The sequence below is a fragment of the Sinohyriopsis cumingii genome, chromosome 8 (assembly GCF_028554795.1).
Source record: "Sinohyriopsis cumingii isolate HCF-2022 chromosome 8, ASM2855479v2, whole genome shotgun sequence".
In the NCBI taxonomy this organism is placed as follows: domain Eukaryota; kingdom Metazoa; phylum Mollusca; class Bivalvia; order Unionida; family Unionidae; genus Sinohyriopsis; species Sinohyriopsis cumingii.
The window spans coordinates 86,580,544-86,652,632 of record NC_142968.1 but is presented as its reverse complement, the minus strand read 5'-3'; the positions used below and the strand labels follow the sequence as shown (position 1 = coordinate 86,652,632).

Below are 72,089 nucleotides of genomic sequence, written 5' to 3'. Positions count from 1 at the left end.
TGGGTACGAAATCGCAAATCATCGGGGGTCGTAGGTTTCAAATCGACGAGTAAATAGGCGTGTGGTGTTTGGGTGGCATCGTCGTACGCCTGAGTCAGCCAAGGTGTCCCTAACTCTTTGGCTAAGACTTGCACTTGCGATTTATCTCGAGGGCTTTTAAACAAGACCACGTAATGTGCATTGAGACTGATGGTGCGATGGGCTTTACTTTGTTGAAACAAATTTTGGGTAATGTAAACGACACTGGCATTACGATGACGCCCTTTGCGCGTGAACCACAGTTTAATTTCTTCTTCGTCTTCTCCTAACATGTCGTCAAAAATGACCAAATGGGTTTGACGGGAGTCAGAGACGATGCCGTCGTCTTCTTTAAGAATGCCTTCCACAAACACGATGGAATCGCCTTGACTTTCTCGCAAGAGGCTGTACGCCGATTGCCACTCTTTGTAACACCACACGATGCGCTGAGGTGGTCGATCGATCAAATGATGTTTATGTTCGATCAAACGTTTAACGAATTCGGTTTTGCCTGAACCGCTAGGTCCAGCAATGAGCATGTTAAAGGGATGGTGAAGATACAAAGCCTCCCAACTGGCACGATCTAAGTGTTCGTCGATGAATTTGACAGTAGAGGAAGAGGGAGCAGAGACAGCAGAGGTAGCCATAGTGTTAGGAATGTCACTTGTGACACGAAAACAGACAAGACAAGAGTTTATATACTTTTTTCAGGACACGTTTATTGAATGTTTTAAACATGAACACGAAAGACAAAAATATATAAAAGCCAAAGGCTTAAGTACAACGATAAAAGGCATATGATAACCATCAACGTGGAATAAACATAAGTGTCTGTACAACATGTTTTGGGTAATCTTCTGACCAGTTCTATAGGGGGTAAGGTCACACAAGTGTCCTCTCGAAAGGGTCTTTCAGGCATGTCCACGAGAGTCCTGTCCTGGGTGACGGGTTCTTCTGGTACTGTCACTAACACAGGTTGAAAAGTAACTTTTTTCTTTGGACATTGAAAGGAAGGATCACAACTCTCGAGCATACTGGGCCACTTCTTGGGTCCAAGCCTCAAAATCCCATTCTTTCCAGGCACGGACATCTGTCCAATGGGGGTGTAAGTCACAAGCTACACACACATCGTCATACACGTCTTGGGTAGCTAAAAGTTGACGAATCTTTTTTTCACGTAGAGGTCGAGAAGTATCCAGAAGAAAACGTAAGGCTTTGAGCAAAAGGAGTCTCTCGTGAACATTTAAAGGCACCACTTTCATGTTGAATGGTTTGGTAAATACTGTTCGTAAAGAGTCCACAAGGAATCGGCTGGTAAACGAAATCCCAGAAAACAAGTCACTAAGACACACTATGCGTCGTCCCAAATTGAACGGATACAGTTCTCGTAATAATTGATGGTAATGATCCACGGTTTGAATATGGTCATGGAGTTCCTTCCACGGAATCTGTTCAATCACATGTGATGAAAACCTCGGCATGACAGCCTGTTTTTATATTCTCTTTTTTTCGGATGCAATACACGTGCTTTCTAGCCAGACATCTTCGTTCTCCAGTAGAAAATTTAAATGCTCCAAACTGTAACCTAAACTTCAAACTTCGTTTAGGAGTTTCCTCTTCCTCTAAGTAGATTCCACGTAAAATATGTTTGTAATCCTTTAACTTGTCTTCCTCAATGCGTTGCACTAGGTGAATCTCGAAGTAACCAAACTTATGAACATGTCGATCATTGGCGACCTCAAAGTTTTGAACAATGTCTGACTACTGAAACAATTTCTGACGAATCAGTTCTTTTATACCATTCAGGTACCAGTGGTTAAAGATCTGGTGACGTAACGGATGCAACTGTTCTTTACGTTTGACTTGTATTTTGACCAGCTCTCGGTAAATGCGTTCTCTCAACTCCACAGGCAAGCCCAAAATGTTCTCTTGTAAAGTATCCATAAGTATATACACTGTTTATGGAATCCTTGGGTGGTGGCCAATAGCCTCGTTTACCTTTGTGCCTGATGTAATATCCAGTCATAATCAGTCTTCTTATACTTTGGAACAGAGCATAATTTAAAAACGGATGAATAACTTTGCGTTTGCGTTTCACTTGTATTTTGATCAGTTCTCGGTAAATGCGTTCTCTCAACTCCACAGGCAAAGCACGAATGTTCTCTAGCAAAGTATCCATGAATAGGTCATACTAAATCCTCTTTTGTCTGACACAAGAAATGTACCGTTTGCACAGACATGGTTTTACTTCAGTGTCAAATTTAAATCGTTTAGTTACTAATTTACACATTACAATTCGTTCAGAAGTTTCCTCTTTCACTAAGTTGACATTGTGTACAAGATGTTGGTAATTCGTTAACTCTTCCTCTGGAATTCGATGCAGTAAGTTTACAATGTAGTAGATAGAATCATCAATAGCAAACCAATCCTTTTTAAAACTAGGGGATCGTTGATCAATGTCTGTCCAATGGAACACTTTCAACTGAATCAGTCCTTGTATAGCATTCAGGTACCAGTGGTTCAAACACCGGTGACGTAACGGATGCAATTGTTCTTTACGTTTGACTTGTATTTTGACCAGCTCTCGGTAAATCCTTTCTCTCAACTCCACAGGCAAAGTGCGAATGTTCTCTTGTAAAGTATCCATGAACAGATTATGGTAAGTTACTTCAATGTCTCGGTCCTACTAAGGGTAAGTAATGACAATTCGGTGACCATCGAGCATGTTCTACTTAGGCCGAATCTTGCGGTTCCCAGTGGTGAAGTGACACACCGCAACTGAAGCACTTGACTTTATCTCCTTCGCCCAAGTAGAAAAATCCGGCTCTGGCTAATTCTTTGGGGGTTGGTCCTCCCAGATACTTAGGCCATTTTCCTTTGAACGATTGAAGACGATTTTCAAAGTCGCAGTATTCCGACAAACGCACAGGAAACGAATATTCGTCTTTCACAGGTTCGTTTCGATGAGGGTTGGGTGACATGGACAGGAGTTTGCTCAGGGCTGGATGACATCCGTAGGGAGGTAGACGTGAAGGTGAACATCCACCTTTAAAACGAAACCCAGTAAAATGTCCAAGAGGACGAGTGGCATCGCTTTCGCATCCCTCAGGTTTGACACGCACAGCATCACTTTCCATGATAGGGGTAGTGAGAACAAAGTTCCCATGATGCTTTACGGCATCGCTAAGGTCACAGCGTACAGCATCGTTCCCATCGCAAGGCTCACAATCGCATTCCAATTCAGAAGCCCCAAACTTGAATTGTGCCTTTCTAAACTTGTTTTGTGTTTCTCTGAAAGTATTCATCTTGGTCGCTTGGTCTTGGTAGTCACAATGAACTATCGATCTTGCCTAGGGTTCCTTTTTATATACAGACCAATACCGACGTGTCCATACGGTAAGGTGAAATGATTGGGAAGTCGCACTCGCTTCTGGTACACGATTTGATAGACTTTTTCCAAGGGTCGACTGACGATGTGGTGAGTGGGTAAACGTACAATCTTGTTCGGTTGATAGGTGGTCACTTTAAAGTGTTCATCCTCTCCAGATTGCAAGGCTTCTTTCAATACCCAAAGTTCACCACTCGACTGGTACGATAATTCAGAGTCAATCCTTTCACTTTACACTTCGTGTGCACTTCTCCTTGTTTGTCCCGGTATTCGTAGCCGTAATTTTTTGGACCGCCACTGACGAAACTTAGAATCTTGTCGTCGGGATGCTCGTCTGTCCAGGCTCCTAAACGGTCTCCTTCGATGTCAGGGTGATGTTGACTCGGGTGATGGATGTAAATGCAAATGTCCGTGTCAAAGTACAGGACGCGTTCCCCTAACAGTTCTAAAGCTTCGTACAATTTTAAGCGAGCATGGGCTGTCACGTAAGCTGCAATGATGACATTCCCAAAAGGGTCGTCTTGTACAAAGTCCAGATCTTCTTCGTAATTGACCAAGATCAAATCCTCGCGAACGACGTCCACGTGTTTGATGAATTTGGTTTTGTCGTGAATCATCTGGAAGTAGCGGGAAGGTTCTGTCAAATATTCCGTCTTGGGTAAACACGGTCGTTGTGCCATTTTACCCCACAAGCAATTTAACATCACTTTGGCAAACGATCGCCTGCCTTCGTTTTTCTCGATGTGGTCTAAAGTGATGCCTTCATGTGCCCAGTATTTCTCTTTGAATTTTATTGGGTCTTTGGGAGTGTGACACCAGGAAGGATAGCCGCTGGCTTCTTGCTTCAGTTTCAAAAGGCATCCACGTAGTCGGCGAAAATGCCTTTCTGCGTGGGGTCACCCTTGTGGTATTGTTGTGTCTTGGGAAAGTGACAAATTTCGTACACTTCTGACAGTTGGTATCCCATGTCCAGAGCTTTGAACAATTCTACGCTGACCCAGGTTCCCGTCAAGGCACGTTCTTCCTGGGTGTGCTGACAAGGTTGGTCTTGGATGCACGTTTCGGCACAAGTACGGCACAAAGGAAACATCAGTTCGCCTTGGCAATGGTGAGGTAAGACGGGATGGTACAAGTCCTTGGGAGGCAAAACTTTGCACTTGATCAAGCCTTCGTATTGTCGAATGTTTTTCAGGTCGATGTGTTCCGTCAACAATTGTGGGTGCCCTGCAGGAAAGCGACAATATTTCCACACGTAGGGATACAGCGAACACACGTCCAAGTATTTGATTTCTTCTACTTTCTCTTCGTCGGCCTGGTACAGCAAACAGGTGGCATTGGTCCTTCCTCCATACAAACTATCCCTCGGGATCAGCGGGTCCATGAACTGGTAACTTTCCACGAGGCGTTTAAACTCGGGATCGGTTTTCAAACGGTGATCGTACTCGTGTTCCCACATTTCCACCACTTGGTATCCTTCCTGTTCTAACTTTAGGCGTCGCTGACAAGTGTCCTGGTACAAGTCTTCCATGGTTCGTTGTAAAAACTGATTTTTAGTGCCTCGGTCAGGGTAACAGACGGGACATCCGTGAAATAAGCAACCGTTAAACTCGTACACGATCTTGGGGTTTTCTAAGTCTCAGCCATCGACCGAATGCGTTCCGATGGTCTTTTCGCCTCCTCCGTTGCGGGCATGCTGAATCCATTTGTCTTCCTTGTGGCACAAGTAATGTAACCAGCGTAGGGCTTTGACCGAGTATTGACGTTTGACATAGTTGGTCGTTTGAGGACTGATGACAGCCACGATGTTTTCAGGCATGAATCATTGCCGGTACACTAAGGAACACGCTTTGGCAATGGTGCAAGCTTCTTTCAAAAAATTGACCCCTCCGTGTTCCATGAACAGTTCTCGAAATTTTCTACAACAACGTCGTAAAATGTCCACGTCGGAACGACAATACTTTAACATTTCTTCCTGAAAGTCGAAAGGGTCGGAGGCGTGAGCCTGGTACCAAGCGCAGAAAGCTTCTCGTTGTTCGGTACGCATGTTGTCGGGGTCGTAATAGTGAGCCTCAGGCAAATGGGGTAGAACGGCGTGTTGATTGGCTTCCGTATTGAAAAAGTGTGGAAAGTACCCTTTAGCCATTTCTGTCATTCCAAATGTTTTAGGCATTCGACTCAAAGGCATGGCTAAGTAACTCATCGAATCTTTAAACTGTACTTGTCCCACTTGCATGAAAATGATTTTGGCTCCGTTCAAAGTGACTTTAGGACGTTCGGTGCCTTGTTTCGTATAGTATCTCAAAAGAAACTGTCCATCGTATCCGGAGAAATTGTGAGCCATCACTATGGCATGACGATGACAATCTCCGTAACGTTCGATGTCCTCTTGGCTCCACGTCTTGTCGATGGGGTCTAAGACCCATCGGGCGAAATCGGCTAGCGTGTTCGGTCCTCGAAAGATTTTTTCACGCCCTCCAGGAATCTTGCTGCAGTGAAGGCAATGACTGAAGATAGGTTCTTGAATGCACTTCTCGCACGCTCGATGAGCCACGCAGAAATTAGGAACGTGAATGCCGGTCTCTTGCATGCATTCGAAATCGAAAAAGATGAAATTGCCTTTCTTCTTGTGTCCATCCTCTTTCTTTGGTTGGGGTTGGTATTTTTGCACGTAGCATTGGTGTTCCAAGTCCACGATGTGGTGACAAATGTGACATTTTTTCTTTCCTGAACATACGTGTGCCTTGACAGTATTGGTACATAGGCCTTGTCCACAGGTAGGGCACAATCTCAGGAGTTGACAAGCACATTTCTGCTGTGAACCTTGCGTCTTCAGATGTTGTTGGTAACAGGCAGGGCTGACAAACGTCCGCAGACAAGCTGGACAATGCGCTGGTTTTTGCCCTTCGCTCAGACAGGGTGGAGAGGCCAAACATCCTGAGCATTTCAATCCGCAATGTTTGTGTTGCTCCCGAGTTTCATAGCCATAGTCAAATTTCTCACAATAATAACCGTATCCCAGGAATCCGGTGATACTGGTAATGGTATCAAAATGGTTATCGTGATGATAGACGTGAATGTATTTTCCATCCTTAAAGTCTTTCCCTCGAAACAACAGAGGCCCACGCATTTCTTGAGGGTGCACTTTCAAGGTGTAGCGTGGAGCTAGGACATCTTGCAATTTTTGCATTTCAGGAATGCGTCAGGGTGTGTCTTTGGGCAAGTCAACTTATTGCAACAGGAGTTCTGCTTCACATCGTTGTTTGGCTCGGTCCGATTTTCGAATATTCTCCCAGGCTCTTTTCCATTCTACCGTGTCGTTCTTGTTGGCATAGGTTCGTCCCACCACGATAGCCCTGGCTAAACACATCTGGTCTTGAGGGTTGTGAATTCGGACGAGACTTGTTTTGGTGCCGCGAAGCTCGTCCACCAATAACATCTTTTTGCGTCCAGTCCCTTGAGGAGGAGAGACGTGGGTCATGTCCAGTGTGGCTTTTCCATCGGTGATGTCAAACTGGTCATTGGATTGTTGTACGTGTTGAATTTTGTCCATGACTTTGGAAGCGGTCAATTCTGCAGGGCTGCTAAACTCGATCCAAACAACAGGGGATTTCAAGCCGTCGTGTTGTATGGAAAGTCTCAAGCGATCGTCTTCTTTGGGTTGACATTGTCGCTTGAGTGTGGTGAGTAAAGAATCCCACACCCCGGTGATGAACCCTTCTGCTTTCTCCAACGGTACGTCGGACTTAAAATCTTTAAACTTCACCGTGTATTTGTTAGCCGTGGTTCTAAATTTTCTAGAGGAGCGCTTTTCGGTCTCTCGAATGGAATAGTATTTTTCACGGTTGACTAAGGGTGGTGAACTTTGTTTAGAGGGTTTGGATTCTGGTTCACTCATGTCCTCTTCAAAATCACTGGCATGAATTTGTGGCAAGACTTCAGCTCTGGTACGAGGCGATAGATCACGTTTCTGCCTCTTACTTTCTTCTTCTTTCTTCTCAAATGAATTGGATCGTTTCATCTTGAGTGAAAAACGTCAAATGACTCAAGTTTAAACACCATAGACTAATGTATAGTCATGGCAGACCAGCGTATATAAAAGGGTGTGTGTCTTGTCCTTTCACTATTCATTTCACTCTCAAACCGAGCACAACGATGGAAGAGACTAGCCAAATCGAACGTTTCATCAGAGCTTTGCGAGGGGTCATTAGAAAATTCTCTTCAGACCAGCCGACGGACTACTCTCCTTCCTTTCGAGATAAAAGTCAAGATACTTGCTATATCTGTCAAAAAAAAGGGCATTGGTCTTCAGAGTGTCCAGACCGTCAAAAAAGAAAAACAGGGGCTAGAAAAGACAAAAGTCAAGATACCTGTTATTATTGTCAAGAAAAAGGACATTGGTCTCCAGATTGCCCAAAAAAGAAACAAGAGGAGTCAGAAGAAGAGAGGGATTCTTCAGAGGAAGAAGAGGAGGAAGATAGCAGACAGGTGAAGAAAAAGAAACAGGAGAAGAAAAGAAGAAGGGAAGAAAGTGAGGAGGAAGAGGAGGAGGAAAAGACTGTGACGGTGAAGAAATTTAAAAAACAGAGAGACTAAACAATGAGACAGAAGAATGTACTTTTTAAAGTGCTCTGTTGTGAATTGTGAATTGGATTGTAACTATTGATAAAAGAATACATTAATTATATAAGGTAAGTGTCTTTGAGTTTTGATTTTAAATAAGAAGTACACTAACGCACTCATATAAACGTACTATAGGGGTAAAAAAATTTTTTTTTTTTTTTTTTTTTTAGTTATTGGTAATTGAAAGTCGATCTCTTTTCGAGAGACGTGGATGGCCCTGAAAAGGGCCTTTTATGTAGAGGTGAGTTTAAGCAATCAACTTTAAGTGTCTTAAGCCTTTGCCACGGCCGAGGCCTACTTCTGATGATGATGATTTGCTTGAAATCACTAAGGGTGGTACGGTAGGCTTAGTCACAGGGTTGGCGTGTTTAGCTCGGGAAGGTCGTATTCTCTTCGGTCGTGATAAAGAAGTCTGATACATTTGTTTCAGACTTCTTAACTCCGCTAAAATGTCCAACAGTACCGTGACGATTTGACTTTCACCCTCTTGTTTCTTTGCTGATTCTTCTTCTTGTTTTTTTCTTACCTCTTCTTCTTGTTGCTGTAGGAGAAAAGCTTGTTCTGCTTCCTTTTGCCGCTGTATAAATTTCTCCAATTCTTCTTTCTGTCTCTGTCTAAAATTCTCCACGTGCGGTAATGAAGAAGGAGACGAAGGTTCCGGAACAAATTCTTGCGAGGTAAGAAAATCCACAAAATCCCAATTTACCTCTTCTGAAAGTAAGTCCGGGTTCCCTTGGGCGGTCTCTGCTGCTGGTGCACCCCAACTGATCGTTTTCTGAGTTTCCGTCATGTTGAATCACTGTCGCATGGATTGACACCGCACAGGCGCTAGCGAATCTATATAGACCACGTGACGTCACAGACTGCTCTCTTCGGATTGGATGCGGACTGCCTGAATTTTGTATCGCGTGTTTGGATTGGTAAATGAACTCAATCCGTTGCAATCCTTCCTCTACCTATAAATAAGCGCAGTTCACTGCATTGATTCACCTGTTCTCGTCGCCTCAAGATGTGGACCACAGTCGAAAGTAGTTAATGGGGATCTTATAGGGTCTATGGGATTTATCATTACAGACCCCCTTGGGAACATATAGGGTCTATGTAAATTTAACATGGAGAAAAATCGTGGGAACATATAGGGTCTATGGGAATTAACATGGCCAAAAACCCTGGGACAATATAGGGTCTATGTAAATTTAACATGGAGAAAAATCGTGGGAACATATAGGGTCTATGGGAATTAACATGGCCAAAAACCCTGGGACAATATAGGGTCTATGTAAATTTAACATGGACATAAACCCTTGGGACTGTATAGGGTCTATGTAAAATTGAAACAGGGAGGGTCTCTATTTTTTTTAAAAAAAAATAAAAAAATAAAATAAAAAATAAAATAAAAAAAGGGGTAGGCAATTCAAAGACTATCTCTTTTCGAGAAATATGGCTGGCCCTGAAAAGGGCCTTTGGGTTTTTCTTCTTCTTCTTTTATCTTCTTAACTTTTTCCAACATCTTCTTAATTTGTCCATCATTCCTTTCTTCTTCTTTTCTGTTTCCGGCAGCCAGTCCGGGTGGCCCATGGCCCGGAACTTCTCTTGGATTTTCATCCAGTTTGTGTTCAGTTTTTCGAATTCATCCTTTTTTCTTCTATTTTCTTCGTCTTTTCTTTCATTGGACCACTTTTTTTTGATCTTCTTGACCTCTTTGGTCAGCACATTCCTCATTAGTTCTTCAGCTTTCTTAAGTTTTTCTAACCCCCACTTTGCGAAACACCAATCTGTCCATTCTACAACGTCTTCTAAAAAGCACCTTGCACTTGTCACATGATCTATTGCTTCTTTTAACTTACCCACTTTGACATACGGTGGGTTAATTAAACCTCTGATTCTCTTCTCCTCATCCTCTATCATTTCTTTCACGATGTTTACGGCTAAGTGCAGGCTGTTTACTTGTCTTGAGACGAAGTCTTTTGTCACTTCATACCTCCATTCCTGTTCAACCCTTTCTGCTACACTCAATCCATCTACCATCCAATACCAACTTCCCATAAGATCGTTGTATAAAGCTGAAGCTGCTGGCATCTTCTTGTTTGCTTATTCCGTAGAATGAGCTCCAATGGCCAACACTGTTAGTTTTATACTGAAAGTGCGGACGTGATGGAAAACATCCCCCTAAAAAACATAAAATTGATCTTACCTAGATCATGACCCAACAACGCGCGAACGTGAAGGAAAACATCCCCCTACTTTTTTCATTTCATATAATATAACCCCAACTATACTCTTCACATACTCTAAGAAACCCATAATCTACTATCCACACCAACCTACTTTATCACTTACAAACACAAACACACAATCACACAAACACATACCCTCACATTGTTATAAAAAAGAGTTAGTGTTTATATTCACACTACTCTACCTACACACATTGGCAAATCGATCATTATTTCTTTTCTAGAGTATTGGGTAGCCCTGAAAAGGGCTGTTTTGTTTGGAACTTCATGGACACCTGGTTAATGGTGGCACCTTCCAGGCCTGGCGCCACATACACATCTTATCCCCCAGTTACTTTTTACCTTTTGGGGGCAGAGAGCAGAGGCAGGATATGTCGCTTCAGAATCCCAATTTTCGCTCTCTGGGATTTTGAAATTTCTTCTCTCCTTTTCCTCCTCCTCTTCTTTGTTTCTTCTTTCCTCTTTATATCTTCTTTCTTCTTCTTCTTTATATCTTCTCTCCTCCTCTTCTTTGTTTCTTCTTTCCTCCTCTCTTATCCTTCCCTCCTCGACAATGGCTTCCGCGGCCAGTTCATTTAATATGCGCCTGGCATATTCCAGATGCACATGAAGCTCCAACAGTTTCTCAAGTCTCGTGTTCATTCTTCTGGCTGTGTTGATCAATCAACAAGGGTAGCTGGACTGCCGAACGAGTTTCAATTTATACTGAAAGCGCGGACGTGAAGGAAAACATCCCCCTAATAACATAAAATTCATCTTACCTAGATCATGACAAAAAAAAACAACAACGCGCGGACCTAAAAGAAACACTCACTTACTTTTTATGCTACCCATCACTATTTTAAAATTTTTTATAAATCACTTCAATAGACTATCCACATACGCAAAGCAATTCAATCTAACTCCAAATATACACCTCAAACACTAAGAAAAGATATCATTTTAATCTACTATCCACACCAACTTACTTGAGCTCTTACAAACACAAACACACCAACACATACACTTTCACTATCAATAAAGAGTTAGTGTTTATTTTCACACTACTCTACCTACGCACACATTGGCAAATCGATCGTTACTTCTTTTCTAGAGTATTGGGTAGCCCTGAAAAGGGCTGTTTTTTTTGTTTTGCTATGGCATTCTTTTTTAGTTTCTAAGAATGCGATGTCCTCTGAGGATAGACTTTCTGGCGATAGGTCTGCTTCTTCGGAAAGAGAAGAAGAACTCTTTGGTGTCGATACGACAATCGACAAAGCCTCTGTCAGGTTCAGGTTGCTGCTGCTGTTGTTGCTGTTGTTGCTGCTGTTGCTGCTGTCTCTGAAGTCTGTACTTCTCCGTCCATTCTTCTTTTTCCCTGTTCACTTCTTCTCTGAAGAGCTCTTCTATCAGGTCTTCAGTGATTTTTAACATTCTCACATTCTCTATTTCTTCTGGCTTCGGTATCAGACTGTGTCTGACCCTATGCAAATTCACGTAGGCTTCGTTGAGCTTGGCTAGTTTGGAACACATCTTCTTAGGAGGATGAGTCGACAATGGATGGTTAGACTGGAAACAACCCCGGTTCTTATAGTGAAAGCGCGGACGTGAAGGAAAACATCCCCCACACGGTTTTCGAGCCGCAACGTTCAGTGAGTGTCATGAGAGGGATAGTAAGAAATCAAAGAGCATCAATCCAACATTCTTATAGCTAAACAAACCACAAAGGCATTTTTTTCTAAACACAACATTTTTTATTCAAAAATCACTTAACACTAAACAACAACTCTAACATTTTTTAACAATAATCTAACACTATAACATCAAACAATTTTTTTCTTCAATTACAATCTACTTTAAACAAGGCTGACAACGTTGTGAATGAAATTGTGATTTCCACTGTTGGAAATCATTAGGCCATTGATGGACACTACGTTTTCTAGCTTGAGACAAAAGATAAGCATAATGGTCACAAAACCATCGATCTACTTTCACATCGTTTCTAGCAGAAGAACGAGGATCAAAATGAGTCACTAAATGTTCTAAGGAATAGCCCAGGCTGCGATGATGCAGAAAATACACACAGTACTGTCCACACACCAAAGAATCTGTGCCTTGTAATTTCACGTTATTGAATCGGGTGGTTTGAGCATTTCTTCTCATAAAGTCGATGATATCGTCTTCCAAAGGGGGCAATCCGTACGAATCGAAATATTCCACACATCCTTCTTGAGGAAAGTAAACGGCTACCCAGTGGGTTCCTGGGAGATGACTGTCGTCCGTGTTGATCACGTAAGCTTGATGGTCTTTAGGTTTGCGATGAGGGAGTTCATCTTTAGCACAGACGACAGGATTCCAAGAAGACGTATACGAACTGTGGTTCAAAAGGTAATAAAGTTCCCAGGTATCCATTGTTTTGTGTTTTTTCTTCACAGGTAATAATAAGTCGTCAATTCGATCCTGACTTTTTGCTTGAAAATGTCTGACGAATAAACGGTTATTCGTTCTGTTTCCTCACTCTGATTCAGGAGAGCTTCGATACGATGGATCTCTTGAGTGGTTAATGGTGGACAAGAATGTTCACGCAAGTCTTTATACCACTGGTACAACACGTCTTTGTTCGAGATGAGGCTCCAAGCTTCGTCCAGATACTCGTCCAATTTTTCTTCTTGACTTAACATCAGGCATTTATCGTGTTGAATTTGACTGGGATGATCGTTTTGACATCCATAGCAATTTTTCTTGATCAATTCCGTCATTTTGTCGACCAAGTGTTTGGCAAAACAGGAGACTAAATGGGCTTCTTGTTCTGGCCATCTCGACTTCATCATGATCACTTCTTCTTTTTCCACAGTCTCCTCACATTTCATCTCCAAAGTTTCTCCACTAGGTAAAGAGGGATAACAATCTTCCATGGTTTCTAGTAATCTAGAATGACTTCTCTCAAACTGTTGATTTCTATGGTATTATCGAATTCTGCATACAGGATGACGTTCAACGTTGGATTAGCAGTAGCGGGGTCTGGTTGGATTGCAAACTGAATTTCCACACGAATCTGGCCAGATTTTATAGGGTGGAAATGTCCCTCGTCGCTGCCTTGGTCTGGAGTGAAATCGAAAGCCCACAAAGCATAGCCTCCTGCGTAATCTTTGTACGTAATGCCGTGACTGGTGTTGGTTCCTAACTGGCCGGTGGCTTCGTACAGGGACAAGTACGATCTCAAGTAATTTTTGTTGGCAAAGTCAGGTTCGAAAGGTCGGGTACACAAGGTCTTGCCATCGCGACTGACTTCGATCTTGGTCACGTCAAAGTGTTTAAAGTTGAACGGATTTTTATTGATAGCTCCGTTGAAGGCTTCATTCTCGACGATACCAACGATCAAACGTTTGGGTAGCTGTCCTTGGAACAGATGATCTTGGATCATGGATCGCTGTCCCTTGGGAATGGTGAAAGTTTTCACTTCCACGCGTCGTATGGGATACTTGGCAGTTGTTCTGCTCAACGTCTGACTGATGTCGTTTCCCACTTTAGGTAACACTTCCACACGGCGTACGTAGAGTCTGGCTTCTGGGATTTTGGTTTTGTACTCGTCAGCATTATCCAATAAGTGGAAAGTGGTACTGCTCCGATTCAGTCTCAGGCGGACATCCACTCCGTTCAGCAAATACTTTTCTTGCAACCACATGTCCAAATGCAAACGATCCATCAGTTCTAAACTTTTGTTGTCTCCTTTGATTTTGTTTCTTCGTTCTGTAAATCCCTCATTGTATTGTTTATCTTTATCATTTGTAATAATTTCGAATTCTTCAAACTGGTCTGCTTCGTCAGCTTCCCATACCACACAGGCATCGAGATGAGTGTTCTTGGCGTCTATTCCGTACGTCAAGAGATTTTCCAGGTAGGCACGGTAAGGGTAAGTATCCATGCTGCTGCTGACCAGTTTGTTATTCAAGTACAAGTCCACTCCACTAAACAAGGAATGCATGAAATTGTTGACGGGAGCTACTGCTTCAGTGTCTATATCACCTCCTGTCTTGTCTAGAACTTTGACTTTCAGGTACAAGTAACTGCTATTCAGATCGATGTAATCTTCGGGCTGTCCTTTGATTTCAAACTCGATGGGAGCGGAATCGGCCAATGAGGAGACGGGGTGAAATTCCACCCATTGGGATTCTTGCATGGTCATCATGGTGGGGGGGCATGGCAAACAGATCCAGTTCCGTCTTGGAACAGGCGCAAGATTCTCGGTGCATCATTTTTTGTTCTGTTCTTTCTCAATAATCGAAAACGTCTAAGTCTCGAACGGTTCTTCTTTTCTTGGCCTTTCTTGCTTGAAGTCTAGTGAAAGGGTGTTTTCTTCTTCGTCGTCTCTTTCTGCCTTGTCCTTGCTGAATGCCTGATTCGGTAGCGTGCAGGGCATTTATAGGTGTGTCTCGTCGGCCCAAAATGTCTTTGCCCGTTTGCAGCAAGACATTTTTGCCTGCCCTCATGAAGGCTTCTTTAGGGTTTTGTTTGTCGATGATGACATTTTGGAGAAATTCTTTGCCTTGCGTCAGTGCCGCATCTTTCAAGGCGTGCAATCCGCGTGTCACCATCGGTTTCAACACTGGGGCCACAGAACGAAAGGCCGATTTCAGCATATCTCCTAAACCGTGTCCTCGTTGTCGAGCCACCCCTTGGTACACTGGATACATGACTTACTTACGAGTCGTGAGAGAACCGTTTTCTAAAATGGAGTTTCACCGTGACTTTTCCTTTGGTGAATGGAATATTTTGTCCCAAATCTCCTTTTATAGTAATGTTGACCGTGTCCAAATACGACTTGCTGACGGGTAAATAATGAGGATGTACAAATTCGCGGTGGACGTGGTAAGTGTTTCCACCTTCCTCGTCAGTGTTCGTAGTAGAATCCACTTTGAAAGGAATGACACGCAGTAATGGCACAGAGGTGTGTCCCACCACGTTGTACTCCACCACATCGGAGTACACGAACATTAAATTCAGTCCTTGGTTCAGTTCTACCGGTTTTCCAAAAGCTTTGTAAAAATCCATATTACTGTTGATCTTGGGGCTCCAATTGTTTGTGACCATTGTTGAATGTCCACCCAAAATTTCAAACAAAATACCATTGAACCTGAAGGACAATGTGTCCGTATCTGGAAATTTCATCAGTAAGCGACGAGCCACTTTATGGTACTCCAGGGTGACACTTTTTTTGGTTCTGTTCAGGGCTTTGCCAAAGGCGAACTCGAACCTGTCCACAATAGTGTCCACCAAATGTTGACCACTAAAATAAAACCCTGCTGGAATTTTCACGGTGGAGATACTGAAGGCTGGTTTGCTGGCTGGTCTTGTGATCCCTGAAAACCCGATGTCAGTCATGGCTTCTTGTAATTGTTGGTTCAGGATTTCCACCTCAAAAAAGTTTTGTTTTTCGGTGATGTTTTGGATTTGTGTAGGGTGAATCATTTCTACTAAAGCCACTTCCCAATGGGCTTCGTGATCTAAGGGGATGGCTTGAAGTAATTTGGCCGTGTAACAGCACAACGTGTTGTGGGGAAACACCTCCATGGAACTGTCACTGGGTAAAGTTAAGTAAAATTGGTTTTGGTGACTCATAATTCCAGAGTTCTGTGGCTGTCCGAGGGGACATTACTGGATGTCAGAGGTGTGTCTCCGCCCAAAATGGGGTTCTGGTTGTGGTTGTTGGAGTGGTGACTGGCACTGGCACTGGACACAACGTTCCCGTTCGAGGAGAATTTCAGGGAGGGATTGGGAAGCAGGTAACCGATGCAACTGCTCAATAAAATGGTCCACAATTGTTTGTCTCCTTGTTGCAAACTCAAATTGGCGATGGCTGCCCCGATGACACAATACACCACAAAGATTTGACAGAAAAAGACGATTTGCGTTTTAGGCACACGTTCTCCACACCACACCCACAAGGGTTGTTTTTGTAAATCTTGCACAGAAGAACTGGGTGAAGAAGGAGTGGTCGACGTAGCTGCGTCTGCTGTGTGAAAGGGCATGATGGTCACTTCTTTTTATAGTCGATGACTTGCGAAGCGTCGATCCAAGAATCGAAACTGGGTGGATATCCTTTCCAACGTACTTTGACTTCTTTGACACGTCGTTTGCCCACTTTACGGGTTCTGCGTTCGAGAATGCTTTCGATGTCGTACACGTCGTCTTCTTTTTTGGTGACACGTTGTAACTCGGGCAAATAAAACGTTCCTTTGAGTACTTCTCCGTTCATGTCTTCCAATTTATAGACGGCAGGATGACGGCCATGCACTCGTCCAGTGACGCGAAACAATTCGGTCGTCCAGTTAGGTAAGTAACCTTTGTCGAAAGTGCGTTTGGTTTTGCCAATGCGCACCCAATCTCCTACGGTCAACTCTCCACTTTTCTTGGGGACAGCCCTCGTCGGGGACGTACCGAACAGACGCTCAAACACCAACACTTCATTGTCGGGAGTCACGTCTTGCGGGGCACGTCCGATGCTTCGATGGTAAGATTGGTTGTACGCTTGCACCAGGTGCGGTAAGATGTCGATGTACTTCAGAGTGTGGTGATGCGTAAAATATTTCCACATGCGTTCTTTCAAAGTGCGTTGAAAACGCTCCACGATGCTGGCTTTGGTTTCGGGATTCTCGGTGGTAAAAAAATGAATGTCACGTTTCTTTAATTCTTTTTGGAAAGCTTGGTTCAGAAATTCAGTGCCTTTGTCCGTTTGCCATCGAAGAGGGTGACGGCCACTTTGTTTCAACACTCGTTGCAGGGCTCGCACTAACTCGCTGCTGGATTTGGAAGTCAAGGGCACGACCCAGGCAAATTTGGAAAAGACGTCGATGACACAAAACAGATATTTGTAGCCACGATTGTAGCTGGCCAAATGAGAGACATCGGCTAAATCGGCTTGCCATTGATGATCGATGCCTTCCACTCGGGTGCGACTTCTGGCAAACTTGCGTCGAATGGGTTTGTGCAAAGTGTAGGTAGCTTGTTCTTGTAACCATCGTTGCACTTGAGGTAAACGGAGACTTTTCAGTCGCGTTTTGGCAGCACGATACAATTTTTGAACTCCTGCGTAACCTGCAGGATGCGAGGGATCGTAGTAAATGCTAGCTAAGACTTTTTCCATTTTTTTTGGTGTGTTAATAAGTCACCCACTCTTCGGTGATGCTACTTTGGGTGGGTCGAAAGGGTGGTTTGGAAACGGATTTACGTGTCCGATGGGCTACGGGAGTAGAAGTCGAAGGTAGTGGTGGTGGTGGAGGTGACAATGGAATGGCTTTGGTTTTCTTTTCTTTTTTCGCTTCTGGTTTCCCTTCTTTCTTTTTCACTTCTGTCGAAGGAGGCGTGGACATCATCTTTTTAACCCAAGCTTTCATTTCTTCTCGTTGGGGTGTGGGGGACGGGGTCAACAAGGATGCTGCAATCTTACTCGAAATGGGAGCTGCTGACGGTGTTTGAAACACTTCGCGCATCTCTTCTTCCTCAGGTCTTTGTGGGGTAGCATCTCTGGTGACCCTTGGGGATGGTAGTGGTGGTGGGGGTAATGATGATGATGGTGCTGGACTTTTCATCAAGGTCTTAAAATCTTTCAGAGTGGGTAAAGCTGTTTCGTCTAAAGCTTTCTGGTGAAAGAGTTGCAGTCGTCGCAAGAGTTGACCGTACTTTTGCGATTTTTCTGTTTCGGACAAATCTTGGCGATCCATCAAGGATTGCAATTCGTGTTGTAACTGGGACATCTCGCTCAAATTGGGATTGGGAGGTAAATGCGGGGTGCGTTGTTCTTGCCACCGATGGTATTCCATCCATCGTTTGTAAGGCACTAAAGCTAGTTTTCGTCCTTCCATGGGGTTGTCAGGGGTCGATTCTGAGATCTTGGAACTTCCGAGGGCCTTTTTATCTTGCTCCCACCAGTCCTCCCAACATGGTTCCCAAGACTCCTTTCAGTATGGGGCCTAACAAGAGAGGTAAAATGCCTCCACGTTGGACCAACATCTTCTTTTTTTGACGAATGGGAATTTTCTTTCGAACCATTTGGCGAAGAACGTGACGATGTTTGCCTAAGCATTGTTTCTGGTGTTTGGACAAAGGGATCGTGCCTTTCAAAACGTTCAAACAACATTCGCACACGGTATCGATGACCTCTTTGGAGGCCGTTTGAATGAGTTTTTTTCGTAGGGGTGAAGAAGCTTTGGACAGGACAGATAACATGTCCCCATGTTTAGCTAAACGTGGTGGCAGTCCTTTTCTTTTCTTTCCTTGGGGTTTTCTGGAGGGTGACATTTTTGCTTGTGGGTTCCGGGACATTCACCGAACAGACACTAACGTCGATGACTTAATGCACACCCTTTTATCTTTTTTTTGGGACTATCGCTTTGTCATAAAGGTGACAATGTTTTTCCCAAAATCGCCGAGGAATCCTCCCCTTTGTTGACGCCTCTTTTTCTTGGAACGACTGTGTCTTTTCTTAGGGTAATGTCGATGCTTGGCTAAGCGCTTTGTCGGATGACGCGTCTGCCTTTGTCTCTTTCTTTTGTGGCTTCTTGGAGGTGACATCTTTTTTACAAGTTCACTGATACCCCGACTTGGTCACAGGCTCTTTTTATACTGGAACGCGTCGCCACTGATTGTCTTTACGTTTTATCAGTTTGAGGACAGGCATGACACGTCGTGCAGGGGTACGCAACGGACTAAATCGAGCCAGTTCTTGCTTGGACAAATCCAGTAAACTTTGTAACATGCCCGATCTTTCTTGGACTTTGATTTTGGGAGAAGGTACTTTGTGAGCAGCAGCCACTGCCACTAAATTGGAGGGTCCTGCCACTGGGGAAGTTCTTTTGGGGGTCATCAACGGAGATGTTCTTGGTGTGATCAACGTCTCCAAGTACTCTTCAGTTCTGGGTGTCATCAACGGAGAAGTGGATGAACGTGAGGATGCCGGAGACGCAGTCACTGCCGTGGCAGGTCGTGGTTTGCGAGTGTAAGGTTGCGTCCTGGCCGAAGTGCCTCTCTTGCGACTAGTTTTCTTCTGTGGACTTTTCTTTTTCTGGGGACTTTTTCTCTGTTTCTTTTTCTGGGGGCTTCTTTTCTTTTTCCGGGGTGGTGGTGTCTGGTAAGAGGAGGGTCCTGCCACTGGAGAAGTTATTCTTCTTGGGGACCTGGTCTTTTTCTTTTTCTTCTTGGGGCTTCGTTGGACTTTTGTCTTGGGGATAACTTTGGGGGCATTAGGATCCCATCTTAAGAGTGAGCGAATGATGACCCCTCCTAGAGTACCGCTCCCTCCAGGTTTCAAAATGATTTGTTTTTTGGTTTGAGTGTCGATGCGGGGATCGGCCAGTTGGACCAAAGCGACTTTGTTTCGATCGAAAAAGCGTTTGGTTTGATGAGGAATCTGAATGATTCCTTGGAGTAATTGACGTGCCGTCACCGTGAACCATCGTAAGACTTCTTTGAGACTAGCTTCTAAGACACGAGCTCGTGTTTGTGGATCTTTTTCTCGACTGATGCCATACAAGGCACGAATCAATTTGACGGGAAGATGCGACTGAAGGGACGTCATGTTCACACTGTGTGAGACAGACGAAAAAGGGTCTGAGGTTTTTATAGATTTTTTGATGGGGAGTGAAATGAAGTCGAGGACGGAGACGTGTACAGGACAGGCCCTCCGTCTTGGCACCAGTGGTGAAACAAGTGGGTACGAAATCGCAAATCCTCGGGGGTCGTAGGTTTCAAATCGACGAGTAAATAGGCGTGTGGCATTTGAGTGGCATCGTCGTACGCCTGAGTCAGCCAAGGCGTTCCTAACTGTTTGGCTAAGACTTGCACTTGCGATTTATCTCGAGGGCTTTTAAACAAGACCACGTAATGCGCATTGAGACTGATGGTGCGATGGGCTTTACTTTGTTGAAACAAATTTTGGGTGATGTAAATGACACTGGCATTACGGTGATGCCCTTTGCGCGTGAACCACAATTTAATTTCTTCTTCGTCTTCTCCTAACATGTCGTCGAAAATGACCAAATGGGTTTGACGGGAGTCAGAGACGATGCCGTCGTCTTCTTTAGGAATGCCTTCCACAAACACGATGGAATCGCCTTGACTTTCTCGCAAGAGGCTGTACGCCGATTGCCACTCTTTGTAACACCACACGATCCGTTGAGGTGGCCGATCGATCAAATGATGTTTATGTTCGATCAAACGTTTGACGAATTCGGTTTTGCCTGAACCGCTAGGTCCAGCAATGAGCATGTTAAAGGGATGGCGAAGATACAAAGCCTCCCAACTGGCACGATCTAAGTGTTCGTCGATGACTTTGACAGTAGAGGAAGAGGGAGCAGAGACAGCAGAGGTAGCCATGGTGTGAGAAATGTCACTTGTGACACGAAAACGAACAAGACAAGAGTTTATATACTTTTTCAGAACACGTTTATTGAATGTTTTTTTATCAAACATGAATACGAAAGACAAAAATACATAAAAGCCAAAGGCTTAAGTACAAGGATAAAAGGCACATGATAACGATGAACGTGGAATAAACACAAGTGTCTGTACAACAATCACATCTTTTGGGTAATGTTCTAACCAGTTCAACAGGGGGTAAGGTCACACAAGTGTCCTCCCGAAAGGGTCTTTCAGGTCTGTCCACGACAGTCCTGTCCTGGGTGACGGGTTCTTCTGGCACCGTCACTAACACGGGTTGAAAAGTAACTTTTTCCTTGAACAACTCTCGTGCATACTGGGCCACTTCTTGGGTCCAAGCCTCAAAATCCCATTCTTTCCAGGCACGGACATCTGTCCAATGGGGATGTAAGTCACAAGCTACACACACATCGTCATACACGTCTTGGGTAGCTAAAAGTTGACGAATCTTTTTTTCCCGTAGAGGTCGAGAAGTATCCAGATGAAAACGCAAGGCTTTGAGCAAAAGGAGTTTTTCGTGACCATTTAAGGCCATGGAGGTGGTAAGTACTGATCGTAAAGAGTCCACAAAGAATCGGCTGGTAAACGAAATCCCCAAAAACAAGTCACTAAGACACACACCACTTGTCGTCCCAAATTGAATGGATACAGTTCTTGTAATAATCGATGGTAATGATCCACGGTTTGAATATGGTCATTGAGTTCCTTCCACGGAATCTGTTGGATGACATGTGACATAAGTCGTGGCATGGCAGCCTGTTTTTATAGTCTCTTTGTTTCGGAAACAATACACGTACTTTCTAGCCAGAGATCTTCGTTCTCCAGTAGGGAATCTAAATCTTGCATACTGTAACCGAAACTTCAGAGTTCGTTTAGAAGTTTCCTCTTCCTCTAAGTAGATTCCACGTAAAATATGTTGATAATCCTTTAACTTGTCTTCCTCAATGTATTGCTGTAGGTGAATCTCGAAGTAACCAAAATAATGAACATTTCGATCATTCACTAACTCAAAGTGTTGAACAAGGTCTGACCACTGAAACAATTTCTGACGAATCAGTTCTCTTATACCATTCAGGTACCAGTGGTTAAAGATCTGGTGACGTAACGGATGCAATTGTTCTTTACGTTTCACTTGTATTTTGACCAGCTCTCGGTAAATGCGTTCTCTCAACTCCACAGGCAAAGCACGAATGTTCTCTTGTAAAGTATCCATGAACAGATTATTATGGTAAGAAGTTACTTCAATGTCTCGGTCCCACTAAAGGTAAGTAATGACAATTCGGTGACCATCGAGCATGTTCTACGTAGGCCGAATCTTGCGGTTCCCAGTGGTGAAGTGTCACATCGCAACTGAAGCACCTGACTTTATCTCCTTCGCCCAAGTAGAAAAATCCGGCTCTGGCTAATTCTTCGGGGGTCGGTCCTCCCAGATACTTTGGCCATTTTCCTTTGAACGATTGAAGACGATTTTCAAAGTCGCAGTATTCCGACAAACGCACAGGAAACGAATATTCGTTTTTCACAGGTTCGTTTCGATGAGGGTTGAGTGACATGGGTAGGAGTTTGCTCAAGGCTGGATGACATCCGTAGGGGGGTAGACGTGAAGGTGAACATTCCCCTTTAAAACGAAACCCAGTAAAATGTCCAAGAGGACGAGCGGCATCACTTTCGCATCCGACAGGTTTGACACGCACAGCATCACTTTCCATGATAGGGGTAGGGGCACTAAAGTTCCCATGATGCTTTACGGCATCGCTCAGGTCACAACGTACAGCATCGTATCCATCGCAAGGCTCACAATCGCACTCGTCTGCAAACTCCGTTACGCAATTACAATGGTAACCACATGGACAATCGCAGTTTCCTTCCGGACATTTTCCGTCGCAATGCCTGGGTCTTATCCATCCAGTATTAGTCACACTAGAGGAAGATACAACTTTTTTACAATCCCCAAACTGGAACGATGTCTCTTTCAAAGTATTCATCTTGTTTGCTCGGTCTTGGTAGTCACAATGAACTATCGATCTTGCCTAGGGTTCCTTTTTATATACAGACCAATACCGACGTGACCGTACGGTAAGGTGAAATGATTGGGAAGTCGAACTCGCTTCTGGTACACGATTTGATAAACTTTTTCCAAAGGTCGACTGACGATGTGGTGAGTGGGTAAACGTACAATCTTGTTCGGTTGGTAAGTGGTCACTTTAAAGTTTCCATCCTCTTCCGATTGCAAGGCTTCTTTCAATACCCCAAAGTTGACCACACGACTGGTACGATGATTCAGAGTCAGTCCTTTCACTTTGCACGTCGTGTGCACTTCTCCTTGTTTGTCCCGGTATTCGTAGCCGTAATTTTTGGGACCGCCACTGACGAAACTTAGAATCTTGTCGTCGGGATGCTCGTCTGTCCAGGCTCCTAAACGGTCTCCTTCGATGTCAGGGTGATGTTGAATCGGGTGATGGATGTAAATGCAACTGTCCGTGTCAAAGTACAGGACGCGTTCTTCTAACAGTTCTAAAGCTTCGTACAATTTTAAGCGAGCATGGGCTGTCACGTAAGCCGCAATGATGACATTTCCAAAGGGGTCGTCTTGTACAAAGTCCAGATCTTCTTCGTAATTGACTAAGATCAAATCCTCGCGAACGACGTCCACGTGTTTCATGAATTTGGTTTTGTCGTGAATCATCTGAAAGTAGCGGGAAGGTTCTGTCAAATATTCCGTCTTGGGTAAACACGGGCGTTGTGCCATTTTACCCCACAAGCAATTTAACATCACTTTGGCAAACGATCGCCTGCCTTCGTTTTTCTCGATGTGGTCTAAAGTGATGCCTTCTTGTTCGTAGTATTTCTCTTTGAATTGTATTTGGTCTTCGGGAGTGTGACACCAGGAAGGATAGCCGCTGGCTTCTTGCTTCAGTTTCAAAAAGGCATCCACGTAGTCGGCGAAAATGCTTTTCTGAGTAGGGTCACCCTTGTGGTATTGTTGTGTCTTGGGAAAGTGGCAAATTTCGTACACTTCTAACAGTTGGTATCCCATGTCCATAGCTTTGAACAATTCTACGCTGACCCAGGTTCCCGTCAAGGCCCGTTCTTCCTGGCTGTGATGACAAGGCTGGTCTTGGTTGCACGTTTCGGCACAAGTACGGCACAAAGGAAACATCAGTTTGCCTTGACAATGGTGAGGTAAGACGGGATGGTATAGGTTCGTGGGAGGCAAAACTTTACACTTGATCAAGCCTTCGTATTGTCGAATGTTTTTCAGGTCGATGTGTTCCGTGAACAATTGCGGGTGCCCTACAGGAAAGCGACAATATTTGCACACGTAGGGATACAGCGAACACACGTCCAAGTATTTGATTTCTTCTCCGTTCTCTTCGTCGGCTTGGTACAGCAAACAGGTGGCATTGGTCCTTCCTCCGTACAAACTATCCCTCGGGTTCAGCGGGTCCATGAACTGGTAACTTTCCACGAGGCGTTTAAACTCGGGATCGGTTTTCATACGGTGATCGTACTCGTGTTCCCACATTTCCACCACTTGGTATCCTTGCTGTTCTAACTTTAGGCGTCGCTGACAAGTGTCCTGGTACAAGTCTTCCATGGTTCGTTGCAAAAACTGATTTTTAGTGCCACGGTCAGGATAACAAACGGGACATCCGTGAAATAAGCAACCGTTAAACTCGTACACGATCTTGGGGTTTTCTAAGTCCCAGCCATCGACCGAATACGTTCCGATGGTCTTTTCGCCCCCTCCGTTGCGGGCATGCTGAATCCACTTGTCTTCCTTGTCGCACAAGTAATGTAACCAACGTAGGGCTTTGACCGAGTATTGACGCTTGACATAGTGGGTCGTTTGAGGACTGATGACAGCCACGGTGTTTTCAGGCATGAATCGTTGTCGATACACTAAGGAACACGCTTTGGCAATGGTGCAAGCTTCTTTCAAAGGATCGACCCCTCCGTGTTCCATGAACAGTTCTCGAAATTTTCCACAGCAACGCCGTAAAATGTCCACGTCGGAACGACAATACTTTAGCATTTCTTCCTGAAAGTCGAAGGGGTCAGAGGCATGAGCCTGGTACCAAGCGTAGAAAGCTTCTCGTTGTTCGGTACGCATGTTGTCGGGGTCGTAATAGTGAGCCTCAGGTAAATGGGGTAGAACGGCGTGTTGATTGGCTTCCGTATTGAAAAAGTGTGGAAAGTACCCTTTAGCCATTTCTGTCATTCCAAACGTTTTAGGCATTCGACTCAAAGGCATGGCCAAATAGCTCATCGAATCTTTAAACTGTACTTGTCCCACTTGCATGAAAATGATTTTGGCTCCGTTCAAAGTCACTTTAGGACGTTCGGTGCCATGTTCCGTATAGTATCTGAGAAGAAACTGTCCATCGTATCCGGAGAAATTGTGAGCCATCACCGTGGCATGACGATGACAATCTCCGTAAAGTCCGATGTCCTCTTGGCTCCACGTCTTGTCGATGGGGTCTAAGACCCATTGGGCAAAATCGGCTAACGTGTTTGGCCCCCGAAAGATTTTTTCACGCCCTCCAAGAATCTTACTGCAGTGAGGGCAATGACTGAAAATAGGTTCTTGAATGCACTTCTCGCACGCTCGATGAGCCACGCAGAAATTAGGAATGTGAATGCCAGTCTCTTGCATGCATTCGAAATCGAAAAAGATGAAATTGCCTTTCTTCTTGTGACCGTCCTCTTTCTCTGGTGGGGGTTGGTATTTTTGCACGTAACATTGGTGTTCCAAGTCCACGATGTGGTGACAAATGTGACATTTCTTTTTTCCTGAACATACGTGTGCCTTGGTACTATTGGTACGTATGCCTTGTCCACACGTAGGGCACAATCTCAGGAGTTGACAAGCACATTTCTGCTGTGAACCTTGCGTTTTCAGATGTTGTTGGTAACAGGTAGGGCTGACAAACGTGCGCAGACAAGTTGAACAAGGCACTGGTTCTTCGCTCAGACAGGGTGAAGAGGCCAAACATCCTGAGCATTTCGATCCACAATGCTTGTGTTGCTCTCGATTATTATAACCATGGTCACATTTCTCACAGTAATAACCGTATCCCAGGAATCCGGTGATACTGGTAATGGTATCGAAATGGTCATCGTGATGATAAACATGAATGTATTTTCCGTCCTTAAAATCTTGCCCTCGAAACAACAGAGACCCGCGCACTTCTTGAGGGTGCACTTTCAAGGTGTATCGTGGAGCTAGGGCATCTTGCAATTTTTGCATCTCAGGAATGCCACAGGGTGTGTCTTTGGACATGCCAGCTTTTCGTAACAGGAGTTCTGCTTCACTTCGTTGTTTGGCTCGGTCCGATTGTCGAATGTTCTCCCAGTCTCTTTTCCATTCTACCGTGTCGTTCTTGTTGGCATAGGTTCGTCCCACCACGATGGCACGGGCTAAACACATCTGGTCATGAGGATTGTGAATTTGGACAAGGCTACGCTTAATGCTGCGAAGGTCGTTCACCAATAACATCTTTTTGCGTCCGGTCCCTTGAGGAGGAGAGACGTGGGTCATGTCCAATGTGGCTTTTCCATCGGTGATGTCAAACTGGTCATTAGATTGTTGCACGTGTTGAATCTTGTCCATGACTTTGGAAGCGGTCAATTCTGCAGGGGTGCTAAACTCGATCCAAACAGGGGATTTCAAACCGTCGTGTTGTATGGAAAGTCTCAAGCGATCGTCTTCTTTGGGTTGACATTGTCGCTTGAGTGCAGTGAGCAGAGAATCCCACACTCCGGTGATGAACCCTTCTGCTTTCTCTAACGGTACTTCGGACTTGAAATCTTTAAACTTCACCGTGTATTTGTAAGCCGTGGTTCTAAATTTTCTAGAGGAGCGCTTTTCCGTCTCTCGAATGGAATAGTACTTTTCAGGGTTGACTAAGGGTGGTGAACTTGGTTTAGAGGGTTCGGATTCTGGTTCACTCATGTCCTCTTCAAAATCACTGGCATGAATTTGTGTCAATATTTCAGCCCTGGTACGAGGCGATAGATCACGTTTCTGCCTCTTACTTTCTTCTTCTTTCTTCTCGAATGAATGGGATCGTTTCATCTTGAAAGCAAAAAGTCAAATGACTCAAGTTCAAACACCATGAACTACTTTATAGTCATAGCAGACCAGCGTATATAAAAGGGTGTGTGTCTTGTCCTTTCACTATTCATTTCACTCTCAAACCGAGCACAACGATGGAAGAGACTAACCAGATGGAACGTTTCGTCAGAGCTTTGCGAGGGGTCATTAGAAAATTCTCTTCAGACCATCCTACGGACTACTCTCCTTCCTTTCGAGATAAAAGTCAAGATACTTGCTATATCTGTCAGAAGAAAGGGCATTGGTCTTCAGAGTGTCCAGACCGTCAAAAAACAGGAGCTAAAAAAGACAAAAGTAAAGATACCTGTTATTATTGTAAAGAAAAAGGACATTGGTCTCCAGATTGCCCAAAAAAGAAACAAGAGGAGTCAGAAGAAAAGAAGGATTCTTCAGAAGAAGAGAGGGATTCTTCAGAGGAAGAAAGCAGACAGGTGAAGAAAAAGAAACAGGAGACGAAAAAAAGAAGGGAAGAAAGCGAGGAGGAAGAAGAGGAAAAGAGTGTGACGGTGAAGAAATTCAAAAAACAGAGAGACTAAACAAGGAGAAAAGAAGAAATCAATGAACTTTTTATTAAAGTGTTGTGTTGTGAATTGTGAATTGGATTGTAAAAAATGGAGAAAAGAATAAATGAATGATATAAGGTAAGAGTCTTTGAGTTTTGATTTTAAAATAAGAAGCTACACTCACGCACTCATACACAGGCACGTACTATAAGGGTAAAAATGGGTGGGGTTTATTTTTTTTTTTTGAGTTATTGGCAAATTGAAATTGTATTTCTTTTCGAGAAATGTGGGTGGCCCTGAAAAGGGCCTTTTTTCTTTACGATGTAGGGGTGAGTTTAAGCAATCAACTTTAACTGCCTTATGCCTTTGCCACGGCCAAGGCCTACTTCTGGACTGCGTAATGTTGATGATGATGATAATGATTGGGTTGAAATCACTAAGGGTGGTACGGTAGGCTTAGTCACAGGGTTGACGTGTTTAGCTCGGGAAGGTCGTATTCTCTTCGGTCGTGATAAAGAAGTCTGATACATTTGTTTCAGACTTCTTAACTCCGCTAAAATATCCAACAGTACCGTGACCGTTTGATTCTCACCCTCTTGTTTCTTTGCTGCTACTTCTTCTTGCTGTTGTTTTTTTCTTACCTCTTCTTCTTGTTGCTGTTGCTGTAGGAGAAAAGCCTGTTCCGCTTCTTTTTGTCGTTGCATAAATTTCTCCAATTCTTCTTTCTGTCTCTGTCTAAAATTCTCCACTTGCGGTAATGAAGAAGGTAACGAAGGTTCCGGAACAAATTCTTGCGAGGAGAGAAAATCCACAAAATCCCAATTCACCTCTTCTGAAAGTAAGTCCGGGTTCCCTAGGGCGGTCTCCGCTGCTGGTGCACCCCATTGGATCGTTTTCTGAGTTTCCGTCATGTTGAATGACTGTCGCATAGATTGACTTCACACAAGCGCTAGCAGATCTATATTGACTACGTGACGTCACAGACTGCTCTCTTCGGATTGGATGCAGCTGGCTGAATTTTGTAACGCGTGTTCGGATTGGTGAATGAACTCAATCCGTTTCAATCCTACCTGTCCCTATAAATAAGCGCAGTTCAGTGCATTGATTCACCTATTCTCGGAGCCTCAACATGTGGACCGACGTTGAATCTTCAACCCTTGTGTCAACAATGATGTTCAGGACGGACATGCTCATGTATGTCCGATCCAAGTGGACCGTTGTCCACAGGACCAGCAGCAGCCTGTGGATAAGAAGAGTCTATATAGAGAGACAAGGTTGCCTCAAGAGGACTCTGATGTATGGCCCTGCTGTAAGACGAAGTTTGAGGACAAGAAGATGTCGCAAATGCCCTTTATGTTAAGGGCATATTAACATAAACCAAAGGCCCTTTTCAGGGCCAGCCATATTTCTCGAAAAGAGATAGTCTTTGAATTGCCTACCCCTTTTTTTATTTTATTTTTTATTTTATTTTTTTATTTTTTTTAAAAAAAAATAGAGACCCTCCCTGTTTCAATTTTACATAGACCCTATACAGTCCCAAGGGTTTATGTCCATGTTAAATTTACATAGACCCTATATTGTCCCAGGGTTTTTGGCCATGTTAATTCCCATAGACCCTATATGTTCCCACGATTTTTCTCCATGTTAAATTTACATAGACCCTATATTGTCCCAGGGTTTTTGGCCATGTTAATTCCCATAGACCCTATATGTTCCCACGATTTTTCTCCATGTTAAATTTACATAGACCCTATATGTTCCCAAGGGGGTCTGTAATGATAAATCCCATAGACCCTATAAGATCCCCATTAACTACTGTCGAATCATCCACCCTTGTTTCTTCAATGATGTTTAGGACGGACATGCTAATGTATGTCCGATCCAAGTGGACAGTTGTCCACAAGTCAGACACCAGTCTGTGGATAAGAAGAGTCTATGTGGAAAGACAAGGATGCCTAAAGAGGACTCTGACTTATGGCCCTGCAGTAAGACGCAGCTTGAGGACAAGAAGATGCCGCAGATGCCCTTTATGTTAAGGGCATATTAACATAAACCCAAAGGCCCTTTTCAGGGCCACCCACGTTTCTCGAAAAGAGATAGAATTTCAATTGCCTACCCCATTTTTTTTTTTATCTTTTTTTTTATTTTTATTTTATTTTATTTTTTTTTTTTTAAAAGATCCCATGTTCAATTCCCCTTGTCCCTAGAATTGCTTTTTTTTTCTTCCATGTTAAATTTCCCTTGTCCCTAGACTGACCCACACTCTATTCCCCATGTTAATTCCCCTTGTCCCTAGAGTGTCCCAGCAATTTCTGCCATGTTAAATTTCCATTGTCCCCAGAGTGTCCCAAGGTGTTTTTTAATGGTAAGTCCCATTGTCCCTAGGGTGTCCCTATTCACTACTGACGAGTAACGGAGTGGAAAGAGGCCAGGAACAAGATTTCGTCTTGATCTCAATCGGAGAATCCTCCCTCTTTTTCCTTTTGCATGTTATGATTAAAAAAAAAAAAAGGAAACGAAAGAAAACTTGGATAAGTGCCCCCAAGCCCATGTTATTGCGTCATGCATTAATAAACGTCAGACTAATTTGATGAAATATTATCAATGACAGACACGTGAGCAATAGTTTCAGTTTATTATTTTTGTTTGTTTGTTGTTTTTTATATATTATAAAGCTGCTGGAATAACCTTAAAAAATAAGAACCCGTTGACTGTTGAAATGAGTGTTCTTTTCAACACTATAAAAAGTTTGACTATACCAACCCGTTTGTTTGTACCCCAAACGATTTCAATAATGGAAAACTTTAAGGGATAAAAGGTGAAAGAACTTAGTCAATTCATTCATTGATTTATAATTTCTAATCTGACTTTGAGTAGATGGCCCTAACACCGTTATCTTCTGCGCGTTTCATGCTTAACGGAAGTTTTAAATACAATAGACGAACATGTTCGCGATCCATTTCCAGTTCTTGGACAAGTCCATGTTTAGCAAAGGGGTGTGTGTGGTACTACAGATGTATATACATAAGTCGTCTGCTTTCAATATTTACAATGTCGAATCAAGCAAAGGTAAAGATAACAAAAACAAATTTGCCTTTCACGTGAATTTAACAAGCGGTTTAATTTCTATGTTCATGTGTGCAAAGGAATATAATTCCAAACTCTCAACTTCATGTAATTTTCGGCAGTTGCCGAACAGGATGAACTACGTCATTATGCTGTCTCATGGAAATAAACTAGTCTATCGTGTACGCAGTATGGTGCTGTGTTAGTATAGAAAGTCCGTCAACCATGAAAGTTGCAGATATTGCCGCATTCTTGTGATAATCAGTTAGAAATTATAAATCAGTGATTCAGTTGACTAGTTATGTGCATTTTTTATCACATTAAACGTTTTCACTATTGCAGTCGGTAGGGGGGTACAAACAAACGAGGATGTATAGTCAGACTAGAATTTTATGAATCTGCCCCAACATCGAAAAACATCGAAAATAGACGAGGATAATCCGAAAGCCCATGTCGGCTGCTTTTTGTTGTGTGTGATGGATAAGGCCCAGGTAGTTCCGGTCCGGATCACATCTGTTGCCGATATAGACCTAGCTGTGAAAGGACGATTGCATCGCTGATCAAACAAAACATGGAAGTGGTTGAGAATTACCGGAGCAACTGTAACAAATGCATACAGATAGGGAAGAAAACAGAGAAATTGGATGAAAAATATTGTGATGTTGCGTCTATTCAAGTTCCAGAATCTTTAACTGATTTGATTTCGGAATTGAACCAAATATTCGCCCTTGACAGTGTCAATGTTGAGTATGTGCAAACCCTGATGACCATGTATAAAAGTAATCCGAAAGAATGGAGGAAATTTGCGAAGTTTGATCAACACAGGTAGGTGCTGTAGGACTCCCAGATGGAATCAAGGCAAAACGAGAGAAATTTACAAGTTACAGAGAGATTCCTCCGTTCATTTGATAATGCGGGGGGGGGGGGGTTCTACTTACGGAGATTTAAAGACAATATGTTGGGTTACATTTTGTTCGGCGCAGTTGTTATTGACCAACATAATTTTGGTGTACACTCTGAAATTGTGATCTTTATTAGTTCTAATAATAATCAAAAGCAAAATACACTTTCTAGCATAATTCATGTAATTTTGTCACTTGGTCATGCTCGATTGTACCAGATTGGAGGGGTATGATACATGGCGAATCATTCCAAGCTAAATATAAAATAACAGATTTAAGAATGAGACTGAGTGAGATTTTAGCTAGACATGATATATAGTTGCATGTTTTTGGTGTATAGTTCTGATATATGCTTTATTGTTTTCAGTTGTGCTAACCATATTTCATTGATCATCACTGGTACTTCATGTAATTAATTTAAATCCATTACAAAGAAGTGATAGGTTGCACAAATTTTTTTGAAGACCAAACAGATCTATGGACTAAAAGACAAAAACCAGGACAAAGGAAATGAAAAATTAATATGTGAACTATAACAATTTCTGCTTAAAAAATCCAAACCTGAACCTTGAAATAAGCTTCACTAGAGAATCATAAACCTGGTATAATATAGGCTCTTTGTATGTAAATGTGTGACTAAGATACTTTTTTGTTTTCAGTTCGGCCTATTTGAAAGCACATACATAGTGAATTTGCAGTTGGTTTATGGTAATTGGTTAATTGGTATATTTCAGTGAATGCATTTCTTATTTCATGATTATTTCTGTGATGAAGTGTAAGTGGATGAGCAAGTTTGATATAATTACACTGACAGTACACTACTGCCTGTAGTGGAGTGATTTCTTGTATAGTCCAGTAAAGTTTACGTTCTAACTGACATGAAGTAATTAATGCAGCAAGTTAATTAGATTATTATGTTTGAAATCATTGATCTTGATTTTATATATTAGAAGCTACTGTCATATGAACAAAAACTGTTTCATTATTTTAAAATTTTTGGAAAGCTTTAAAAAACCTTGACAAGTTTTTGACATTCAAAACAGGTGATTATTCAGTCAAATTAATAATAATTAAATGTGAATTGTTTCTTTTAATTCCCCAAAACTAAATCATTAAAAGTTAACGTAAGCATCTAATAATGAATACTTTTGGTACTTTGATATGGTTTGCCATACATCATATCTGCCAAAGTGACATCATTACATGAATTGTGTTAGAAATTTGTATTAGGTACATAGTTTCTATCAAAATCACTTAAATCAAAGCTCTTTTATAAGCATCAAATATAAATCATAAATGTGATGTTTGTACCAATATACACACTGAAAATGTATAAATACTTGTATATTTGGGTTTTTGAGGACTTTAGAGCCATTTTAAATTAAGGGATGAAACCTGGTATACTTGTACATCACTACTAGGAGGTGTGTTGCATACTACATTGGGGTCATGCCTTTTAGATCCATTTCATGGCTCAGTAATTACATTTTCTGTTACTTTTTCTCTTCTGCATTATCATAGAGCCTATGGCGCAACAATACAGGTAGGTTAGTTAGTGGCAATGCAATCAGAGTAAAGTGCCTTGCCCATGGACACACCACAACAACTAAGACTGGTTGACCTGAAGGATTCGAACCTGCCCTTTATCAGCTGCAGGTTCAGCATGCTGACCACTATGCACTGCATCTCCTGTCATCCATTGGTCACCTTTCATGACACACAGAATGGTACACAGTGTAAATTCTACATACCTGAGTCCACAGTGTAACATGTCTTAAAGGTAGTGAACTTTTCTGACCTCACTATTTCAAACTTCACTGAATTTGCTTGTTGCACATGTGTATTTTCTCATGAAAAATAATTCTTTCAGATACACAAGAAATTTGGTGGATGAGGGAAATGGTAAATTCAACCTGATGCTGTTATGCTGGAATGAGAACCAGGGAAGCAGCATACATTCTCACGCCAACGCCCACTGCTTCCTGAAGGTACTGGAGGGAAGTGTGAAGGAGGAGCTATATGACTGGCCATCACAGCATCAGGACTTGACCTCTGAGCCGGGACACCATGGTTTGGAGTGCAGAAAAATATCCACATTCAACACAAATGAGGTCGCTTACATTTCTGGTAGGTAAACACTAAATTCAAATTAGGAATTTACATTTATTTCATAACATCCAGTATATTGCTCATATCTGTATATCATCTCTTTTACTGTCTTTTCCTGCACATCCATTGAGCCACTTTGGAAGATATTAAACAACTTGCTTCAACATTAGCTTGTGATCAAAGCTGATGCAGTCTTTGTCTAGTCATGTAGAAAGGAGTTTCTTAGTCTACCAGACAGTGGAGAATTCATGTTCATGCTAGATGTACTCTGGTCTTTGCATCATTGTATACAGATCATTAGAAATGTATAAATACAACTGCAGTTGTAACTTATGATATGAATTCTTATCTCTAAACAGGGATCTGTATTGTATCATTTATTTGGGATATACTGTGACATTGCCAATTTTCGTAAACTTTTCTGCAGACAATTACTCTTTTTTGGAAACAATACGACCCCTTCCTCATTAGATGAATTGAAGTAAAGAGGAACATTTTGAAGAACTATGAAGAAATTGATTCTCACAAAACTAAATATATCCATAGTATGCTGAAAGCTATGCCATAATTGGATTAGGCAAACTGGCTGAGCATTCATCACTCTATGTCAAATGACCAGTTAGTCAGTTACAACGACTTTCATTTTGATTATAATCCAGCTTTGCACTGTTATGGCTGTTAAGGATTTTAGACCCTTTTATTGATGCATGTATATATTTACAAAGTTTAAGCAGCCAGTTGTACTGCTGAGTAAAGTTAAGGTAATAAAAATGGAATTGATGCAGGATGAGTTAGTGACCTAGATCATGGTCGGGGGTATCATCATCAGGTGGAACTGGACACTTTCCAGCTTATCATCATACATGTAGGTTGGTGGGTGACTGTTTCCTGTCGTGCGCTTATCATACTCGTGTTAAATTGCTCTTTCCATCTACTGATCTATACATTGTCTGCTTGAAACCATGGGAAAATCTTTGTTGCTGTCTCCTTGTTTGTTTGTCATGTATCTAGCTATGTATGTTGTTACGCACATGCTAAAACTTTTTGATAGCTGAAATAACATGTAAGCCAATCAAACATGTGCAAATGACATCATTATAATGGTGCTATGTATAACAATCATGTAGTTGCTTAAACTTGTGCCACATGAATTTTACATATTCTTCCCTGCAGAGACATGATTGTTGAACCAAAACAAAAAAAAAAATCAAAGCTGGAGCACAACAACAAAAATAGTAAGATAAAAGAAAAACAAGGATAAGATACAACTCAACAATGAACACACAACATTAACAATATACTGCAGCTGTAGCAAGAGCAGTGCCCTATTTAAACGTATTTGCTTAATTTGCTAAAATGTGTTTAATTCATAGAAAAGTATTCATGATGACTGAGATGATGATAATGATGTTTTTTATTTTTGTTGATAATGATAATGAGAAGATCATTTATAAAAGAACTGCGCTGGACTTTGACAAAATGTCAAATATCAATTATGGTTTGCTTAAGATATTCTTCATTTTTTATTATGATTTTGTACAAGTAAAATAGGCTGTTTCTTTTGATGCTTTGTGCTTTAGACTTTCAGTGATGGATATCATTATCAGGTTGAATGTAAAACATAAATTTTATGCTTTTATAACACAAGCAACTTCCCTGTTTTCTGTTACATAACTAGTACACTACACAGACGTTCCGTTAGGAAACACTGCTAGAAGAAGAGTGGGCATCATCAAGTGTTTCTTCTTTTCTTTTTGATTAATAGAAGCAACAAAATGTGTGTGTGATAAGGATTTTTAACATAGCTTTTACAAATTTTCAGTCATATCACTATGATGTCTGCAGTGTGGCAGTTTATAGTAATGTCTAGCACTAGGGCATCATGCCGCAGACACATAGCATGATGTCCCACCCAGTCACATTATCCTGACACCAGGCCGACCAGTCCTAACACTAACCTCTTAATGCTGAGAGCCAAGTGAGGTAGCTGTTAGTACCATTTTTGTAAGTCTTTGGTATGACTCGGCCGTGGATCAAACCCACGACCTCCCGCTTCTGAGGCGGATGATCTAACCACTAGGCCACTGGAGCGGAAAGCAACAAAATAACTTGCATGTTTTGTAATAAATTTCAAAATCTTGATAATTTTGCTTCATTTTCATAGCATTACAACAGTCAGCTATTTTGGATAATGAATGAAAAAAGTGGCCATATTGAAAATACAGCATATGTCGTATTATATGGATGGCCCTTAAAGGAGCCATTTTAATGTTCTCCTTGTTAATTTTTTTTTGTGTCTCTATGACCTTAAAATAAGTAACAGAAAAGAGAAAAAAACACATAAAGGTTTTGTAAAATTCAACAAGTAATTTATTTCCCTAGAAGAAAATGAAATTGCAGTTATAAATGTTGGAGATTTTCAGTGGTAAATATGTCCCAAGAATATTATCTGTAATGAACTTACAAACCCTTTGGTGTCTTTTATTCTGTTTTTTAATATAAGGTTTCCTAAGTATGCCACATTTGCCACACCTGATTGATGAATGAGCTCAGAAAACCACTAGACTGTTGGCTAACTTGACATGTACTCAGTGATTGATCATTTGAGGTTATTGATGCAGACTCCTTTCTGAAATATATTTCATTTTGCACTGCAAAAGAATTTTGTTATAAAGATTCTCAAATAGGCACAGATAATTATTTGACAAGGGTTAATCTACAGTTTTGTGTTACTTTTGGTGAACTCCAAAGGTTTTTATATAAAATACCATTGAATTTTTATAACAAGATATAATTCCAGCAACTGGAAGAATCAAGTGTCATCCATTTAGCCATTGTCACGATTTTATAGCCCCCTTTTCAAGTCCAGAGAGGCAAGGAACGTATCTTACAGTGTAGATATACAAATGCACTAGCATATTTAGAATCATAGCCTTTGATGATCCAAATGGTAGAATGTGAGTTCTTGCTCGGTGATGTATCATTTGAGTTTATTTGGGCCAAGGTGATCTTAAGGATTATTCAGATAACGCGTCCATTTATTTACAAGATCACCTTGTAATATTTCAGATCAAGATAATTGATGATCTGTAAACTTGTGCTTATGGCCAATTAGATAAACCTCACCATATATATAAAGCTCAATGGCATTGGCATGCAGCAAATGCAAAAGTGTATGCCTCAGAAGATATTAACCCTGTGGCAGAACATGACACAATGAATACTGTAAAACACATGTGCTAGTGTTACATACTTTTCCAGGCATTTGGCTATATCTTAAATGTGGCATTGGAGATAAATCACTTAATCAACTTGGCTGGCCATGTGGATCTGTTTCTGGATATTATCTGGTGTGTAAAACATGGGCACCTGTGATTGCACAAACAGATACAGAAATAAACAAGCTGGCTAGGATAAAAGCAATTACAGTTTCTGACCCTGGTAAAATATGAAAACTGAAACAAGTTATTGACAGATTTATTAATTAGAGGTTTCCCCATTGTTATGACTTGATATTGCAAAAAGCTCATCAACTGTCACGATCTGTTTCTGCATAGCAGTGAGTTGTTGCTCACTAATGTGTTTGAGAAATATTGTGACACTTCCATGCACTTGTACAAGCTCGTTCCTGCATATTACTTCTCATGAGGGGGTATGACTTGGGATTGGTTGTTATCGTAAACCAAACTTGAGATGGAATAGCTCAGTGACATCGATATGCATCAGTTGAGTGAAGTCATTGAGGCGGGATTTCTATAGTGAGTCACAGATATGCAGGCTCCAACAACCCAAACATGGACGGGTATGACCCTGCTGCCCTCAACAGTTCCATCATCCATCTCTATACTAATAACCTTTATGGATTGGCAATGATACAACCATTGCGGATTGGTGGGTTTCACTGGATTGATCCCATACACATTGACATGAAGAAACAATAAACGATTACAATATCAACAGTGATCTTTGACATTGATCTGGAATACCCTGAATATTTACATGATGTACACATCAATTATCTGCCAGCTGCAGGAGCATTGTTGGTGTTTCATACATGGTTGTCTTCATATATATCACTGCTTGATCAATGATGAGTCTGGATGTAATATACACTAAATGCACCAAACTAAAACCAAGTCTTAATTAAGACCCAACTCAACCATATATTACAAGTGCAAAACCTGCAGCTCATAACAGTTAACATTATGGATGCAAATGAAAATAATCTTGTAGTGTACGATGATGTGATGCTTGAAAACTAAGTTAATCCCACACAAATATTCAATGAGGCCGACATAAAAACACAGACGTGATCTATTTAACTTAACTGTATGCACTTGTGCCTAAAGTAATTTATGACAGCTGTAACAAGTTAATGATATTTTGTGGCAGTGACACACATGGTCTTGGAGATGTTCTTTGGGCCTGGTGTGACACTAATCACATAGATGAATTTCATGACATGTTTGCTTGGATTACAAAGTTTTTGCTCATCTGATTTAACTGGAATTTGTATGGGTGCTTAGATGAGATCATGGGTACTTTTGCTACTGAATGACTTTGGAGTGGACAAATTATGATAAAAGTTTATCTTAGAGTAGCCAGATGTAGATATATAAATGCAGTAATAATTAAAATACCTCCAGCATGCACAATCAGCAATCAAAATTTTTGCATCCTTTGATAAGAGCAAAATAATTAGAACTTTTGACTATTTTCATACTGCCATTTTGTTACATCATCATCATCACTTTCCTTGAAGCAGCTTTATGTAATTTTAGCAAAGTTAGGAGCAACAACATATATCATTATGAACTGATAAAAAAAAACAAAATAACATAATCAAAGGCCAGAAAAATGTACCTTTAAAAGTTTGCAACTGTAGGACCCAGAAATACTGATGATGCATATAACTAATGTCCACCAAACCATGTACTATTTATTGCCCTGTAGAATTACAGCAAAGACACCAGGAAGAAAATAATAACCCACAGATAATAAAAACCGAAGCAGGTCATTCTGTTCCCATGTAGTTTTGCACCCAAATGAGTCGTTTCATACTTGTTGTTATAGTCATTTTGTACCCAAAACTAGAGTCGTTCATTGCACACATTTAAGTACAAATATAACCACCAAGATTATATAAAGATATATTTTCTACATTATTTGAGACTCTTGCATACTCAATTTCAGGCATTGCCTGGTGACAGATATATGCCATATTACCCGGGGTGCATTATAGATGTTTTATTGCTGGCAGAATCCAAGCATGCCTAAGTTTATTCAGCTATTTAAAACATTAAATATATTGGGTTAAAATACAGAAGTAAATATATGTAAAAATGCAGAAGTAAATATACGTAAAATGCAGTGCCAGGTTAAATTTACCCCCACCCACCTCCACCCCATGTGAAAGTATTTATGTGCATAATATTTAAGAGGATAGCAAACTAAAACATTATGCCAAACAATGAAAATAAATTTTCATTTGCCAGTTTCAGTTATTTCAGATGAGAATTTCAGTTATGCCACTAACTTGTGAGCTTCTTGTGATCGGTGAAATTGTACAGAACTTTTGCACGAGTATGTTTTTGCGGCCGGCATTCTCCAGAAAAATGGCTTGTCAGTCCGGATAGTATACATTGGTCTACAGTTTGAGTACCAAGGAGTAACAGCTGACAAAAGTTGAAATTAACACCAGTATTGGTCATTGGAGGTGACAAACTTAAAAATTAAGCAACACTGGTTTATCTGTTTTCAACCCATCATTAAATTATTAAAAGACTGCAGGATTTCTAGTTGCTTTTAGTGGCCAAACATTCGTAATTGTGTCTGCCATGTTAGTCATTTCTGAACAAAACCAAGAAAACTTGGCAATGTTTGTTGATTTGAATGACTGCAAAAGAAATGACTTATTCAATTATCTGGTCAAAGTTTTCTTTTTCTTTTTACTTTCAGCGTGAATTTTATATATTTTTTTTATGGCAGGAACAGTTTATTAGACAAAAGATATGTTTGTAATTAGAGCGGGAGCAGTAAATGTGCAGTATGGTATATTCAACCAAGTACAATAATGGGTACAAAATGACCATCACCTTGGGTACGAAGCAAGCAATTTCTACTGGGTATGAAACAACTTTGGTACAGATAGACCATAAAACTAATAAAACATGCTAAAACATTTTTATTACACAGATGCAGCCTGTCATAAAGGTTCATATTTTGAAATTGAGTCATACTGTCAGCGTACTGAATTTCGCTTTCCACAGTGTTACATGTGGAATCCATTGGTTTACATGGGGACCTGTTATTGTGGCTCTCAATCGTTCTTTACACTTCATATTTGGAACAGATTATACTGCCTTAAATCATTAAAACATGTGCAGATAATGCCATTTTACCACAAGCACTTGCACATTGTTCATGTCCATGGAGTTCCAAAAGTTGTTTATTTGCGGAACCAAATGCGTTACACAATCAGAGGAGAGCCAGATTTGTTGAGGTAACAGAATTTTCGTCTGAATCAAAGGTAACAAAGTTAAAATAGACCATTTGTTGTAGTATTTTAATGTTAGAATTGCTGTTTTTGAAGAAGGACTGTCGATTTATGTAGGCTTGGTTGAATTGGTAAAAATAGCAGGAAAATGGCTGCTTCATTTCCTGACCAACATACCATATAACTATGTTTACATCATGAGAGCTGCATTTAACTTATGATTTAGTAATGGCTTTGGTACTACAGAGATCTCGGAAACACATAATTACACATATTTGGATGCCAGTTTTTTATCTGGGACGCAGAAAATCACTGAGGCAGGAGTCCTCCATACGCATGTAATTAGTGTGCGGCAAAATTCAAAGACTTGCCAGTCCTGCTTCAGCCACCTGCTTTGTGGGAAAATGTGTTGATCAGTTTGCTGTGCTGATATTTACAATGACAGAATTTAGTGACTGAAAGACCCCTTGATGTTCATACATGTTGCCATTTTATAAGAGTACATAGAAAAGAACGCGATGCAATAGCTGGGCGGCAAGTTCAAAGGCTTTGACTGGCGTCCAGGTGGGAAAATGTACTGATATTTACAGTGATTGAATTCAGAGACAGAAAGATCCAGAGATGTACATGTGGTCATTTATAAAAGTACATCAAATAAACAACTTTAGCTTTTGTTATTGTGTTCATTTCTGAATGTAACAGAGTAAGCAGTGCATGTGACCTCAGAATCAAGACATGTTGAGACTTGGACAAAATGCCATTCGTAAGTGGGTGACAAGTCGCCTAAAAATGCAAACTTCGCCTTCTTCTGTTAGGAAAGCAAAAACAACTTCGACCTGTAATTATTTAAGAGGTACATTGACTGACCATACCATGTTTTTTTTTAAATGCCCCTCGCCTTAGCCCAGTTAGTTATCATGTTGTAGCGAAATGTATTCATCAAGGCGTCAGTAGCTAGGCCTATTTTTTATATCAATTACATTGACAAACAAACTCTTGCCCATTCACAAGCATTATGTTTTGATAGCTGATTGACCATTAACCCTTTTCTGAGTAAGGTAGCAACTATCGATTTCCTGCATGCTATCCTTTGATGATAAAACAAACAAACTTGTGTTTTAAGATCAGAATCGGTGATCTGGATATATATTAACTGCCTCTTATACACTATTTCATGATAAAATTTGTTTGAAACTGTAAGTGAACCAGTAGGCCTAACGGGAAATAATGGCGGACTCTGCTAAGTCTGGGATGTATCAGTTTATTAGATTGTCTGTTTTCTTAAATCATTGGGCAAATATATTTCAGAAAAATATACAAATCATTGACACCAAAGCCTAGGTATTATTTTATTAAAGATTTAACTTTAAAATGCAAATTATGTCGGTCAGAAACATATGGGACAATGCTATGTTGTGGAATTCGCGAGATGCACTTTAAGGTCTAAGCTGTTTTCTGACTTGACACGCATTTGCGAAAATATGGGAAAAAAACCCAGCAAATCAGATGCTATTTATTTGCCTAAAATTACCACAAGTACGTATACAAATAAATAAACCATAAATTTGTGATCCTGTCAATGGACTGTTGTAATGAAGCTATATTATAGTGAGTGATTACATTATGAAAACCTCTCCATCTAAAAATAGATGCACTCACGTCTGTGTTGATTCTGTAGGAAAGAAGGGACTGCAACTTTTAATGGTGGTACTCCTATTTTCGCCAAAATGGGAGTCCTGGACTCCTAGTTCTAAAATCCTAGCGAGACCTCTGGTACTGTACTTATACATAATGTAGCAAAATTTAACCAAGTGCAGCAAGTACTATGTTGCTCTGACTATATCTTCTGGATTATTGTTTTGGTTACGCTAATAACTAAGACACAGAGAGTCATTACCTTTGTCATCTCGTTATTTGCAGAACTGTTTGACATAAATACATATTTTCTCTCCACCCATTTATTTATTTTGCTTCAAGTTACGTTTTTTTATGAAGTTATGGATTTTCCAACATCACATGTAATGTTTTATTTTAATTTATTTGAATATTCATTGATTATTTGCCACATTATTTGGTATTTGGTATCCAATTATGTGTGTAACAAATGTAGTTTTTAAACAAAGTTTGGTTAATTAACATTAATATTGTTTTTCCACGTGTGTATACCCGACCATTGAATACTGGGAAATAGCACAGATCAGATTAAATAAGAAAACATTTTCAGAATTTTTTAGTAAAAAAAAAGTTAATCTTGTTTATGTTCTGCAGATAATGGTGTCCAAGTTTCACAAAAAGGTTCAATTAAAAATGCTGTGAAATGAAATATTCTGTAATATTATTCTTTTTTGTACCTATATCCACTTGTAATTTGTGCAAAGAGAGGATACCAAGTTATATGCACAATTTTATCAGTGTGTTTTTCTTGTCACGTTCTAGTCAAAATATGCTCTATGAGGTCAGCGAAATAAATATTCACTAAATATAAGCTCAAAGGTATGCAACCAGTGCATAAAAAATGTTTACTTATATTTAATTTTTGGCATATATGTAATACTTTTGGGACCTATGATCTTGGCCAAGCACAGGGGTAAATATCATGCAGGTCTGGACTTGTTCGCATTTCACACATCATTTTAATAATCATTACAATCATATTCAGTATCTGACAGTGATGTCATTAAAGAATATGGGAATCAATGCCATGAAGCTGCTTATGAACATAAGGAATTTATTCAAAATGTTATGGAAGGCTGCAAAGAGTCCAGGATATGTTATATTCATAAAAGGCTATGCAAGAGGATTATACAATGGGCTTTGAACAAAATTGTACAGTTTTGTACTTGCAAAGGGTTTTTTGATTTTTGTAGAAAATGAATTTCACTGGTCCTCTTGGTAATATAAAATAGACCTTTTATATTTTAGGTACTGTTAAAATGACTTTTAATTCTCTTTATTTTGGTGTTTGTTGATGGGTGTAATTTGGGAGTGCCTTAAGATGTGAATTATCTGGGAAGGCTACAGTTTCTCTTGTTCATTACTAGTTGCTAACTTGGTTTAGTTTTTTTCCTGTTTAATAATTCATTGATTGCACTTTCAGAAGTTCGTGTTATACTTGTCCATTTTGGCAAAATTAATTTTTCTATTTCATTAACTGTTAAAGTTAGTGTACTTCGGAATAGTCCAAGTTTGTTTCTTGGGTGTTTGGGATCAGCCATATCAATTAGCTTTATGCAGCTCATTGTTTCCCTAATAGAACATGTACAAAAATTGCATGAGTGTAACTTAAAAGGATACCAATATTCTCTCAATTGTGCTCGTTATATGTGTACACAACTTCTCCTTGAACCTGTCCCTCTTTCATAAGTATTTAATAACTGTAGAGTGAAACCTAAGGCAGATAAAATCCATTAAAGTGACAAGTTAATTAAAAGATAACACTTACTTGTACTGTCTATGAATTGCAGAGTTAATACTTATCCTGCAATATATTGTAAAGTTAGCTGCAGTAACACTTGCTCAGTAGATTAACTAACAGCCAAAAGCCTAAACACAAGTCACCCATGATATGAACAGTAAATACATGTATATCGACTTGATAAATAAAAGGATGTGCTATGGTATACAGATGATGAGAGCTCTAAGCATGGCATGTTCAGCCTTCTTTTGCAGGTATGATTAATAGTAACTCTGGTAATGCAACAAAATACAGACCTTTGTATTAACTAAAAAATTTACTAATCTAGTCACCACGTGTTTTAGCCATATATGCTTTCTTTAGGCCAGGCCCCAAAAATTAAGATAGTTTCTATCCATGGTACTATGACACCGCAGTTGCATATCCCTCTGTTATCGTACCTTGTTTCCTAGCTCTGGCATATTTATTAGGCGTGAAACAATTAATCAGCATATAATTGATACTTTTTCCCCATAAATATCCATGTCAATACAAGAGGCGAAGAATTGATACAAAATGATACTCACTCTCTACACGTTATTTCAATCTTCAGCAGCATGAATAATATTCTAGTCATTTGCCTTTTCATTTTTTTGAAGTGAGCATCCATTTGAGATGGCCATAGCAGGAAACAAGCATTCATTTCTGTCATTAAAAAAGAAAATAATCGACAGCACCTATTCATCTTCTGCGAATATTTGATCCCTTCAGCACAGCCAGCCACTGGTTACGTGTCATCATAAAGAACTCATTTAAGACTTGTTCCCCATGTACGACTTTAGTATTTTACTGATTACTTAATAACCACATTACATGAAGTTACAGTGTTGCTTTATATCAAGTCTGCTTGCATCTAATTTGATTGCTATGCCTCCAGTGTGTCACACTGACAAATATGTAGCATCTAATTTGATGGCAATGCCTCCAGTGTGTCATGCTGACAAATATGTAACATCTAATTTGATGGCTATGCTTCCAGTGTGTCACACTGACAATTATGTAACATCTTATTCTGATTGGTGATGGCTATTGTTTGTTTAAGTCCTGTTTCAAACAGTACCCACTCGTCAGAAACTACTGGTGTATTCACTGCATGACATACTGGAAATATTGACGTCCAAGCTAGAAAAAGCAACAGAAAAAGTTTGTGCAAAAGTGGCTATTAAATCGTACATGGGAAACAAGTTTGTTATGTCTCATTTTACGCTAATATACCAGTATGTTATCAATGACTGAACATGCTGACAGGATAAAAAAATGAGCACAGAATTGACAAAGAGAGGTATATTCCAAATGGCACAAGTTATAGTTTGTTAATTTGTATAAGAGGTTTGGGTGTTGTCAGCAATTTCTTTTTTTTTCACTGCAGAAGTTTTTTTTGCATCTGCAAGAAGTACAATGTGAGGGATTTTGTTATTTATTTAGTCATCTCTACCCCCACACTCAGACTTATTCTAGATAAGATTTACTTTGCATGAGGAAACTGCACTGTTTCTTATGCTTTCAGGATATCAAAGGATTGAAATCAGATTTAAATGAAGACCTGAAGTTTGTAATAAAATGTTTCAAAAACATTTGTGCAGTGCAGAATAAAGGTCATGGTGGCAAAGTTGAGTCTGGCCCTGATCAAATTGAGCAGCCTGAATAGGACTAAAATGTTGAATAAATATCACTGACACCCAAGATTGACAGTCTGTTTGAAAGTACTTTTTCTATATCTTGTCAAGGACAAGTATGGCATATGATAAGACTGCAGCTCACTTGAAATACAACCATTACATCAACACATTTACATACCCTGTAAAGATGAAACGGACATAAAATTTGATATACACATCTTTACATGGCAGGGGTATATGGTTTTACACCTAGTATTAACTACTGTATACCTCCAGCTATTAATCCTCACATGCCTCTACAAAACGCAATTTATGCAGGCACACGTAACTTAATAGTTAGTGTCTTATTTTTTTTGGTAACAAGCACTGATAATCCTTGACATTATACTATATATGTTACCTCTTCATTGTTCTGTTGTGAGACATTTGAATATATAGTCAAAATACCTTTTGTAATATTTCTGGTAACATTTTGCTCCCCTTTAAAAAGAAATAAATTATTTATTCATATGAATTTTTTTCTTTATTTGCTGAATATGATACCATAGAAAGAATATGTGCATGCATAAGATGTGAATCTACACGTTTTCCTAAACAACACATGGAAAACTAAACGTGAGGCATTTATCCAACATTGACATTAGAGTCAACATATTCAAAATTTGGAGAAATAATTTAATTGGTGGACAATACCTGTATTATTTGGTTTTACATATACATGTAACATTAATTTTATCCTGAAAAGTAGCAGATAATTTTGTCAGTGTAAAGTGTGTGCATTTGAATTTTCATCTGATATAATAATAATGACTTTATTTAAAGAAGCTCATTTGGTCAGCTGACATGTCTTCCTTGAGGCCTTTCTACATTGACATTTGTACAAATATATATATATATATATATATATATATATATATATATATATATATATATATATATATATATATATATATATATACACAAAGCACAATTTTTACAAGATGATGTGTCTTTAGACAACAATTGCTGTTAAAAATTCGACAGTTGATCTATGGTACAATGCTTCATGTTTGAGTATATACAAGATGCATACAAATAGTAGTAGCAAACATAGCTAAAACATTATGGGTGAGTACAATGTTGTAAAAAGTAGTAGTACTGAATTAAACAAAATCATACAAATGATTTTTCTGTAGAATGATGTTGACTAAGAAGCTTTTTAAAAGCTTAGCATGTGTCAGCTGACTTTAAATAAGGTGCTATGGAATTTCATAGTTTGGCTCCAGAAAAAGCAAAACTCTTCTTATAAAATTCTGAATTTAGTTTAGGTAAGTATAAATTGTTGTTTGAGATGGATCTTAGTTCATACACATGTACATTATTAACAAATTTTAAAATACATTTAAGATAATCAAAAGCAAAACCATGTAAGGATTTATAGACTAGTAAACCTTTCTGAAATTTGAGTTCGCTGCAGAAACGGAAGTCATGTTAGGGTTTGAAAAAGATTTGTTGATGGTGTATCTAAATCAACATCAAGAATAACTCTAGCTGTTCTTTTTTGAATTTCAGTAATATTTCCTGATTTTCTGTGCCACTATTACCGCCAGACAAAAAAAACCCTCAATATTATAGGTGTGGCATGATATATGCATCGTAGAACATCTTTCTGTGTTCTTGAGGGAGATAAGATTTTATTCTGTTCAAGAGATACAACAGTGAATTAACTTTTTTAATGATTTTATCAACTTGTATTTTCCGGCACAAGATATTGTCTTCTATGATGCCATGTAGCTTTTTTTTCAGAATGTTGTATATCCATTAATTTTGAAATCATTTTTCTCAACTTTTACTCTTGCTTGACTACCTATGATCATGGCTTTTGATTTGGCTACATTTATTTTCATACCATTTTGTTTCTTCCAGTTATTTATTTTTACAGAATTTTTATTTAATTTAGTGCTAATCTCATTGTATGTTGATGCAGTGTTATATAATTTTGTATCATCTGCAGATAGTTTGGTGGTGGATAACTCAGTGTGATATGGTATATCATTGATATAAATGTATTGTACTGGCCAAGGACTGACTAGAATTTTGCAACTGATTGGAAAATTTTGCTCCAAAATTGTCCTGTGTCTTGGTTTGAGAGTAAACATTTGTCTGTTCATAAGAGTACAACTATCAGCTATATGTAGGAAATGTCACATACTGGAAATTTAAAGCTGATATTGCAAAAAAATCGCATATATCGAGTATGATTTTATTTCTTGGCAAAGACTTCATTTCATTTTTAAAAAGCTAAATATGTATCAGATGAACTTAATTTATGTCTGCTTTAGATTTCAGTTGTATATCATATTTACAGTTTATGTAAATTTTGATGTCTTTTAATTTACATTTTTAGAAATGGGAATACCAATATCAAAAGTGTTTTCATTTCTTTAGGTTTTTAGTTTAGCTTGCAGTAGTTGCTACAGCATCTTTGTTACACAAATATTCCAGCATTAAGAGATTCTTATGTAAAAAGTATCGCATATAATTTTTTCTCCCCAAAGTTCATGTGTCTATGTTAGAGTTTCTTCAATTATTATGCATTCTTTAGGTGTTAAATATACATCCTTTAAACTAAAAAAGAATGTAGTTATATCATTCTTGGTGTTCGAACAAATTAGAAACCAGTAGAAAATGCAGTGTCAGCATGGTCATCAGTGTGTACATAGTCTGTTCATAAAACTGCATAAAATGTTAATTTGTGGCCAGAAAAAAGCAAGGATTTTCTTTAAACGTATTGAAATACATATATAGTAAATATGACACTATTTATTAAATTACATGCACCTGCATCAGTTACCTTTTGCAAGGGTACTATGTGGTACATGTATTAATAGCTGGAGTTATATGGTGGTTAATACATACCAGAGCCAGGAGCTACGGAATATTGATAGAGGGCAATTCAAGAACTTGTTGTATTAATTCAGCTCCAGTAGTAAACTTAAGGAAACAACATGATATTAAAAATTAAATAACTTTAAATTTCAAAATGCTCCTTCCTGATCTTTTTTTTAAAATTTCAAAATGCTCCATCCTGATCAAAATCATGTTTATATGTATAGACGTATCCTTGGTGCAAGACTCTCAGTAGAGAAAACCATATGAGCAGCTGCATTTCTTGATCAACGTGTATGTGTTTGAAATGTGTTTTCAATTTCAATTTCAATCTCTCAAGTTGGGTGCTAGTTTTAGTAATGAATTTTCCAAACTCAGTTATGTAAAAGGACTGAAATTCCATCAATAACACTTTGTCTCCACTTTTACAGTTACATCTTGGATAAACTGTGAAAAGATTCTTTTACTAAAATCTTATTTTTTATTATCAACCAATCCTGGCCAGCTTAACCCCCATATATACTCTATTTTATGTTCACCCATATCAAGACTGGTTCCATTCTTCATGTTATTAGTACCATGTGTCCTATATCTAATATTGATTTACCTGACAAACCCATATATGATTACAGAATGCATATGTAAACAAAAAATCACGTAGTTCTGCTTTTGAGAGATTACACTGTCTAGTGAATATTTAATTATATTGCAAGTTCATGCATGATACGGTTGATATCGGTGGTGATTTTCAGACATTTAAGTATCGGTGTTTCATTTCAGAAAATCAGAAGCAAATATTGAAATAAATCTGTTGAATCTGTAGTTATCTTGTTTGCTATCACCAATATTTTCCTCCAGTTTAATATTGGAAATATTGGCCTTGTCATAGTTTTCAATCAGCGAGTATTAAGTCAATGTGACTATGTGAAAAAGATTTAGATGACAAGTTTATTTAAAATTTCTCCAACTCATAGAATTCAAACTAAAGTAAGGTATGCATTAGCCAGGTAAAATACAAGATATAAAAATTCCAAAACATTCACTGAAAAGATGATAGTACAATGCAGACTACAAAAGTTGAGGCAGCAGACCTTCAGAGTTATTTAAATTATTTCATATTTTTTTAATGCCAGTACTTGTGCATTACAAATTTAAGTTCTACCAGTTATTCTTCATTGGCACTTTGAGTTTTATGTGTGCCCCGAAAGTTTGAGGACATGTGTGCATAATGTCCCCTCCCAATGGTATTCAGGGTTCAACACTGGGACCTGGATATGTTTCAATTTAATGATGGTGATGGTGGTACCTGCAAACACATGTAGTCTGTACTACCAAAGGAAGTCCAAATCAGATTAGATCTGTCAACTGTGTTTGCCATTAATACTTTCTTTACTACAGTGGCAGTTTAAGCATATCATTGATAAAACAAGCAAATGAACAAACAAAATTTATGTACCAGTACAGGTTGAAATTTACTAACAGTTAATTTGTGCAAGGTCCTACGTATTTAAATATGACTGTTGCATGTGTACTTATGCTTCTGAATCCCATTCATTGCACTCCTGAATCCCATCCATTGTATATGAACAAATTTTGAAATAAATCCATAAACATCATCAACAGAGAGTAACTGCAGTGTTCATAGTCAAATCACACCATCCTCAAGCTTTCCCTGGAAATGCATGTTACCCTTGTCCACTTCTCTGTCCATTTCTTCAGTAAAGGTTTGCGTTGAGGCCTGTTTTAAGCCACAGAATTGAGGCATCTGTGTTCACATTTCTTGTCTTTTCCTTGCTTTGCATTCAGGGAGGGAAATATATTTTAGTATCAATTTGCATGAACTTTTAATTTGTTACTTTTCAGATAGCATTGGCTTGCACAGAATTGAGAATCCCAGTCATACAGAGAAGACAGTGACCTTGCACCTGTATTCACCTCCTTTCCAAGAGTGCTACTGCTTTGACAAAATGACTGGCCACAGTACTGTATCCAAGATGACCTTCTGGAGCAAGTTTGGCAAGAGAACACCATTTGTATGTTTATGGACTTTTTCCTAATTCAAAATGTTCTCATGTTCTTTTTCTTTAGACTGTTCTTAGCACCTGTGCTGACTTATCAGGGTAGTCACTTGTTCTCTCTAGGATTTTGAACACAAAGAAGTCCAGGGGTAAATTTCTCCCCAGACTGACCAGACTGAGAGTCAAGCATATGAAAAATAGACTAAAACTGGAAAACATAGGTTCAAGGACCAGACAAGGCTAGTCCTTGAACCACATACTATAATTACAGACAGACAATCTAGAAATGGTTATTTTTGGCATCAGTTTAAATTTCGCAAAATGTTTTCACAAATGGCACCAAAACTTATGGCAAAATCTACAGAAGATAGGCTCTGTTCGAAAATAGATAAAAGAAATCAATGCTTCATCAAACAGGTCAACACTGGGGCTGGAAAAATCCACCATTTTGGCACAAGTGACAAAAGCACTGAACTGTGCTGACATGTACATGTATAGAGAAATTTACAATCAGTTATGTTGATTTTGCATTGAAAATCACCAAGGTATCACTCGATTATGTGGATTGCCATGCTATTGAAGTTTGGTTTGATACAGTTGGTAACAATTCTGCTAGCAAATGCTGATGCAAACTAGATATGCATGGTTCTGATCCTGACAAACACTGGTAAAATTAGGTAATACAATAAATAACATTAAAAAAATCTTGGATGTGGTTTCACTTAACATGCTGAAATCAATTTTAAGCTGTACAGATTAGATTGTTTGGATCATTGAGTGTATATTCTACTGTTTAAACATTAAAAGTAATCATAAGACAGACAATAGCAGCTTCTGTTTTAAAACAAAACAGAAAACACTGAATTTACACTTACATATGAACCACCCATTTAGTCCTTAAGCACTAAAGGTCCAGTTATGAGATTGAATACATACTATGCCATTCCTTACTTTACATGAAAAAAACTTATCTTGTGATGAATGAAAGAATAAAAATGCTCAGTCGGAAAGAACTATTTAGCCCCATAAAATAAATGGCCAGTTCCTTACAGTATACATGCAGTAAGAATTTAGCTAGTTTATAGCTGTGTACATGTATATTCAGCCGCATGACTGGGCCATTACTGTTTAGGACTAAACACAAGGTTGTCAGTCAACCAGCAAATGTGGTTGCTGTACTAAAAATTGAAAATCATTTAAACAACCTTGCAATAAACAGCAGAATTTCACTAAATTTTATGGAAGGCATTCTAGCATGAAACTCGTTCAGACTTGTTCAAATGATGCGAATCCACAATCAAATATGGCTACATGTACTGTTTTAAAAAAAATAGAACAACCATAAAATAACTGCGCAAAAAACACCAAACATAATTTAAATGAATTTGGCAGAAAGCACTGGTACCAAGGCCATCACTAGTAAAAAAAAAAAAATTTTAATTTCTGTGGGGACAAAAACATGACAGAATTTGATTTAATAGAAAGCATACTAGCATGAATGTCTTTCAGATTTGTTCAAATGATGTTGATCAACCATTAAATGTGGCCACCATTAGTGAAAGCAGAAAACCTTTAAATGACTTCTCAAAAACTTTAGAATCTATGTACACTATTGAGAATCATTGCGGATCAATCTGCGAAAGAATCCAAGCAGACAAAGGTCAAAGGTCATGTCCATCGGTCAATTCATCCCTCAGCAATTTGCTTATGGCAAGATAACTTTACTGGATATTGCTGGATTTTTACAAACTTTCCAGCATTATGTTGATGAGACCTTGAATAATTTCGATTTCCAGCATTCCACAACATCATTTACAAGAGTTAAATTTTTATTTCAAAGGATAACTTTAACAAGGTTTATTGGATTCTAACCAAATTTGGTTTGTTGTTTTATATTGATGAGTCATCAAACCAGTTCACTTTCAAGTATTCCATGACATCCATTACATTAATTATGTCTCTTCTGCAGACTTTGGTTTGTGCAGTATTACATTACCAACAATTGTTTTATTTCATTCAGATTTGGCAGGCACCTTGATAATGATGAAGCCTCAAAATGAGTTTAATTTCCAGTATTTCACATTATCATCTAGATGGTTTATGGCTGCTAATTGCTCCTGGCTCTGTACAGTTTGAAATGGCAGGATAACTAGTCACAATCAATTCACAGTAGATGTCCTAAATAGCACCATTGGTTTCCAGTGCTATGTTTTTAATTTTGTTTGCTCTATTTCCTTCTGATTATTTAAGAGCTTGATAATTATCTCTTTCACCAAACCTAACCACTTGTCCTTTTAGATTTTCATATGCAGAGTAATTTTCTTTGGAACAGATATGCGAGGTTGTGACAGATTAATTATTGTGGGTGCAAATTTTGCAATGCATATTCAGAGTTTTTAGTTAGAATTACATGTATATGATTTTGTCTTTACATCTGGGGTACTGCTCTTGGTTGATTTGACAGGAATTGCAAGTGGGGGTGGGGGATGCATTTGTATTAGTACCTGTAGTAACTTGCTCATGAGCAAAGAGTTGCAGTCAGCATTCATAACAATGATTTTTTGATAGCACTTGTATCATCTGGTAATCTGATAGGGCAGGGGTTGAGGAATTAAGCATCTATGACCATACTTAAAGTGTAAGACAACATGGTCATGTACATGTGGGTGCATTTACAGATCTTAAAAAAATATTAATTGTTGTTCTACAATGTTGTTGTTGTTGTTCTAGGGTTTAACGCCATTTTTCAGCACAAGATAGGCTATACATGGCGGCCAGTATAACTGGTGGAGGAAGAACCCTGGAAAACCCAGGGAAGAACCACCGACTCACGAGAAGCTACTGGCAGGCTTTCCCACGTACCCACGCTAGCCAAGCCTTGGACTCGAACCCACGCAGACAGAGGTGAGATGGCAGTGATCTGGAACGGTGAGCGCTTGAGACCACTCGGCCACTCGGGGCCCCGTTCTACAATGTATACTTAACACTATTAATTCCTGATCGTTGAATGCTCTCCACCTTAGTTTTCATCACAAAACTTTGAGATGAAAATTATTGATTGCTATGGACTTTTTACAATGGTGGCCAAGTTCTTAACTGGGTCAAAACAAGAGCCTTAAACATTACGAATGTATGGTGCTTTTGTTGTAACATCATAACATGACATTCAGTCAGATTTTTATGTGAACAAACGTAATTTCTTCACCATATCCCAAAATGTCTAGGTATGTGAACATTGATTTTGCTTTATGTGTTTCTAAGTGCGTTTATATTGTGATAATTAAAGTAATATTGATTGACAAGGAATGAAGTAAACTGAATAATTGTCATTTAAAGGTATTTGTAATAAGATTTTCTGAAATGATACCCATTGCTGAAATAATTGATATGGAATGCCTTCATTGCCTGTATGACTACTACTTTAGCAAGTAACCATTAATTATATGCCAAAAGCAGCCTCTGTCAAGATTTTTTTTGTACATGTCTTAGTATGGGTCAGTCAAATTGTGAAGTCGCAGTGGTCAGAAACATTATGGCTGAGATGTCTCTATAAATATTTCATGCATATTCTTTTAAAACTTTTTACAGGGAGGTGATTGTGGCACTAGCGTTGCTGAGAATAACTGAATGTTTCCTAAAAGAATTATGCGGGCATTACCCATGGTCAGCAGATGTATCACATAGAGCAGCCATTGGATGACCTTCAGTCTGGTGTAACCGTTGCAGATTATACTTTGCAATGATTAAAATGTATCATATAACGCATTACTTACTCTTGATAACTTGTAACTTTTACTTCAGAATTAACATAACAGGTAATTGCTTTTATATTTTTTATGTGTAAATTTCTAAAGAAGCAATGTTTAATTGTGTAAAAGAGTCCTAATTAGCCTAGAGATAAGAGAGGACTTCCTGGATTCTCAATGCTTACCATTTTTTTACATTTATGTTAATGTATATACACATGGACCAAAATGATAAAGAAAAGCATGATTTTTATATTTTTAACCTTTGTGCTTATTTTTATGCAATTTTACCTTTGTCTACTTTGTAACCTGTTTTTACAATAAATATGTATTCATCTAGAATTAGAACTATTTCTATGTTTCAGTGAATAGCTGAATGAAATAAAGTGTATCTAATAATGAGTCCATCCTGTACGTACCTGCCAACCCTCCAGACAGTGTTTGGGGGTTTGCGGTGGGTGGGTTATACTCAAAAAATATGTTTTGAGGTCCCATATGGTTTCATGTGACCCCTCCTTCCCCACAAAAAACATGATAGTACAATTTAAAGTTATCTATTCATATAAGCCTGTAGAAAATGGTTGTAAATTCAAAAAGTAAAATAACATTTGCATTCAGTACAAAAATTAGCTAGTAGAGTTAGTTATATCAGATATCATCACCAAACACATAACATACTTAAGAGTGCCCATACTCACACAGATATTAAAAACAAAAATACACAGACTTCTCTGGTGGCATTGTGGTTAGAGCATCTTCCTCAGATGTGGGAGGTCTAGGGTTTGAACCCTGGCTAAGTCATACCAAAGACTTATAAAAATGGTACTAACAGCTGCCACACTTGGCGCACAGCCTTAAGAGCTTAGTGTTAGGACTGGTCAGCCTGGTGTCAGGATAATGTGACTGGGTTGGACATCATACGGCATGATGCCCCATTGCTAGACATCACTATAAATTGTTTTTCTGTAGATGTCTTTGTGATATGACTGAAAATTTTGTAAAGCTTCATTTAAAAAAAATCCAAAATCCAAATCCAAAAATACACCAAAGTTCTTGTCTTTAAAACCCCTTTGAAAGTGGATGACAGTCATTATTAGGGTTTGAAGTTAATGCAGGTGTCATATAGTGATTTCAACTTCTGTTTTTGTCAGCACAGGAAATGATCTGCAGTGGCACAATAAAATTGCAGAAAAGTACTTCTGAATCAGCTTTTTTGCATTAGTCTGTCAATGATTATTTAAACATGTTAGTTACCTTTGGAATTTACCGCTCCGGTGGCCTAGTGGTTTGAGTGTCCACCTCTGATGGGGAAGGTCATAAGTTTGATCCCCGGCCAAGTCATACCAAAGACTTACAAAAATGGTACTAACAGCTGCCTCGCTTGGCACTCAGCATTAAGAGGTTAGTGCTAGGACTGGTCGGCCTGGTGTCAGGATAATGTGACTGTGTGGGGCATCATGCTACATTTTTGCGGCATGATGCTCCAGTTCTAGACATCACTATAAACTGCCACACTGCAGAGATCATAGTGACATTACTGAAAAATTGTTAATGCTACATTAAAAATCCAAATCACACACACACACACACCCCCTTTGGAATTGAGATCTACATTTATGCATTGCAACGATACTGGGTTGCTATATAAAAAAAATATTGTTCCCAGGTACATGTGGCAAAGGATGCCTGAGCTTGCAAGGTTATCCTATGCAACATGAATGAGGGACCAATATTTTTAAATACTCAGTCAATAACCTTTTTATTATATACTTAATAATATGCATATTAATTATACTGTTATATTAAAGAAATAATACAACTGAAACAATGACATTATTTTGTTTTGTTTCATATTTTACATGATGTTCAATTTACAAATGAAACTTGAGCACTGCACATTAATCGGCACTATTTTAATACTATGGACACACGTATCAGTAGTGAATAAAGCTTGCAAAAGAGCATGGAATGTTATGTAGCCAAAGAAAAACAACTAAATATTGATACGAGATACAAACACTTATATGAGGAAAATATGACTCAATAATACATCAATGGAAACAAAAAATGTAATTATCAAAAGATGTGCCAGAAAAAATTCGTCAGATATTGTTTTTATGGGTGACTTGGTCCTCTTTTGATGATGCTGTCATAGCCGTATAAATACGTGTGTGGGGGTGGGAGGGTGGTAGATTTGGAACAGTAGTGTGCATTGAAGAATATTCCTTCTGCTGATTAACACTTAGTTTACAGTTGTGTGCTGTGATTCATGAAATATTTTTGTGTCCTGTGAGGTACGTAATTTTATTTGGTGACACTTCAGCTTTTAAGTGTGTAGTAACTTGTTTTCCTGACATAATGTTTCATGAATCAATTCTGAAGTCCTGCATTTTCAGCAGCAACCTTCATCAACGTTCCCATGGTACTGTGTCCCATTGGTCTTGGGTATTAACTGAAAATAAGGACAGATTTTCATTTTGAAGTCACTGTGTTTCTTGAGATTCCAAGCATGGGATAGAACAATGTTATTCTGAGTAACTAAAATGCACCATTTTTGTGAAACAGAACATGCTCATACACTTGGTATGAAAGGTTAGTGTGATGTGTGTGCTTTCTCTCTCTCTCTCTCTCTCTCCTTGGAATCTCAAGTCTTTGGATTTTGGTGGTGGATTCAGCAGGTATTTTTTTACATTTCATTTTGGATGAGAGTTATATCTAGCCATTTGCATATAGAAACAAAAAGTTCACCAAGATAGTCATTCAGTAGGTATGGCTAAGTATTTTCTATTGTCCTAGACTCTCTTCACATCCAGCAACCATCGCTGAACTTTGTTTTACATCTCTTTGTGTTGCCACTTTGGTATTGTGCCTTTTTTGATTTTCAGTGAAAGTTTCCATGTGACCTGGATTTATGCTTAAATCTCCTGCCTCCACCTTTATTTCTTCTTCAAACAGTTGAAGAAGCAATGCATTGGAAACATCACAGTTTTGGACAGGGTCAGTGTTCATTGCCATTTTTATTTTGATGTAGACAAAAGTAGTCCTTTGAATGCGGCCACGTAACTACCATATAGGGAAGCAGTTAATATTTGTACGTACCTCTGGTCAATACTGCTGGGTGTTGACCCATGGCAACAATATATGTTGTACATTCTAGAATGACTTTGTTCCTTGTGGTGTTTGCATTATGTGAAAAGAATGAAATATTCCCCATTGCTGGCTGTACTTCACAAAGTCAGCTCTGTTAACCAGTCCTAAAATGTTCCTGGACTTTTACTCTCTTTACATCTCTGTTAACCTGTTCTAAAATATTCCTGGACTTTTGCTGTCTTTACAGATGGTTCATCCTTCACTGAATCACAGCTTCATTTTGACATTTTCCCTTTGAAAATGAATCTTGCTTGCATATTTCCAACTTCCAAATTTGAATTAAGGTCGGGAACAATGTCAGCCTTATGTTTACAGAAATGAAATGGCATGATCAAACAATTTTCTGGAAAAAGTATGAGTTTCTAGTAAACAGAACTACATTATTTTGACATATAATGAAATTTAAAAAAATAGAAAGATTTTAAAACTAACAAACAATTAAGTCAGATATAAAAATTAATCAAATATACATAACAATGGGGTGAGGTAGGTAAAGGGAGTTGGTCATTCAGCCACTCTATGCATGCATGGCATGAGGTAGGTAAAGGGAGTCAGTAATTCAGGCACTGTGTATACATGCATGGCGCGAGGTAGGTAAAGGGAGTCAGTAATTCAGGCGCTGTGTATACATGCATGGCATGAGGTAGGTAAAGGGAGTCGGTAATTCAGCCACTCTATACATGCATGGCGTGAGGTAGGTAAAGGGAGTCAGTAATTCAGGCACTGTGTATACACGCATGGGGTGAGGTAGGTAAAGGAAGTCAGTAATTCAGCCACTGGGTGGGGTATGTCAAAGGAGTTAGTCATTCAGCCACTGTGTATTCATGCATGGGGTGGAGTAGGTAAAGGGAGAGAGTCATTCAGCAACTGGTAATGCATGCATGTGATGGGGTAGGTCAAGTGACTTATTCGTTCATTCATTATGTATACAGTCATGGGGAGAGGTAGGTAAAGGGAGTTAGTCGTTCAGTGACTGTGTACATATGCATGTGGTGAGGTAGGTGAAGGAAGTAGATAATTCAGCCACTGTGTATGCATGCATGGGGTAGGGTAGGTCAGGGGAGTTAGTCATTCAGCTACTATGCATGCATGGGGTGGGGTAGGTCAGGGGAGTTAGTCATTCAGCCACTGTGCATGCATGCATGGGGTGAGGTAGGTCAGGGGAGTTGGTCATTCAGCTACTATGCATGCATGGGGTAGGGTAGGTCAGGAGAGTTAGTAATTCAGCCACTGTGCATGCATGCATGGGGTGAGGTAGGTCAGGGGAGTTAGTCATTCAGCCACTGTGCATGCATGCATTGGGTGGGGTAGTTCAGGGGAGTTAGTCATTCAGCCACTGTGCATGCATGCATGGGGTGGGGTAGGTCAGGAAGTTAGTCATTTAGTGAATCCAAAATAATCATGATACAGTTCTTTGAAAGTCCAAATGAATGAAATGTTCTATAAAATTTTCAAATACAGAAATGTACTTGTCCATCAAGAATCATGACATTGTCAAGAGGGCATTGTCCTGAACTTCTTTGAATAATTCACCATGGTTCCAGAATAATATAATCTAAATAATGTGCACTTTCTAATCCCACTGAACAATCCCATCAATCTGTTTTCTCTCGACTATTGAGTACGACATCAAACACTTCTGCAGACTTACAACAGAAAGCAAGAAGTGAGGATGACTCCAAAATCGGAATTAATCTGATTGCTCAGTTCTCTCCGTATATACATCTTCTGTTACGACTATTTCACAACATACCCTACGCGACAGATCTTACTACTCAAGTTATCTCTAACTTAACTATTCACGTTAGATTGCCCAACAAACGGAAAATTACTGTTTTCTTCTAGAACCGTCCAAACCCCATAAGCCAAAAAGAAAATATCCCAAACTTGTCATTAAGTCTGATTACTGAGATGATTATTATTATTAATTGTAAACACACACGTAAACACCTATTTGTAGAACCTACGCAATTTTACGCTCTTTGCAGGTGCAGGTCACGTAGGGAAAATATTCTTGGTTAATTTGCAGTCATGAATACAAATTACAAAAATTAGATATCAATAATGAACCAGGGATAGAAACTATAGATTTAATAACATGTGCGAAAGAAGCAACTAGAAATTCAATTAGAGACTAAAGTGTCTGCATCGACCAATGTGGGTATGTGAGATTGCTTGCCAGTAATTTCTCGTGGGTCGGTGGTTGTTTCCGGGATTTTCTCGGGTTCTTCCTCCGCCATGTATAGTCTATCTTGTGCTGAAAAATGAAATTAAGCCATAGAACAACAACAACAACAAAGATTCTTCATATATAAAAAAAGTTCAGTGGCATTGGGACACAATCAATCCAACGATGTAAGTAGTGAAGGGGGATATTATAGCGTCAATGGGAATTAGCATTACAGACCCCCTTGGGAACATATAGCGTCAAGGGAAATTTAACATGGAGAAAAATCGTGGGAACATATAGCGTCAAGGGAAATTAACATGGAGAAAAATCGTGGGACAATATAGGGTCTATGGGAATTAACATGGACAAAAATCGTGGGACAATATAGGGTCTATGGGAATTAACATGGCCATAAACCCTGGGACAATATAGGGTCTATGTAAATTTAACATGGTCAAAAACCCATGGGACTATATAGGGTCTATGTAAAATTGAAACAGGGAGGGACTCTATTTTTTTTTTTTTAAAATAAAAAATAAAATAAAAAAAGGGGTAGGCAATGGAAAGGCTATCTCTTTTCGAGAAATATGGCTGGCCCTGAAAAGGGCCTTTGGGTTTTTATGTTAATCTATTCATTAACATAAATGGCACCGCATTGGTCTTCTTCTTGTCCTTAGGCTACGTCTCACTGTTGGTCCGTAAATCAGCACTCTTTTTAGGCATCCTTGTCTTTCAACGTAGATCCTACGTATCCACAGGCTGGTGTTTGTCCTGTGGACAACGGTCCACTTCGATCGGACATACATGAGCAAGTCTGTCCGAAACATCATGGAAGACACAAGGGTGGATGACTCAACTGTGGTCCACATCTTGAAGCGACGAGAACAGGTGAATCAATGCAGTCAACGGCGCTTATTTATAGGTACAGGTAGGATTGAAACGGATTGAGTTCATTCACCAATCCGAACACGCGTGGGGCCCCGAGTGGCCGAGTGGTCTAAAGCGCTCTTCGTTACGGATCACTGCCATCTCACCTCTGTCTGCGGCGGTTCGAGTCTAAGATTCAGCCAATGTGGGCATGTGAGAAAGCTTGCCAGTAGCTTCTCGTGGGTCGGTGGTTCTTTCCGGGGTTTTCCGGGTTCTTCCTCCACCATTAATACTGGCCGCCATGTATAGCCTATCGTGCTGAAAAATGGCGTTAAACCCCACAACAACCACAACAACCGAACACGCGTTACAAAATTCAGCCAGCCGCATCCAATCCGAAGAGAGCAGTCTGTGACGTCACGTAGTCAATATAGATCTGCTAGCGCTTGTGTGCAGTCAATCTATGCGACAGTGATTCAACATGACGGAAACTCAGAAAACGATCCAATGGGGTGCACCAGCAGCGGAGACCGCCCTAGGGAACCCGGACTTACTTTCAGAAGAGGTGAATTGGGATTTTGTGGATTTTCTCTCCTCGCAAGAATTTGTTCCGGAACCTTCGTTACCTTCTTCATTACCGCAAGTGGAGAATTTTAGACAGAGACAGAAAGAAGAATTGGAGAAATTTATACAACGACAAAAGGAAGCGGAACAGGCTTTTCTCCTACAGCAACAGCAACAAGAAGAAGAGGTAAGAAAAAAACAACAGCAGCAACAGCAAGAAGAAGTAGCAGCAACGAAACAAGAGGGTGAGAATCAAACCGTCACGGTACTGTTGGACATTTTAGCGGAGTTAAGAAGTCTGAAACAAATGTATCAGACTTCTTTATCACGACCGAAGAGAATACGACCTTCCCGAGCTAAACACGTCAACCCTGTGACTAAGCCTACCGTACCACCCTTAGTGATTTCAACCCAATCATTATCATCATCATCAACATTACGCAGTCCAGAAGTAGGCTTTGGCCGTGGCAAAGGCATAAGGCAGTTAAAGTTGATTGCTTAAACTCACCCCTTCACCATGAAGAAAAAAGGCCCTTTTCAGGGCCACCCACATTTCTCGAAAAGAAATACAATTTCAATTTGCCAATAACTCAAAAAATAACCCACCCATTTTACCTTATAGTACGTGTCTGTGTATGAGTGCGTGAGTGTACGTTCTTATTTTAAAATCAAAACTCAAAGACACTTACCTTATATCATTAATTTATTCTTTTATCCATTTTTTACAATCCAATTCACAATTCACAACACAAGACTTTAATAAAAAGTTCATTGACTTCTTCTTTCTCCTTGTTTAGTCTCTCTGTTTTTTGAATTTCTTCACCGTCTTTTCCTCATTTTCTTCCCTTCTTCTTTTCTTCTCCTGTTTCTTTGCCTCTTGTAAATAGAATTGTCTTCTTTCTTCCTCTTTTTCCTCTGAAGAATCCCTCTCTTCTTCCGAAGAATCCCTCTCTTCTTCTGAAGAATCCTTTTTTTCTTCTGACTCCTCTTGTTTCTTTTTTGGGCAATCTGGAGACCAATGTCCTTTTTCTTTACAATAATAACAGGTATCTTGACTTTTGTCTTTTTTAGTCCCTGTTTTTGTTCTTTTTTGACGGTCTGGACACTCTGAAGACCAATGCCCTTTCTTCTGACAGATATAGCAAGTATCTTGACTTTTATCTCTAAAGGAAGGAGAGTAGTCCGTAGGCTGGTCTGAAGAGAATTTTCTAATGACCCCTCGCAAAGCTCTGACGAAACGTTCCATCTGGTTAGTCTCTTCCATCGTTGTGCTCGGCTTGAGAGTGAAATGAATAGTGAAAGGACAAGACACACACCCTTTTATATACGCTGGTCTGCTATGACTATAAAGAAGCTCATGGTGTTTGAACTTGAGTCATTTGACTTTTTGCTTTCAAGATGAAACGATCTAATTCATTCGAGAAGAAAGAAGAAGAAAGTAAGAGGCAGAAACGTGATCTATCGCCTCGAACCAGGGCTGAAATCTTGGCACAAATTCATGCCAGTGATTTTGAAGAGGACATGAGTGAACCAGAATTTGAAACCTCTAAACCAAGTTCACCACCCTTAGTCAGCCCTGAAAAATACTATTCCATTCGAGAGACGGAAAAGCGTTCCTCTAGAAAATTTAGAACCACGGCTTACAAATACACGGTGAAGTTTAAAGATTTCAAGTCCGAAGTACCGTTAGAGAAAGCAGAAGGGTTCATCACCGGAGTGTGGGATTCTCTGCTCACTGCACTCAAGCGACAATGTCAACCCAAAGAAGACGATCGCTTGAGACTTTCCATACAACACGACGGTTTGAAATCCCCTGTTTGGATCGAGTTTAGCACCCCTGCAGAATTGACCGCTTCCAAAGTCATGGACAAGATTCAACACGTGCAACAATCTAATGACCAGTTTGACATCACCGATGGAAAAGCCACATTGGACATGACCCACGTCTCTCCTCCTCAAGGGACCGGACGCAAAAAGATGTTATTGGTGAACGACCTTCGCAGCATTAAGCGTAGCCTTGTCCAAATTCACAATCCTCATGACCAGATGTGTTTAGCCCGTGCCATCGTGGTGGGACGAACCTATGCCAACAAGAACGACACGGCAGAATGGAAAAGAACCTGGAAAACTATTCAACAATCGGACCGAGCCAAACAACGAAACGAAGCAGAACTCCTGTTGCAACAAGCTGGCCTGTCCAAAGACACACCCTGTGGCATTCCTGAAATGCAAAAATTGCAAGATGTTCTAGCTCCACGCTACACCTTGAAAGTGCATCCTCAAGAAGTGCGCGGGTCTCTGTTGTTTCGAGGGCAAGATTTTAAGGACGGAAAATACATTCACGTTTATCATCACGATGACCATTTCGATACCATTACCAGTATCACCGGATTCCTGGGATACGGTTATTACTGTGAGAAATGTGACCATGGTTATAATAATCGAGAGCAACACAAGCATTGTGGATCGAAATGCACAGGATGTTTGGCCTCTTCACCCTGTCTGAGCGAAGAACCAGTGCCTTGTTCAACTTGTCTGCGCACGTTTGTCAGCCCTACCTGTTACCAACAACATTTGAAGACGCAAGGTTCACAGAAGAAATGCGCTTGTCAACTGCTGAGATTGTGCTCTACGTGTGAACAAGTCATACGTACCAATAATACCAAGGCACACGTATGTTCAGGAAAGAAAAAATGTCACATTTGTCACCACATCGTGGACTTGGAACACCAATGTTACGTGCAAAAGTACCAACCCCCACCAGAGAAAGAGGACGGTCACAAGAAGAAAGGCAATTTCATCTTTTTCGATTTCGAATGCATGCAAGAGACCGGCATTCACATTCCTAATTTCTGCGTGGCTCATCGAGCGTGCGAGAAGTGCATTCAAGAACCTATCTTCAGTCATTGCCCTCACTGCAGCAAGATTCCCGAAGGGCGTGAAAAAATCTTTCGGGGGCCGAACACGTTAGCCGATTTTGCCCAATGGGTCTTAGACCCCGTCGACAAGACGTGGAGCCAAGAGGACATCGAACGTTACGGAGATTGTCATCGTCATGCCACGGTGATGGCTCACAATTTCTCCGGATACGATGGACAGTTTCTTTTGAGGTACTATACGGAACAAGGCACCGAGCGTCCTAAAGTGACTTTGAACGGAGCCAAAATCATTTTCATGCAAGTGGGACAAGTACAGTTTAAAGATTCGATGAGTTACTTGGCCATGCCTTTGAGTCGAATGCCTAAAACGTTTGGAATGACAGAAATGGCTAAAGGGTACTTTCCACACTTTTTCAATACGGAAGCCAATCAACACGCCGTTCTACCCCATTTACATGAGGCTCACTATTACGACCCCGACAACATGCGTACCGAACAACGAGAAGCTTTCTACGCTTGGTACCAGGCTCACGCCTCGGACCCTTTCGACTTTCAGGAAGAAATGCTAAAGTATTGTCGTTCCGACGTGGACATTTTACGGCGTTGCTGTGGAAAATTTCGAGAACTGTTCATGGAACACGGAGGGGTCGATCCTTTGAAAGAAGCTTGCACCATTGCCAAAGCGTGTTCCTTAGTGTACCGCCAACGATTCATGCCTGAAAACACCGTGGCTGTCATCAGTCCTCAAACGACCCACTATGTCAAACGTCAATACTCGGTCAAAGCCCTACGTTGGTTACATTACTTGTGCGACAAGGAAGACAAGTGGATTCAGCATGCCCGCAACGGAGGGGGCGAAAAGACCATCGGAACGTATTCGGTAGATGGCTGGGACTTAGAAAACCCCAAGGTCGTGTACGAGTTTAACGGTTGCTTATTTCACGGATGTCCCGTCTGTTACCCTGACCGTGGCACCAAAAATCAGTTTTTGCAACGAACCATGGAAGACTTGTACCAGGACACTTGTCAGCGTCGCCTAAAGTTAGAACAGGAAGGATACCAAGTGGTGGAAATGTGGGAACACGAGTACGATCACCGTATGAAAACCGATCCCGAGTTTAAACGCCTCGTGGAAAGTTACCAGTTCATGGACCCGCTGAACCCAAGGGATAGTTTGTACGGAGGAAGGACCAATGCCACCTGTTTGCTGTACCAAGCCGACGAAGAGAAAGGAGAAGAAATCAAATACTTGGACGTGTGTTCGCTGTATCCCTACGTGTGCAAATATTGTCGCTTTCCTGTAGGGCACCCGCAATTGTTCACGGAACACATCAACCTGAAAAACATTCGACAATACGAAGGCTTGATTAAGTGTACAGTTTTGCCTCCCACGAACCTATACCATCCCGTCTTACCTCACCATTGTCAAGGCAAACTGATGTTTCCCTTGTGCCGTACTTGTGCCGAAACGTGCAACCAAGACCAACCTTGCCATCACAGCCAGGAAGAACGGGCCTTGACGGGAACCTGGGTCAGCGTAGAATTGTTCAAAGCTCTGGACATGGGATACCAACTGTTAGAAGTGTACGAAATTTGCCACTTTCCCAAGACACAACAGTACCGCAAGGGTGATCCCAGTCAGAAAGGCATTTTCGCTGACTACGTGGATGCCTTTTTGAAACTGAAGCAAGAAGCCAGCGGCTATCCGTCCTGGTGTCACACTCCCGAAGACCAAATAAAATTCAAAGAGAAATACTACGAACAAGAAGGCATCACTTTAGACCACATCGAGAAAAACGAAGGCAGGCGATCGTTTGCCAAAGTGATGTTAAATTGCTTGTGGGGTAAAATGGCACAACGACCGTGTTTACCCAAGACGGAATATTTGACAGAACCTTCCCGCTACTTCCAGATGATTCACGACATAACCAAATACATGAAACACGTGGACGTCGTTCGAGAGAATTTGATCTTGGTCAATTACGAAGAAGACCTGGACTTTGTACAAGACGACCCTTTTGGAAATGTCATCATTGCGGCTTACGTGACAGCCCATGCTCGCTTAAAATTGTACGAAGCTTTAGAACTGTTAGAAGAACGCGTCCTGTACTTTGACACGGACAGTTGCATTTACATCCATCACCCGATTCAACATCACCCTAACATCGAAGGAGACCGTTTAGGAGCCTGGACAGACGAGCATCCCGACGACAAGATTCTAAGTTTCGTCAGTGGTGGTCCCAAAAATTACGGCTACGAATACCGGGACAAACAAGGAGAAGTGCACACGACGTGCAAAGTGAAAGGACTGACTCTGAATTATCGTACCAGTCGAGTGGTCAACTTTGGGGTATTGAAAGAAGCCTTGCAATCGGGAGAGGATGGAAACTTTAAAGTGACCACCTATCAACCGAACAAGATTGTACGTTTACCCACTCACCACATCGTCAGTCGACCCTTGGAAAAAGTCTATCAAATCGTGTACCAGAAGCGAGTGCGACTTCCCAATCATTTCACCTTACCGTACGGTCACGTCGGTATTGGTCTGTATATAAAAAAGGAACCCTAGGCAAGATCGATAGTTCATTGGGACTACCAAGACCGAGCGAACAAGATGAATACTTTGAAAGAGACATCGTTCCAGTTTGGGGATTGTAAAAAGGTTGTATCTTCCTCTATTGTGACTAATACTGGATGGATAAGACCCAGGCATTGCGACGGAAAATGTCCGGAAGGAAACTGCGATTGTCCATGTGGTTACCATTGTAATTGCGTAACGGAGTTTGCAGACGAGTGCGATTGTGAGCCTTGCGATGGGTACGATGCTGTACGTTGTGACCTGAGCGATGCCGTAAAGCATCATGGGAACTTTAGTGTCCCTACCCCTATCATGGAAAGGGATGCTGTGCGTGTCAAACCTGAGGGATGCGAAAGTGATGCCGCTCGTCCTCTTGGACATTTTACTGGGTTTCGTTTTAAAGGGGAATGTTCACCTTCACGTCTACCCCCTTACGGATGTCATCCAGCCCTGAGCAAACTCCTACCTATGTCACTTAACCCTCATCGAAACGAACCTGTGAAAGACGAATATTCGTTTCCTGTGCGTTTGTCGGAATACTGCGACTTTGAAAATCGTCTTCAATCGTTCAAAGGAAAATGGCCAAAGTATCTGGGAGGACCGACCCCCGAAGAATTAGCCAGAGCCGGATTTTTCTACTTGGGCGAAGGAGATAAAGTCAAGTGCTTCAGTTGCGGTGTGTCACTTCACCACTGGGAACCGCAAGATTCGGCCTACGTAGAACATGCTCGATGGTCACCGAATTGTCATTACTTACCCTTAGTGGGACCGAGACATTGAAGTAACTTACCATGTCGTTGACGAAGAAGAAACCAGATTGGCTAGGAGTCAAATGTTGGACATCACCGAGACCAGTATTTAAACTTCATTTCAAAAACGATATTGAATCATTACCTAAAGAACTGCAAGAGAAGATTTACAAGGAAGTTTGGCAGGGGTTTGCCAGAGTGAAATCTCAATGGGTCACTGTAGAACTTTTGTGTCGAGAAATTCATAAGAGGAAAGTGAAAAAAGTCAACCAGTGTGTTAGATTTCTTTGGGTCAAGGGTGCATTCATCCTATTATATCGCTTTAGACCGTTTACATCAAAAGAGTTCAGTGACATTCTTGGACGTTACCCTGAATGGCAGTGGTCAGAAATTACTCACTATGTGGATTACTTTTGTGAATTGTACAGACTGACCTATTCATGAGTACTTTACAAGAGAACATTCGTGCTTTGCCTGTGGAGTTGAGAGAACGCATTTATCAAGAGCTGGTCAAAATACAAGTGAAACGTAAAGAACAATTGCATCCGTTACGTCACCAGATTTTTAACCACTGGTACCTGAATGGTATAAGAGAACTGATTCGTCAGAAATTGTTTCAGTGGTCAGACCTTGTTCAATACTTCCAGGCTCCCGATGATTCACGTGTTGATCATTTTGGTTACTTCGAGATTCACCTAGAGCAACCCCTTGAGGAAGACGAGGTAAAGGATTACCAACATTTGTTACGTGGAATCTGCTTAGCGGAAGAGGAAACTTCTAATCGAACTCTGACGTTTCGGTTACAGTATGCAAGATTTACATTCCCAACTGGAAAACGAACATCACTGGCTAGAAAGTACGTGTATTCTTTTCGAAACAAAGAGACTATAAAAACAGGCAGCTATGCCACGACTTATGTCGTATGTAATCCAACAGATTCCATGGAAGGAACTCAATGACCATATTCTAACCGTGGATCATTACCATCAATTATTACAAGAACTGTATCCATTCAATTTGGGACGACAAGTGGTGTGTGTCTTAGTGACTTGTTTTCTGGGATTTCGTTTACCAGCCGATTCTTTGTGGACTCTTTACGATCAGTACTTACCACCTCCATGGCCTTAAATGGTCACGAAAAACTCCTTTTGCTCAAAGCCTTGCGGTTTCATCTGGATACTTCTCGACCTCAACAGGAAAAAAAGATTCGTCAACTTTTAGCTACCCAAGACGTGTATGACGATGTGTGTGTAGCTCGTGACTTACATCCCCATTGGACAGATGTCCGTGCCTGGAAAGAATGGGGTTTTGAGGCTTGGACCCAAGAAGTGGCCCAGTATGCACGAGGGTTGTTCAAGGAAAAAAGTTACTTTTCAACCCGTGTTAGTGACGGTGCCAGAAGAACCCGTCACCCAGGACAGGACTGTCGTGGACAGGCCTGAAAGACCCTTTCGGGAGGACACTTGTATGACCTTACCCCCTACTATAGAACTGGTTAGAACATTACCCAAAACATGTTGTACAGACACTTGTGTTTTTTCCACGTTCATAGTTATCATGTGCCTTTTATCCTTGTACTTAAGCCTTTGGCTTTTATGTATTTTTGTCTTTCGTATTCATGTTTGAAAAAAACATTCAATAAACGTGTTCTGAAAAAGTATATAAACTCTTGTCTTGTTTGTTTTTCGTGTCACAAGTGACATTTCTCACACCATGGCTACCTCTGCTGTCTCTGCTCCCTCTTCCTCTACTGTCAAAGTCATCGACGAACACTTAGATCGTGCCAGTTGGGAGGCTTTGTATCTTCGCCATCCCTTTAACATGCTCATTGCTGGACCTAGCGGTTCAGGCAAAACCGAATTCGTCAAACGTTTGATCGAACATAAACATCATTTGATCGATCGACCCCCTCAACGGATCGTGTGGTGTTACAAAGAGTGGCAATCGGCGTACAGCCTCTTGCGAGAAAGTCAAGGCGATTCCATCGTGTTTGTGGAAGGCATTCCTAAAGAAGACGATGGCATCGTCTCTGACTCCCGTCAAACCCATTTGGTCATTTTCGACGACATGTTAGGAGAAGACGAAGAAGAAATTAAATTGTGGTTCACGCGCAAAGGGCATCACCGTAATGCCAGTGTCATTTACATCACCCAAAATTTGTTTCAACAAGTAAAGCCCATCGCACCATCAGTCTCAATGCACATTACGTGGTCTTGTTTAAAAGCCCTCGAGATAAATCGCAAGTGCAAGTCTTAGCCAAACAGTTAGGAACGCCCTGGCTGACTCAGGCGTACGACGATGCCACTCAAACGCCACACGCCTATTTACTCGTCGATTTGAAACCTACGACTCCCGAGGATTTGCGATTTCGTACCCACTTGTTTCACCACTGGTGCCAAGACGGAGGGCCTGTCCTGTACACGTCTCCGTCCTCGACTTCATTTCACTCCCCATAAAAAAATCTATAAAAACCTCAGACCCTTTCTCGTCTGTCTCACCCTCAGTGCGAACATGACGTCCCTGCAGTCGCATCTTCCCGTCAAAATGATTCGTGCCTTGTATGGCATCAGTCGAGAAAAAGATCCACAAACACGAGCTCGTGTCTTAGAAGCTAGTCTCAAAGAAGTCTTACGATGGTTCACGGTGACGGCACGTCAATTACTCCAAGGAATCATTCAGATTCCTCATCAAACCAAACGCTTTTTCGATCGAAACAAAGTCGCTTTGGTCCAACTGGCCGATCCCCGCATCGACACTCAAACCAAAAAACAAATCATTTTGAAACCTGGAGGGAGCGGTACTCTAGGAGGGGTCATCATTCGCTCACTCTTAAGATGGGATCCTAATGCCCCCAAAGTTATCCCTAAGACAAAAGTCCAACGAAGCCCCAAGAAGAAAAAGAAAAACACCAGGTCCCCAAAGAGAAGAACTTCTCCAGTGGCGGGACACTCCTCTTACCAGACACCACCCCGGAAAAAGAAAAGAAGCCCCAAGAAAAAGAAACAGAGAAAAAGTCCCCAGAAAAAGAAAAGTCCACAGAAGAAAACTAGTCGCAAGAGAGGCACTGCGGCCAGGACGCAGCCTTACACTCGCAAACCACGACCTGCCACAGCGGTGACTGTGTCTCCGACAGCCTCACGTTTATCCACTTCTCCGTTGATGTCACCAGGAACTGAAGAGTACTTGGAGACGTTAATCACACCAAGAACTTCTCCGTTGATGACCCCCAAAAGAACTTCCCCAGTGGCAGGACCCTCCAATTTAGTGGCAGTGGCTGCTGCTCACAAAGTACCTTCTCCCAAAATCAAAGTCCATGAAAGATCGGGCATGTTACAAAGTTTACTGGATTTGTCCAAGCAAGAACTGACTCGATTTAGTCCGTTACGTACCCCTGCACGACGTGTCATGCCTGTCCTTAAGTTGATACGCCGTAAAGACAATCAGTGGCGACGCGTTCCAGTATAAAAAAGGCCTGTGACCAAGTAGGGTATCAGTGTTCTTTTGGTGCTCCTAAAGACTCAAAGATGTCACCCTCCAAAAAACACCAAGGAAAGAAAAGGAAAGGACTGCCATCACGTTTAGCCAAACATGGGGACCTGTTATCTGTCCTGTCCAAAGCTTCTCCACCCCTACGAAAAAAACTCATTCAAACGGCCTCCAAAGAGGTCATCGATACCGTGTGCGAATGTTGTTTGAACGTTTTGAAAGGCACGATCCCTTTGTCCAAACACCAGAAACAATGCTTAGGCAAACATCGTCACGTTCTTCGCCAAATGGTTCGAAAGAACATTCCCATTCGTCAAAAAAAGAAGATGTTGGTCCAACGTGGAGGCATTTTGCCTCTCTTGTTAGGTCCCATACTGAAAGGAGTCTTGGGAACCATGTTGGGAGGACTGGTGGGAGCAAGATAAAAAGGCCCTCGGAAGTCCCAAGATCTCAGAATCGACCCCTGACAACCCCATGGAAGGACGAAAACTAGCTTTAGTGCCTTACAAACAATGGATGGAATACCATCGGTGGCAAGAACAACGCACCCCGCATTTACCTCCCAATCCCAATTTGAGCGAGATGTCCCAGTTACAACACGAATTGCAGTCCTTGATGGATCGCCAAGATTTGTCCGAAACAGAAAAATCGCAAAAGTACGGTCAACTCTTGCAACGATTGCAACTCTTTCACCAGAAAGCTTTAGACGAAACAGCTCTACCCACTCTGAAAGATTTTAAGACCTTGATGAAAAGTCCAGCACCATCACCAGTACCAGTACCAGTACCAGTGGTCAAGACAGAAAAAGGAAAAGAAGAAGAAGGGTTTCAAACTCCACCAGAAAAAGTACGCAAGTTAACAACACCACCTACCTCCAGAATTGGATGGATTAAAAAGATGATGGCCACCCCTTCTTCATCACAAGAGAAAAAGAAAGTGAAGACAGAAGTGAAGACAGAAGTGAAACAAGAACCGATATCCCCCTCTCAGACATCCTCCTCCTCTTCGACACCTATTGCCGGTCGCACACGCAAAGCATTGCAATCCAAGAAAATACCCCAAGAGAAAAAGAGTAGCCTCTTCCAAGAGTGGGTGCCTTATTAACACACCAACCAACACACAAAAAAATGGAAAAAGTCTTAGCCAGAATTTACTACGATCCCTCGCATCCTGCAGGTTACGCAGGAGTTCAAAAATTGTATCGTGCTGCCAAAACTCGACTGAAAAGTCTCCGTTTACCTCAAGTGCAACGATGGTTACAAGAACAAGCTACCTACACTTTACACAAACCCATTCGACGCAAGTTTGCCAGAAGTCGCAACCGAGTGGAAGGCATCGATCATCAATGGCAAGCCGATTTAGCCGATGTCTCTCATTTGGCCAGCTACAATCGTGGCTACAAATATTTGTTTTGTGTCATCGACGTCTTTTCCAAATTTGCCTGGGTCGTGCCCTTGACTTCCAAATCGAGCAGCGAGTTAGTGCGAGCCCTGCAACGGGTGTTGAAACAAAGCGGTCGTCACCCTCTTCGATGGCAAACGGACAAAGGCACCGAATTTCTGAACCAAGCTTTCCAAAAAGAATTAAAGAAACGTGACATTCATTTTTTTACCACCGAGAATCCCGAAACCAAAGCCAGCATCGTGGAACGTTTTCAACGCACTTTGAAAGAACGCATGTGGAAATATTTTACGCATCACCACACTCTGAAGTACATCGACATCTTACCGCACCTGGTGCAAGCGTACAACCAATCTTACCATCGAAGCATCGGACGTGCCCCGCAAGACGTGACTCCCGACAACGAAGTGCTGATGTTTGAGCGTCTGTTCGGTACGTCCCCGACGAGGGCTGTCCCCAAGAAAAGTGGAGAGTTGACCGTAGGAGATTGGGTGCGCATTGTCAAAACCAAACGCACTTTCGACAAAGGTTACTTACCTAACTGGACGACCGAATTGTTTCGCGTCACTGGACGAGTGCATGGTCGTCATCCTGCCGTCTATAAATTGGAAGACATGAACGGAGAAGTGCTCAAAGGAACGTTTTATTTGCCCGATTTACAACGTGTCAC

The 72,089-nt window shown here is 40.5% G+C and overlaps 1 protein-coding gene across 1 annotated transcript; it reads left to right on the top strand.

Moving 5' to 3' along the window:
• The first annotated feature begins 30,670 nt into the window (after positions 1-30,670).
• Positions 30,671-55,403, top strand: LOC149794070 (cysteine dioxygenase type 1-like). The gene is made up of 4 exons (XM_089968017.1): positions 30,671-31,188; positions 33,136-33,392; positions 49,675-49,844; positions 53,418-55,403. Exons 1-4 carry the CDS (start codon positions 30,935-30,937, stop codon positions 53,454-53,456), a joined length of 720 nt encoding a protein of 239 aa, XP_089824143.1. The 5' UTR covers positions 30,671-30,934; the 3' UTR covers positions 53,457-55,403.
• Positions 55,404-72,089: the final 16,686 nt, after the last annotated feature.

Coding starts and splice junctions, on each gene's coding strand:
- LOC149794070 (XM_089968017.1), top strand. CDS start 30,935: ATGGAAGTGGTTGAGAATTACCGGAGCAACTGTAACAAATGCATACAG. Junction 31,189..33,135: donor GCGAAGTTTGATCAACACAG/GTAGGTGCTGTA, acceptor TAATTCTTTCAG/ATACACAAGAAATTTGGTGG. Junction 33,393..49,674: donor TGAGGTCGCTTACATTTCTG/GTAGGTAAACAC, acceptor GTTACTTTTCAG/ATAGCATTGGCTTGCACAGA.